This window comes from Bos mutus, chromosome 19, assembly GCF_027580195.1.
Source record: "Bos mutus isolate GX-2022 chromosome 19, NWIPB_WYAK_1.1, whole genome shotgun sequence".
Taxonomy (NCBI): Eukaryota; Metazoa; Chordata; class Mammalia; order Artiodactyla; family Bovidae; genus Bos; species Bos mutus.
This window is the reverse complement of record NC_091635.1, coordinates 29,643,639-29,703,707: the sequence shown is the minus strand read 5'-3', so window position 1 is coordinate 29,703,707 and position 60,069 is coordinate 29,643,639. Positions and strand designations below refer to the sequence as shown.

The 60,069-nt window shown below is 48.2% G+C and overlaps 1 protein-coding gene, 1 long non-coding RNA gene and 5 other non-coding genes across 10 annotated transcripts; 5 read left to right on the top strand and 2 right to left on the bottom strand.

The window, feature by feature from the left end:
• Window positions 1-7,479: 7,479 nt before the first annotated feature.
• Window positions 7,480-7,552, bottom strand: TRNAG-UCC (transfer RNA glycine (anticodon UCC)). Its single transcript has one exon. It is a non-coding gene; the product is annotated as a tRNA-Gly (tRNA).
• A 3,540-nt stretch (window positions 7,553-11,092) lies between these two features.
• Window positions 11,093-20,663, bottom strand: ARL4D (ARF like GTPase 4D). 4 transcript variants are annotated; one of them, XM_070389880.1, is made up of 2 exons: window positions 20,495-20,663; window positions 11,093-12,373 (listed from the first exon to the last, which is right to left on the bottom strand). In XM_070389880.1, the coding sequence occupies exon 2, from the start codon at window positions 12,277-12,279 to the stop codon at window positions 11,677-11,679; it is 603 nt and encodes a 200-aa protein (XP_070245981.1). In that variant the 5' UTR covers window positions 12,280-12,373; window positions 20,495-20,663; the 3' UTR covers window positions 11,093-11,676. The 4 variants fall into 4 exon arrangements, with proteins under 4 accessions (XP_070245981.1, XP_070245980.1, XP_070245982.1 ...); XM_070389879.1 differs by having other exon boundaries at window positions 20,500-20,653; XM_070389881.1 differs by lacking the exon at window positions 20,495-20,663 and adding an exon at window positions 19,981-20,478.
• Window positions 20,664-21,006: 343 nt separating this feature from the next.
• On the top strand, window positions 21,007-21,197 carry LOC138984038 (U2 spliceosomal RNA). The gene has a single exon (XR_011461397.1). It is a non-coding gene; the product is annotated as a U2 spliceosomal RNA (small nuclear RNA).
• A 128-nt stretch (window positions 21,198-21,325) lies between these two features.
• Window positions 21,326-27,516, top strand: LOC138992118 (uncharacterized). The gene is made up of 3 exons (XR_011468005.1): window positions 21,326-21,431; window positions 22,029-22,941; window positions 26,327-27,516. It is a non-coding gene; the product is annotated as an uncharacterized lncRNA (long non-coding RNA).
• A 7,502-nt stretch (window positions 27,517-35,018) lies between these two features.
• On the top strand, window positions 35,019-35,209 carry LOC138984041 (U2 spliceosomal RNA). Its single transcript, XR_011461400.1, has one exon. It is a non-coding gene; the product is annotated as a U2 spliceosomal RNA (small nuclear RNA).
• A 10,822-nt stretch (window positions 35,210-46,031) lies between these two features.
• Window positions 46,032-46,222, top strand: LOC138984039 (U2 spliceosomal RNA). Its single transcript, XR_011461398.1, has one exon. It is a non-coding gene; the product is annotated as a U2 spliceosomal RNA (small nuclear RNA).
• Window positions 46,223-56,658: 10,436 nt separating this feature from the next.
• Window positions 56,659-56,849, top strand: LOC138984040 (U2 spliceosomal RNA). The gene has a single exon (XR_011461399.1). It is a non-coding gene; the product is annotated as a U2 spliceosomal RNA (small nuclear RNA).
• Window positions 56,850-60,069: the final 3,220 nt, after the last annotated feature.

Genomic DNA, 60,069 nt, shown 5'->3' with positions numbered 1-60,069 from the left:
TTATGTATCTATGGGAAGTTGATTTTTCCTCTCTCCTTTCCATTATCCTACCTTGTATTTTTTTCCCCCTTTCTCTGATGAGAGGCACAGGAGACTACAAGACAGATATAAGCGTTTTGGCTCAAAAGTCTTCCTTCCTATAGGACTTTTAGAACCTCTAAAATAAATGAGAAAATACTAAGCTAAATTAAAATTGAGGGGATTTTGTTTTAAGATTTCTTTTTTGAAGTGGACTATTTTTTAAAGTCCTCATGGAATCTGTTACAATATTGCTTCTGTTTTATGTTTTGTTTTTTTGGCTGTGAGACATGCGGGATCTTAACTCCCTGACCAGGAATCAAACCCACACCTCCTGCATCGGAAGGTGAAGTCTTAATCACTGGACCACCAGGCAAATCACAAAATTGAGTTTTAAAATCCATATCATTCCAGCCTAAAGGAAGGTATCTTTCATTTTATATCTTTCTCCCTCTCCACCTAGCACCACTTGTTCTGAAATTATATCTCTGGGGATAAGTTTGGGCGTTGGGGGACAATTGTTGAATCGTGTCCAACTTTGCGACCCCATGGACTATAGCATACCAGTTTCCTCTGTCCGCCACTATCTGCCAGAGGAGAGTTTCCATGTCACATTTATTTTCAAATCCCTCAGCACCTGGTGCAATACTTTCCACCTGATGTGAGGAGCCAACTCTTTGGAAAAGACCCTGATGCTGGGAAAGATTGAAGGCAGGGGAAACAGAGGATGAGATGGTTGGATGGCATACAGACTCAATGGACATGAGTTTGCTCAAATTCATGTCCATTAAGTTGGTGATACTATCTAACCATCTCATCTCTGCCACCCCGTTCTCCTTTTGCCTTCAATCTTTCCCAGCATCAGGGTCTTTTTCAGTGAGTGTGCTCTTCGAATTAGGTGGCCAAAGTACTGGAACTTCAGCTTCAGCATCAGTCCTACCAATGAATATTCAGGGTTGATTTCCTTTAGGATTAACTGGCTTCATCTTCTTGCAGTCCAAGGGACTCTCAAGAGTCTTCTCCAATACCACAATTCAAAGGCATCGAATTCATCACTCAGCCTTCTTTATGGTCCAACTCACATCCATACAAGACTACTGGGAAAACCATAGCTTTGACTATACAGACCTTTTTCAGCAAAGTGATGTCTCTGCTTTTTAATACGTAGAGACAAGGGGTTAATGAATCACCCTAAAGAATCTCTTCTTTAGAAAAAAAAAAAAAGTCCCTCTTGTTTCAGGGTGGGACCACGAGCTGAGAGGGAACCAGGAGAAGCAGTTGGAAACAACATCCCAGCTCCCCCTCCCATTTCAGCTCCCTCTGGCAGCTCTAATTGAGGCCTGTCACAGGGAGAGAAGCCAGCTGCAAATTGCATTCATCAACGAATTACCGCAATTACAGCCTCAGCCCCAGCCTAATGGGGGTGACACGTCCGGTCAGGCAGTCCCTTCCTCTGATTCAGAGATGTCAAATGCTTTGGACTGCCAGGGTCACTTTCCCCAATCCAGACCCGATGCTTTATCCTGGCCCCACATTCTGCCTTCTGTCAATACAGTAGGAAATATGAATGTTCCCCCAAACTCCTCCCGAGTGCTTCCATCTATCAACTGTCACTGAAATTCACCCAGCAATCTAGGGCCTAATCCCCTGCTGTTCTTTTTTCCTTTTCTTTTTGGCCGAGCCTCAGAACATGTAGGATCTTAGCTCCCATGCCCCCTGCAGTGAAAGCTCAGAGTCTTAACCACTGGACCTCCAGGGAAGTCCCTCCGCTGCTGTTCTTTAAGCTGAGTTTCCTCCAGATTTGGTCCTTGGAAGAATTGATTTGCTGAGAGTTCAAGGGCCTGTTAAGAATGTTTTCCTTGTTGGCAGAGGGCCTGCCCATCTCCTCCATCCATCCTGCCCACCCAGACACACAGGGCCCAGTCTAGGGTGAGGTTCAGATGAAACCTGTGGAGGTGTAGTGGAAGTGTCACCTCCCAGAGGGAGAAGTATGTGGCCACCCACATCTGTCCGCAGCTGCTTCCTCACTCCCTTCCCTGGAACCAGCAGTCCTGGTTTCAACAAGAGGTGTGTGTGTGTGTGTGTGTGTGTGTGTGTGTGTGTCTGCATGCGTGTGTGTGACAAACCACAGGAAATCCACATGCTAGAGACAGGAGGGTTATGGAGCGCATGACACTGCATCCCTCTGTGTGATTTGGGATATGAAAATGCAACCAAATGCCCCCAGAGAATACTTTCTTTTTCTCTCCCTTGCTTTTTTGATCAGAATTCTGGCATCTCTACAAACAGGGCTGTGCCATAAAAAAGGGAGGTTCAGAGGTCAGTCCATCCATCCCCCAGCCTCTGACCAGAAACAATCATCTCTTCCTTTCTCCCAGTCTCTGTTTGAAATTAAGAGGGGACAAGGAAAGGAGGTGTCTTTCCAGTGCTGAAGTTTCTAAGGAAGCCAGCCCAGATTCCACCCTTTCCTTCCAGAGAATGTATCCTGTGATGTTTAAGTAGGAGTCAAGCCTTGAGAATGAATTTCTCCTAAAGTGTCCTTGTTCCAAGAGAGGAGGTGGGGATGGATACACCTAGGAAAGGAAGCACGCAACAAAAGGGGTTTGAGTCAAATGTTCCCTGGGACCCCAAAGTTTTCTAAGGGAACAGTGCGGTTCAACTGACCCACTGACAAGGAAAGAGGTCAACGTGGGCAACCCAGTACCCCACTTCCTGGAGGCTTTCAAAGAAACTCAGCATTTCATGCTGAGTTTCAGAAGAGAAAGGGCAGCTCAGAGGCAGGAACCAAGGATGTTGAGGGTAGGGAGGGACCAAGAAACAGACAAAGGAAGAAACAAGGTGGGAAGAGGGCAGATAAGGGCTGAGGTTGAGACCCAGAGGGAGAGTAGAAAGAGGACAGGATTGCCAAACACAGGCAGCAATCAGGGCTCTGGCGTGCCCAGGTCAGCAACTTCTCCTTTCAGTCCACACCCTGAGTGGATGCCTTGATGCCCCGCCCAGGCCCCTCTACTGGCTGTAAGTGTTGGTTCCAGTGACTCCAACAATTTGTGGTGGCCTCTTCTCTGGAGACCTGAGCAACCAGCAGCCTATTAACTGACTGATGGGATGGGGGAAGGGTACCAAAGACCAGCTTCCCTGTCTCAGGGGGCTCCTCTCTGTGGTTCCAGGCTCCATCCAGAGCTTCCCTACTGAGTGAAGTCCAAATCAGAATCCAGCTGTGAGAAGGGGCTTTTGCTGAGCCCCTCTCCTGCCCTATCCTGCTTCCCTCTCTCCTCTTCTCCTGAGACTTTGCCCTCAATAAACCTTGTGCCTCTGAATCCCTGTCTCAGGCTCTGCATCGAGGATCTAGAGCGTCTCTGAGTACAGGTTATACCTTTAGCTCCAGTGCCAAGGAAGGTGTGTCTGTGCACAATAAAGCTAAACCTTAAGATATTATAGGCGATTTTTTGAAAGAATGAGTGAGTGATTGGATTGATGCTCTCGGGCCTGGGGTTGGGGGGGCGGTGGGCGGGGGAGACAAGTGGATGGAGGGTTTTATTGTAGAACTGACCTCTCCCACTACACCTACACACACATTCGGGCCACCCACTAATGTTTGTGCAAACTCAGGAGCAGATAATCCAGATCCCCCAGCTGGCATCTTCCCCTTCAGTAGCTCCTGCCTGAACTCTCTTTCTGCTCCAGCACCTTGCAGGGATTGGGAGAGGGCTGGGCTGAGGAAGGCAGCAAGTGATGGGAAGATGATGAAACTTCAGTCTATCAACACTGTTGCTACTATCTCAGCAGTATGATGAAAGGTCAAAAGCTATTGAGTAAAATCACGTTAGGAATTTTCTGTGGATTCTAGTTAACTGGGCTCATCAGCAAACAGACAGTTAAAGAGATGGTTTATAGCATGAACACACCCTGATTGAAGCTATAAAATCACCTGCAAAGTAATCAGGTTTGAATCAGTGAGAATCATAGTTTGATAAGGTGTTTTCAATTAAATTGAAGGAATTTCCTGATGGTCCAGTGGTTATGACTCAGAACTTCCACTGCAGGGGGCACAGGGTCGATTCTTGATCATGGAACTAGATTCCACACGCCACAACCAAGAAGTTTGAATGCTGCAACCAAGACCCAACACCGTCAAATAAATATACAAATTTTAAATAATAACAATATTTTTAAAAGAAATTGAATATGAACAACATATGTAATTTAAGAATTTCTGGGAGCCACATTTTTTAAAGGTAAAACGAAGCAGATGAAACTAATTTTAATGAAGCATTTTAACTCAATATATTCAAAAACAACATATCTATATAAAAAAGTATGAGATATATACATTCTTTTTTCATACTAAGGCTTCAAAATCTGTCGTATATTTCATATTTATAGGTCTCAGATCAGTTACATTTCCCCTGCTCAGTGGCCACATATGGCTGGTGGCTGCCATATTGGATATCACAAGTCTAGAACTTGTGAGTCCCTTCCCTATCCCCTGCTCTACGCTGGGCTCCTCTGGAGTGCTGAGGCAGATAATGGGATCTAGATACAGTTTGACCATCCTGGGGTGAACTTGGGAGGAGCTGGGATAGGGGAGTGGTGAACAGACTCTAGGCAGTGTCCCAGGCCAGGTAACTAATTACTGGGAAGAGAGGAACGAAACTGTTAAACCTCAACCTCAGGTCTTGCCTCCCGAGCAGTAGGTAGGACCAAGAAAGTACTTCCAATCCCATGGTCCTCCTCTCTTACTTAATCAGAATACTTAATTCCAGTTCTATATCTGCTTCTTTTCCTCACCTCCTCCAGGAAACCCTCCCAGATAAACTCCCTAACCTTATTTGTTAGTCTCTTTCCTGAATGTTATTAGCATTTATAGACTAAAAAGATTCTTCACTGAGGTGACACCCCAACCCTCCAACCCTTGGGTGGACACCCCGAATTCCATAGATACAAGATGATCATCCACCACACTTACAAGTGTGCCTGCCACTGTCCTGGGGATAGATCGGTGGGCAAAATGGATGAAGGCTGTACAACCTGGAGATGAAGGCAGACAGTAAACAAACTTAAAAACAAAACAAGGTCATTTCAACAAAAGATAAGAGAAAGACAGAAAGATCATTAAGGAGTTCCCCATGCCCACCTCCTACTGAGGACCAGAGAAAGAAAACCAGAAAAGATAATTATGTATTTAACCCCCTCCTTTTACAGATGGGTAAACTGAGGTCAGGGGACAAGAAATGACTTGGTCAAGGTCACAGAAGTCTTGCTTCGTGGGTTACTTTCTGAGATGCTGCCTGGTCTGACTGGTGGCTCTGTTCCTCCCCCATTACACTGGGAGAGTTCCAGGGAATGAGCAAGCACTTCTGCCTTCTCTCTCCTGAGGGATAAGAGTCAGCATCTGGAATGGAAAGCAGGGCATGATCTTATAAAAACAAACACAATCAAAAGCACAAAACCTCACTTTCAGCAATCTTTAAAAGCCAGGTGTCAGCCCCACCCTACTCCACCAATCTTTTCACCAGATTTATTAGGAGGGGGATGGGAGGTGCTAAAAAGATAAACCCTCCTTCCTCTCCCCCTTCACCATCACACGACTCTATCCAGGAGGGGCAGAGACCCGGATTAGCGCAGAGACCTGAATAAACTAAATAGAGATGGAGTCCCAAACAGTTCAGGGTAGCCGAGAGATCTGATACTTCACACTTTCGCTTCCGGTTCCGGTTCTGGGATCCCATGAGTTATGGCGGCTGGTGGGGGGCCCCATAGGTTAGTGGATGGGGGCGCGGGCGGGGGTAGGTCCCGGGCCCCAGCTGCCCTCCTTCAAGCTCAAATCTGTTCACATTCCCTTCAGAGCATGCGCTCCTATCTCAGCCTCACTCCCTCCCTGGGCCAAGTCCCAGGGATTTATTTCAGGAACTGTTTCGCCCACTCTGCCTGCCGCCTGTGAGGAGCTGGGTGCTTAGGGTGTCCTCACCATCTGCCCACCTCCATCATCAGCCAGGCATTCCTGGGTGGAGCTCAATCCTCGGGCCTGCAAATCCTCTACCTTCGCTGGTGATTGTATTTCTTATCTCCCATAAAGCAAAAGCACTGTAAAGTCTATCCGCTTCCACCCCTCCCACTCCCCAACCCCCCACACCCCCCACCCTTAATCCCCCACCCCCAACCCCCATCCCTCCACCCCCCTCCCACCCGCTCACACACATACACACACCCCCCTCAGCTTAAAGAGGGCTTAAAATCTGAGGATGGAGGGCGAGGAAACTGGTTTAAATTCTCCCCCAACACACACACTGAAACACTCTCTAAAGGCACATACACATACTTGGTCACTAATCTAGAAAAAATTTGAAATAAGTGTACCCTTTGACACAGCAGTTCTACTTCTAGGAATCATCTTACAGGAAATCTCCAAGAGTACAAAGAAATATATACAAGGAAGTTCATTGCTGGGGACACACTGTGGATTTAATTTATAAATGAAGGTCCATTCATACAATGGAATCTCATGTAGTCATCAAAAAGAATGAGAAAAATCCATATGTCCTGACACTGAATTATGCCCAAGATATAACCTGTACAACAATATGCCTGAGATAATCCCATATGTGTCATATATATATATGAAAGATTTTATATAAAACCTGTTCAAAATGTTTAGCTAGCTCTGAAGTTTAGATGATGGGGTGTTCCATTTTCTAAGTTTCTTTCGTAACAAAGACCTATAACTTTGGTAATCAAGTGAGGCAGGGAAGAGCATAAAAAACATCTTTTAAAGGAAGGAGGGATGAACAAACACCCTCCTCTGTCTTAGCTTGGAGAAGGGGTTCCATGACACCCATCCCCAAACTTCCAGCCAGATCCTGCAGATGGCCTTGGAAATGGTGCGTGGCTAGATACAGACTGCCCATCCCTTATAGCCCATTGCTGGCCTGGGCCTTCGCTACTGCCCTCGCTCCCTCCCCTTCCCTGGCCTCCGTTCAGAAAAGGTCCGTGTTAGAGAACAGGCTGTCCTGTGTGCTCCTAGTTCTTCAGTGGAACTCAGTGCTTCCCAGGCCACAGTGGTGTCCATCTCCAGAAAGACCTGGCATGATGCATGGTCAATGTGAAAGGAGGGTGGGGACTTCTGGCCAGTTCTGAGGCCAGAGCTCTTCTGGGCTTTGAAGATAAAGTCCCCACTCTTCAGGAAGAGGAGTGAGGGAGCGGAAACTGGCCCCTAATCTAATCAAGGCAGGGAGGGAGGGAAAGAACTCTGAGGTCCTGGACTTGCTCCGTGTCTCCTATCTCCTGTTGTCTGCTGAGGGAATCCAAAGAGCCAGCCTGGGAGGAAGGATCTGGACACACCACTAAGTAGCTTTATCCTCTGGCAAGTCACTGCCCGCTTAAGGAATTCTTTCCTCCCTTTTTGCTACTTTTTTTCCTTTCCTTGTTTTGGTCTCGCCAAGCAGCATGCAGGGTCTTTCTTAGTTCCCTGACCAGGGATCGAACCCATGCCCTCTGCAGTGGAAGCACAGAGTCCTAACCACTGGGCCACCAGGGAAGCCCCTCTTATTTGCTACTTTTTCTTTGCCTTGAGCACACACAGCATGGAGGGGACTGGAGTGGGGAATGGGAAGGTGAGAGACCTCTGCCATCTTTGCACTCATGAGGGCTATGGGGAAGCACAGGGCACCCAGGGAAAATGCCCTCCACCTGGATTTTACCATCCAAACTGTGCGAGAAGAGGTGGCTGGGGAAGGGGGTTGCAGCCCAGAAGGGAGCCCCAATGCTGAGTCCACTGGTTTCCTTCAATTTCACATCACAGGCAGTCAGTCCCTGACCACCACTCCTGGCCCCTGGACATCCTCGGCCCTGAGGGAGCCTCTACCTCAGTACCTATTCAGGGACTCAAAGAAATTCTCCTGGACTTCCCTGGTACTCCAGTGGTTGGGATTCCGCCTGCCAAGGCAGGGGACTCAAGTTCAATCCCTAGTCGGGGAAGATTCCACATGCCTCGGGGCAACTAAGCCCATGCGCCACAATTAGTGAAGCCCACACACCCTAGAGCCCATGCTCCACAAGAGAAACCACTGCAATAAGAAGCCTGCATACTGCAACTAGAGAGCAGCCCCTGCTTGCTGCGACGAGAGGAAGCCCGAGCACGGCAAGAAAGACCCAGCACAGCCAAAAATAAATGAATAAATAATTCTCTTAAAAAATGAAGCTTAATAAAGAAGCTGAGACAAAGAGACTACAACCTACCCTCAATCCTGACCCACTCCCATCCCAAGCCAGCTGGCCCAGAGTTCGACACACAGAATCCCTGAGGTGATCACCTCCCTCCCACCTCTCTGTCCCTTTGATGGACTAAGGCAGGAGGATTATTTCAAAGTTCTGGATCCCACCCAGCCAGAATGTACTTTCTAATCAGAATACCCCAGTGCTGTCCTCTCCCTACAACCTGTTCAGAGCCACTGGCTTCTCCATTTCACTGTCACTTGCCGCCAGTATCCTCTTCCTCCACCCCCCAGGTGGTCAGGGCACAGGGCTGTGGGGAAGAGCTAGGACATTCACAGGTCTCCTGTGGACCATGACCCCTCCCCAGGGCTGGAGCGTGGTGGGGCGGTGGGGGGAGGAGAGGAGCAGAAGACAATCGAATAAGATGGGGAGGAAGGACGGTTGGCAGGGCCGTAGAGCTGGCACCACAGAGGCCTCTCTGCTAGGGATGGGGGAGCACCTCCAAGTTATGTTGCATGCTGCTAAGTCATTCAGTCGTGTCCGATTCTTTGCAACCCCGTAGACTGTAGCCTCGGAGAAGGCAATGGCACCCCACTCCAGTACTCTTGCCTGGAAAATCCCATGGACGGAGGAGCCTGGTAGGCTGCAGTCCATGGGGTCACTGAGGGTCAGACATGACTGAGCGACTTCACTTTCACTTTTTACTTTAATGCATTGGAGAAGGAAATGGCAACCCACTCCAGTGTTCTTGCCTGGAGAATCCCAGGGACTGGGGAGCCTGGTGGGCTGCCGTCTATGGGGTCGCACAGAGTTGGACACGACTGAAGTGACTTAGCAGCAGCAGACTGTAGCCTGCCAGGCTGCTCTGTCCCTGGGATTCTCCAGGCAGGAATACTGGAGTGGGTTGCCATTTCCTCCTCCAGGACATCTTCCCGACCCCGGGACAGAACCCTTGTCTCTTATGTCTCCTGCATTGGCAGGCAGGTTTTTTAACATAGTCCCCCAAATCCAGAGACCTCAGTCCCCCAGGCAACCAAAAATGGAGAGAACAGGTCCTTGGAGATTTTAAGACAGAAGAGAGAATTGGGGTGGAATGGGGAAGATCTCCCAGCAAGAGCTTAGGGTCCTTCCAGCCAGGGCCTCCCCAACCTGCTCTTGGGCTGCAGGAGAGGACTTTGCCCTGAGGCCTGGGACAGATGAATCACAGGTATGTGTGGACGGGGGCCAGGTAGCACGTGTCCCCAGCAGAACCAGTCCAGCAGCTCTGCCCAGCAGGCCCCAGTGCTGACGCAGACTTGGGCACCCTTCTGGATGGATGCACACCCAACCCCATCCTGCCAGGCACCTTGAGGGCTAGGGGAGGGACTGTGCACAAGTGTAGCAAATCTGAACCGGCCCCAACTCAGCGAAATTCCGCTTCTGCCAACTGGCTAGGAAGAAAGGAGTTCCTTAGGAAAGCTCCCCCAGGATGGGGTTGCCAGCACCTCCCCTCCGTCCCCAGGTCCTTTCATCTGATTCTGGAGCCAGGACTCTGAACTGGCTCTTGGGAGCCCTTGTTTGCACAAAGGGTGGGAGCAGGACTAGGGGATTGGAAAGAATTGATGGTGTTTGATTTTTACTTACGACTCCCACTCAGATTAGGAGGATCTAATTGTCCTCAGACACAGCTGGCCCTCCTGCTGAGAATGGGTTGGCCCTAAGAGTCTGAGCAGGCGCTCATGACATCAGCATTTTATTCTTTCCATCATTGCTAACATTGGTGGCCTACATGGATATCCAGCAGTCCTCACTCCCACCTGGCTCAAACAGCTACTAGACTTCCCCTCTCGTGGGAATAGCTACCATTCCCAGAGCTGGACAACTCAGGGCTTAGTCACAGGTGCCAGGCTGGCTCAATCCAGCCCAGGCCTCCCCAGCATCAGTCACTGCCATTGCTGCCAGTGAGCTGCAGTCAGCAGGATCGGGCACATGGAGCTGGCTTCAGGCCAGGAGGAAATTACTTTCCATTCTCACCACATCCCCCAAGGTGTGTGCTGGGTTGGGGGAGGAAATCAGACTAACCACTTGAGTGCTGGGGGTGGGACAGAAGGCCCTTTGAGGATTTACCTATACAGACCTAAGAGGTGGCCCCAAGGGCAAGAACGTAGGAGCAGCTCGCACCTGCAAAACTTGAAGTTAAATCCGCAAGGGGACTTCCTTGATGGTCCAGTGGTAAAGAACCCCCCTGCCAATGCAGGGGACACAGGTTCAATAGCTGGTCTGGGAAGATTCCACATGCCTTGGGGCAACTAAGCCCATGCACCACAACTACTGAGCCCACGCACCCTAGAGCCTATGCTCCACAACAAGAGAAGCAGCAATGAGAAGCCTGTGCACGTCAATGAAGAGTAGCCCCCACTCACTGTAACTAGAGAAAGCCCGCACACAGCAACAAAAACCCGGCACAGCCAAAAATGATAATTTTTTTTTTAATGCCTGCAAGGACCAGTTAGTGTCAAGAATAAGTAAGAGCAAGAGGATGAGGGAAGAAAGGGAGAAAGAAGGGACCCCAAAAAACCCGGCAGAGATCAAGCAATGTGATATGTGTGTGTGTGTCTGTGTGTGTTGTATCTGACTCTTTGCAACCCCATGGACTGTGGCACACCAGGCTCTTCTATCCATAGATCAGGCGATAACATGGAGTTACTTCAACTCTAATCCCCACCAGCTGCCCCATGAACACACAATCTAATTTTTTAGAAAAAGGCTTGCTTTGCAAATTCAGCTTCAAGATAAGTCCCTCCTCCCCACCCCTGCCTGCCCATCTGGAAATCTTGGGACTATCCCTGAGCCAAGGTAAAGAAAGGAAAATGCCAAACCAAGGTTAGAGCTACAACATCATCAGTCTTTAATAACTTATAGGCAAATGCTAAAAAATAGTTAATAATTATACAGAGGACATACATGGCTTATAAAAACGGTCATTAAGTCTACAAAGGGGGGATGGAGGGATTCTTGGCACTTTCATACAAACACAAAAATATAGACAGTTATGACTGGCACCCCTAGAAAAGCATCACTCAGTTGGGGTGGGGGGAGCCAAGAGCTAGTTCTCATTATTCCAAATGCATCCTCCAAGTAACTTTCCTTTGCCCCCAAACACGTCTAATCAAAAAGCCAGAGAAGAAAAACAGCAAACAGGGTCGAGGTAGAGTCAGTTTACATTTAAGCCTCCACAGTCCTGCAGCCTCCACTTCCCCAGAAGTGAGGATGAGGGAGAGATGTGAGAACACATTCCATCTCCCGTCACCCGCCCCCATGCTGCCCCCAAACAGGACCCCTGTTGTGCTTCTTGGTCCTCCATTGAGGTGGACAGGTCCTGCACCCTGGGGCTGAATGAGGGGCCACAGGCTCCGCCTGGCTGTCCAAGTGTGCAGACCCCTACTGGTGAGGAGGAGCAGCCTCAGGTCACCGTCGCTTCTTGCCTGCCCGGGCAGCCTTCTTTCTCTTGAGGATCATCTCATACAGGCGCTCCAGGCCTGGCTGCAGGCCCAGCCCATCCACAGCACTGCAGCCCTGCACGTGGGTGAGTGTGGCAGTAGCCAGCTCCCGGACCGCCAGCCTCTTCTCCACCTCGGCGGCGCTCAGTGCCCCGGGCTGATCTTGCTTGTTGGCCAGGACCAGCACAGGCACACCCTGGTTGTCCGAGGCTCGGCTGATTCGGTGGAGCTCCACCTTGGCCTCCTCCAGCCGCTCAGCCTCAGCAGCATCCACCACAAACACCAGGCCATCTGTCCGGCGTGTGTAGGATCGCCACAGTGGTCGAAGCTTTTCCTGCCCCCCGACGTCCCACACTTGGAAGGTGATGCCACGGGACCCCCCCAGGGGCACCCGGATCTTCTCTGTGTTGAAGCCTTTGGTGGGGATGCTCTGGACAAACTCTTTGAACTTAAGGCGGTAAAGAAGGGAGGTCTTTCCAGCTGAGTCCAGCCCAATGACCACAACATGCAGGGCCTGGAAGTGGGGCAAGAAGGAGGTGGTGGGCGCCATCTCAGTCAAGTGGTTCCCCATGTTGAACTCTAGCTAAGATGCAGGTCTTGGGGCTCACAGAAGAGGCAGGAGGAGACCTTGAAATTGCACGCTTTGGGGATCACAGCTGGGTTATCTGAACAGGGAAAGGTCATGGGAGAAAAGAGGAGGATCGATGTTTAATAACAAACATGAAATTTGCAACTTCTTGATCACGTCCTAAATCAGCAGCCCACTTTTTAAAAATTTGTTTTCGGCTTTTTTTTTTTTTTTTTTAAGCAGCTGCAGGTATAACAGAGGCTCTCCCCCGTCCCTTGGGGGCCATGACAGGGGCGATGAGACCCAGAGAAACCCCTAGGACACTGAGGTTGGAGAGAGAGGCCTGGATAGGGGGACAGTCAGCTTCCGCGCTTGTGGTGTGGCAGCAGGCACCGCGACCCCAGCTCCCCAGGAGAGATTCCTCGGGGAACCTGCATCTGGGGGGCAGTGGCCCGAAATTAAGAATCAGGGTGCGGGTGCTGAAATCGGAGAGAAAGGCCCACTCCCACTCGCCTTCCACAACCCCACGGTTGACACGCCCCTCCTTACACAGACCCCTTCCCCACTGCCCCGCGACCCTCCGCTGCCCGCCTTCCTCCGATCGCCGACTTCAGCTCCCCGGTTCCCGTACCCAGACCGCCTCGGCTTGGCCTGAGCAGCGCCTTTACCTCCCGTCAGCCGCGCTCTCCCCGCTCCCCTCCGGGCCAGCCCCGCTAGTATCCACGCCGGTCTCCAGCGCGCGGGCACTGCGGAGCTGACAGGGGCACTCGGCCTTAAAACCCGCGTGTGACGTCACGTGGCATGGGCCAATCAGCGGCCCTGCGGCAGCGAGGTGGGGCGGAGCGTGGAGATACGCGGATTGCAACCGGGTCCCCACTGTGATGCAACTGTGATCAATTGGTGACCGTTTTATTTGATGTTTTCTACCATTGCCTGTATTTGGAATTAAACTCGGGATTAACCTGGGATGGAAGGTGGAAGGGGCGTGGCAGCGTTTGGCTAGGGAGGAGAGGTGAAGAGCATAATATTCTCAATACCCCCACATGCCCCTCACACAGGCAGAGATATTCAGTCCACGTGTACGCTTCCTCTGCCAGGGTTTACTCGAGAGATGTTGACAAGTCTTCCTCCTATATCTTTTCTAATTTAATGTTCTAACCTGTGTGAACCTGGAATCCCATAAACCGCCTAAACCTATTACCCCTGCTGCTGCTGCTAAGTCACTTCAGTCTTGTCCGACTCTGTGTGACCCCATAGACGGCAGCCCACCAGGCTCCCCAGTCCCTGAGATTCTCCAGGCAAGAACACTGGAGTGGGTTGCCATTTCCTTCTCCAATGCATTAAAGTGAAAAGTGAAAGTGAAGTCGCTCAATCGTGTCTGACCCTCAGCGACCCCATGGACTGCAGCCTACCAGACTCCTCCGTCCATGGAATTTTCCAGGCAGGAGTACTGGAGTGGGGTGCCATTGCCTTCTCCGACCTATTACCCCTACTGATCTCCATGACAGCCCAGGAGGTAGGGACTGGTGTGGTCTCACTACACAGGTGAAGAAAGCTCTGAAGGGCTCAATGACTTGTTTAATGTCGTGTGTGCTCAGTCAAGTCCAACTCTTTGCCACCCCATGGACTGTGGCCCTCCAGGCTTCTCTGTCTATGGAATTTTCCAGACAAGAATACTGGAGTGGGTTGCCATTTCCTTCTCCAGGAGATCTTCTCAACCCAGGGATGGAACCCTTGTCTCTTGAGTCTTCTGCATTGGCAAGCAGATTCTTTACCACTGGGCCACCTAAAAAGTCCCTGTCTAACATCACACATAGCTAGTAAATGGCTGAGCAAGGACATGTCTGAATCCAATGCCTCAGTCCCTCACCACTTACCTATTCAGTCTCTTTAGTCAGGAGATTATTAGCAGAATTCCCCCAGTTTCTGGTCAGAGTGCCTGCCATAGCAGACCCTACCTTGTTCAAATTGATAAAGGCAAAATTCTTCACTTCCCAGGGTGTTTGCTGACGTCATTCATACTGTTTGCGCCGCACGAGCCAAAGAAACTACGAAGACATAGCGGATGTGCAGACCACAAATGCCTGGGTTCAGAGGGCTTATACTCTAGTGAGAGAGACAAGACTGGTCACTGACAGGGAGCACTGGGACTTTGTAAATCATGAGATAAGCATGCGTAGGACTTCAGAGGAGGGAAAGTGTCAACTAGAAGCTCCTGGAAAGGTTTCCAGAAATTAATGAGTTCTGTGTAGGACTGGTTGGGAGGTGGACAGCACTGCGTGGCATCTCCCCAGTCACTACAGCCTGATTTAGTCTGGGCAGCACTGAAGAGGAGATGTCACAAAGGGGCAGTGTGACCAAAGGCTAACTGATTACCTGCAGGGAGAAAGGTAAAACTGAACGTGGAGAAGGGGATCAAAGGAGAAGCAAATTTTAACTATGCTATTCCATTTTTACAAGGAAGCCAGATTCCTGCATTTATTATGCATCACAATATTAACTTTTTAGAAAACTGTCTGTAAGGGTGATTAGAAAAGAGGAGGATGGGGACTTCCCTGGTGGTCCAGTGGCTAAGACTCTGCCCTCCCAATACAGGGTGCCCCGGTTTGATCCCTGGTCAAGGAACTAGATCCCACATCTTGCGACTTAGAGTTTGTATGCCACAACTAAAAGCTGATGAAGCAAAATACATAAATATCAAAAAAAGAAGAAGAAAGAAAAAGAACAGGAGAGGGAAGCCATTGCCAGACAGGAGGGCTTAGCCCGTCCTACCCACTAGCTCCCATCTGTTTAGCACCAGCCTGCCTTGCCACCTCCTCTTCCCCTTCCTGCTACAAACCAGCCACCTGGTTTTCCTTAACGATGCAGGGAGCTTCCCCAAATCCCTTAAGAGATCAAGACCTTAAGTAATTAGCTTTTATACCCCCCATGTTGGGGGCTTGCAGGATGCAGCAGGAGCTAAGGAATAGGAAAGGAACTGAGCAGAGGGGAAGACAGCACAGACCAGGAGGTTGGGAACAACTGGCCTATTTAAGTAGCCACTGTATGCTAAGCTGTGGTAAAGGAACTTTGCACACTTTTCCTTTTATTCTTTTCTTTCTTTAAATTTTTTTTTTTAGTTTTGGCCTCGAAGCTTGCAAGAACTTAATTCTATGACCAGTGAGGGCTAGAACCCTCACTCTCAGCCGTGAAAGTGCAGAATCCTAACCACTGGACAACCAGGGAATCCCCAATATTCCTTCTTAAATATACAACTCATACCATGTCGTAAGTAGAGTTACTCTAAAAAGAGAACAGCAAACCACAGAAAGGTGAAGTAACTTGTTCAGTGTCGCTCAGCTAAAAACTGGCCAAACTTGGCTTGGATAAAATGGCTGTGAAACCAAAAATACAAAGAGAAACAGAGAATGCATGGAAACTGAAAACAGACACATTGTTTTGTGTTTCTTCCACAACCTTTGAAACTTCTTTGACATTTCTCCTACATCTCCTGGGCCTCACACACAAGAGGGAAATTATAACTTGATTATCTGATAAGGGAGTTGAAACTGGAAATCTCACCCCACCCTTCATCCTTTGCCTTTGCCCAGAAAGGTGTTGATGAACAAATGGGAAGGAGGAGGTGGGGCAAGGTGGGGGTGAAAGAAAGGGCTCAGTCCTGGGCTCAGACTGGGCTCAGCACCAGTCTGTGGGCCTATACCAGTCCAGTCTCCTTTAAAATGGCAACTCCAGTTCCCATTTCCACAACCAGCCTGGGGCCCAGGGAGCCTTCCTCCATTAGTCACCATTTTTTATACCGGCAGCCTCATTTCTACAGCCCTTTCTCTCCACAAGATCACAGCCCAGGTCCTAGTACATTGGAGGATTCACAATGCTCAAGAACATTCTTACTTTGAGCATTCATGGATGGAGTACCTGTCAGTCTGAAGGCCTCAGTGAAATGGATAAGGACATGCTCTCATAGAGTGGACATTACGATGAGGAGTAGGGAGAGACAGATAATGACTAAAGAGGCTCATTTCAGATAGTGACATAAGCCATCAAGGAAAATAAAACAGGGAAATGTGCTGGAGAGTGACTGGGGGGAGAGCTACTTTACATGGAGGAGGAGGTGCTCATGAAGGCCTCTCCAATGGTGACATCAGAGGCAAGATTGAATGGACAAGGGGCAAGGAAGCATTCCAGACAGAAGGACAGACTAGCTGGGACCTACCTGCTTCCTCCCATTGGCTCCCTGACCTGGTTAGATTCCAGCTGCTGAGTGGAGGGTCTTCCTCAGAGCTGTCTCCCCACCAGACCAAGCACTGAGCCCAGAAGCTGGTTCTTCTCAGCCGCAGCTCCGCAGTGCCCAGCACTGTGCCTGCCACACAGCAGGCAATCAGGAAATCCTCCATAATTCATGGCTATATGATAGATGAACTACATATACTCAAGGGGTGCCCTGAGTGTGGGAACTAAGCACCCAGCCTTAGCCGGGAGTTTCCGGGTCTGGGGTCCCTGACACCTTGGGGGTTGGGAGGGACACCTAAAAACCCTGTACTTCCAGGCAAGGTCTGGGTAATACTGAACCCTCAGGCCTTGGGGAAGAGGGATTTCTTAAAGGAGAAAAACAGGCCATGCAAGGGATGACACTGGATAGGCCCCCCCTCAAGGCCTGGTGGTCTGAACCCTGAGCTGAGAGTCATCATGACTCCTGTCCTGACAAGTAGGCTGACTTAGAAAACCACTTTCCGCTAGGAGGCTTGATTTCCTCAGCATGTAAAGAGGGGCTTAGAGATTCCAGGTCCCTTTCCGCAGGACGGCTCAGGCTTTGGAGTAGGGGAGGGTACAGGATGGGTGAGGCTCACCTAGGAAGCAGCTGAGGACATCCTTGTCTCCACTGCATCCCAACCGAGGACCTGCTGAGTGCACAAGTGAAGGGAGGAGAGGAGTCGGCAGGAGGAGGGATGGGAGGGGAGATGAGGTCCAAGAGCAGCTTCCGCCAGGGAATCACAAAGACACGTATTTCAAATCCCAGCTTTTCTTCCTCAAGAATAAAACAAAGCGGGAATTCCTTGCGTGTCCATTGGTTACAACTGTGTTTTCCACTGCACAGAGCACGGTTATATCCCTGGCTGGAGAAAAGAGATTCCATGGCCAAAAAAAACAAGAATAAAATGGGGAAAACACAACCTACTACTTAGAATGAGTGTGAAAAGAAAAAAGAAAAACTGAGAGGAAGGGGGTCATTGAAGACCCTTTTCTCCTACCAGGGGCCCATTCAGAGGCAGCTCATCCAAAACTAAGTCCCAGAGCCCAGGCCAGGGCAGAAAAGGAGCAGATGCTGCCCCCTGGTGGATGAGTCTGTCACTGCCTAAACCTGAAGCAAAGTGGGTAGAGTGAAGTTGGACAGGTTCCTTTCCTTCCTTCTGGGGTCTGTTTATTTCTTTTTCTGGCCATGCCACCCAGCTCGTGGGATCTTAGATCTGCTACCAGGTATTGAACCCTTGCCCTTGGCAGTGAAAGCTTGGAGTCTTAACCACTAAACTAACCACAAGGGAATTTCCCTGGAGTCTTCCTTTCAGACAGTACCTTCACTACAGCTTGAATGTACAGAGAGAATGGAAAAGCCACCCTTTTCAAGTTGTTTTTGTGGAGGTAAGATCAGATGTAAATGAACATTTTCTGAGCAGGAAATCTGATTTCAGTGACATTTCTTATGCTTTTCCTGAGGGCCTAAGAGCTGGTGCCGGGAAGGCAGAGGCGGGAGGACGTAGGAGGGCGGAGAAGGTTGTGAAGAGACAGTTGCAGCAGGTTGTGGTGTCTTAGGAGACAGATCCACTCGGGGACAGATTCCAGCATCCATCTACACCACTCGGGGACAGATTCCAGCATCCATCTGCACAGGAGACTGGCACTTGGGGAGACCTTGGCATCAAGAGGGGCCTTGGGTGATCAGGAAGGAACAGCAGCCAGAGCCCCAAGAGGGTGACAGTGCCATGGGAGCAACCGCCAACAGCTGTGAGGGGGGAAGAACAAGCTCACCAGAGAGAGACAGAGGTGAGTTGACGAGAGAGAGCCAGGCTCACACTGTGCAGGGAACTCGCTGTTGGCCAGTTATCCGAGCTGAGGGACTCTTTAGAGCTTTAACAAAGGGGCTAATCCCCAGAGACCTTATATGTTTGATTCAGCTGCCCACTCCAGTATTTTTGCCTGGAAAATCCCATGGATCACGGAGCCTGGTAGGCTACCATCCATGGGGTTGCAAAGAGTCGGACATGATTGAGCAACTTCACTTTCACTTTAAAAAAATGTATTTACTTATCTGGCTGTATCTGATCACTCAGACTTAGTTGCCTCGAAGTATGGGGGAATCTTAGCTCCACACCAGGGGTCGAACTTATGTCCCCTACATTGGGAGGCAGATACTTAATCACTGGACCACCAGGAAGTCCCTGATTCAGCGTCTTGATTTCATAGACTTCTGTCAAATCACTCATGTTGTTTGGCCCACACGAATGGGTGCATGCTCAAATTTGGGAGTTTGTCAGAATCATCTGGAGGACTTGATATACACAGAGCTGGAGCCTCCTTCCAGAATTTCCGACTCAGAAATTTGAAGAATTTGTCAGACCCAAGCTAAGCATATTATACATTGTCTCATTGGACCCTCATCCGGTCATTCAACACATATTCATCAAAAATCAAGTACATTTGGAGCACTACCATAGGTACTGAGATTAGACCAGCAAACAAAAGGTTTCCCATCAAGATGAAAGACAATACAGCACTAATGGCTGTATAATTGTGACTACACCTACATTCTATGTGTCCGCGTCCATATCTACATGTATATCTATTCCATGTGAGCATCAGGGTGTCAAAGCCACTTGGCAGCCAGCAAAAATACAAGACCAGGGAGAGGGGGATGTGAAACAGTAGGCTCAGGGTGAGTAGGTGTAGATAGTATGCAAGACTTCAAACGGAATCATTTCTATTTTACAGGCAAGAAATGACTTTTCCTAGGGTGTTCTCATTGAGACTTTTCCATGTGCTTGCATTTCCACGGATAGATTCACAAGTATGCTCGTCAAAGAGGCATTCTTATCACCCACAGTTAAAATATCAGGACCCCTGGTTTAAAAAACCTGAGGCCCCAGTGGTTAGCAGGATGCTTGAATGCAAATCCTTACTTCTTTTCACATTAGTCAAGATGCTTAGCCTCTCAGCACTTCCGTCTATAACAGTGCTTTCAAGAAATAAGTGAGTCACACACATAACTTTTTTTTTTACTTTGGCCACTTTGTGGCCTTTAGGATCCCAGTTCTCCAACCAAGGATGGAACCCGGACTCCTCCATGAAAGCGCTGAGGCCTAACCACTGGACCACCAGGCAGTTCCCTCCTGCAGGTAAATTTAAATACTCTTACGCATATACAAATAAATAAATAAAGAGAAGTAAGGGAAATTAAGTTTAATATGTTCTTTAACTCAAGATATCTCAGAAATTCTCTGGTGGTCAGTGGTTAGTGCTCCATGCTTTCAAAGACAAGGCAAGGGTTCCATCTCTCAGAGTTCTTGTAAATCCTGAGGCACACCTCCCTGCCCCCCGCCCCCCACAAAACAGATATCTAAAATATCATTTCAATATCAACATTACAGAGATATTTTACAATTTTTAATACTAAGTCTTTGAAATCCCATGTGTGTTTTCCACTTTCAGTACCTCTGAATTGGGCGGAACCACCTGCCCAGCGATCCCTGGCTGCATGTGGCTAGTGGCTGTGACAGTTCAGATCAACATAATGTTTCCTGTTGTTTAGTAGCTAAGTAGCGTCCGACTCCTTGGGACCCTGTGACCTGCCAGGATCCTCTTTGTCCATGGGATTTCCTAGGCAAGAATTCTGTCACGGGTTTCCATTTCCTCCTCTAGGGGATCTTTCCGACCCAGAAATCGAACCCATGATTCCTGTCTTGCAGGTGGATTCTTGACAATCTGAGCCATCAGCGAGGCCCACAGCTGAGGAGGAAGGGCACGGAAACGAGGGCCTAGGCGGAGGGAGCTTTCGGTAGGAATCCGAGGATCGGTTTGGTTCGTAGAAGCACCGAAGGGCAAGGGCGCTGCAGTTGGAGTGAACCCCTCCCGCGGCCCGGCCCCGCCTTCCGCATCCACACGCCCCCTCCCTTCCCCACTGTGGGCCATCCGCCTTCCGCCTGGCAGGGAAGCCCCCTCCACACACCCGACCTTACGGAGCCCCTCTCTCCGCAGGCGGAGGCCTCTGTACCACACTGCAGTCCAGGCGTTTCTAGCGAGTGAGTCTTGCGACCTTGTCTTCAGGAAAACTCTCGGCCAACAGCTCGTCGCACGGGTCCCTCTCGACGGCCACCCCGCACCCTCTCCGGTCGGGTCTCTCCTCTCCACTAGCACCAAGGAGGAGCTCCCCTGCCGCCGCCCCGAGGCCGTCCCCAGGGCGCTGCGGTCCCGCCGGAGCCACGCCTTCTTGGCGACAAAGGGCGGGGCATGCAGATTCGAGACGGCGCTTCCGCCCGAGAACCACAAAGCCGCGGCAGATGCGGGATTTCTCTTTTACAATGTGGAGAATCCAATTTCTGCCCGAGAGTCTGGTGTAGTGCCGCCATAGCACTGTCAACGAGGCAAAGGAAGGGAGACCTGGAGTGAGCGGGGACCCGGTCACACTGAGTGCAACGTGCACGACAGCAGGACGGTGACGGCGACGGGCGGTGACACGCTATCGCTTCTCGGCCTTTTGGCTAAGATCAAGTGTAGTATCTGTTCTTATCAGTTTAATATCTGATACGTCCTCTATCCGAGGACAATATATTAAATGGATTTTTGGAGCAGGGAGTTGGAATAGGAGCTTGCTCCGTCCACTCCACGCATCGACCTGGTATTGCAGTACCTCCAGGAACGGTGCACCCCCTTGAGGACAACTGTGGTACCCAAAGATAGAAAGTGGTGCATTTATCTTAAGCATTGAATTACTTTGGAAGGTTGATTTTAACCCATGGCTGATTCATGTTAATGTATGACAAGAGTCACTATAATATTGTAAAGTAATTAGATTTTAATTAAAATAAATAGAAAGTTTTTTTTTTTAAGTTTACTCAGGTTTTCTTACAGTTTGCAAGGGATCCTGGCATTCATGGGAGAAATAAGTAAGTTGCATGAGGGAAACTATGAGTTAGAGCTCACTCTTGTTTTTCTAGCCATTTTACTGTTTTGTTGTTGTTTTTGTTTGTTTTGTTTTTAATTTAAAACCCTGTGCAATCCCTTAAGAGTTTCTCCATTTCTCTGCCTGAGAAGTGCAGCTTTATGTGGTTTACTTGAGCCTTGAGTTCTCTTAAAGACAGTCACTTCAGCTCTGCAGTCTTAGACGGGGCGCTTTCTCCCCGCCCACAGTTGTATGCCACTCAGAATATTGGAGTGGATCAAACCCAGCTCTACTGCACTGCAGGCGGATTCTTGACCATTTGAGCCACATTCTCCAAAAGACAGCGCCTTCTGCCCTGCAATCTTGGAAGGGGGCATTTCCAAGCTCCCACTTGAAAACTCCCAAGCTCCCAGTTCCTCCATATGGCATCCTCAAAACAAAACCAGAACACTAGCTTGACTTTCTTGTCTTCCATTACTAAAGTGTTCATGTTTCCTGATTTCAAGCAGTTCCTGCTGAGTTACTGAGATCCACCTGGAGTCTAGATTAAAATGATGGGCAGTGTGTGTCAGTTGTACTGACTGGGATTTCATTTATACAGGTAACTGACTGACAAGGAGAGGTCAGTGCCACTGAAGAAGATGGTATTATGCCTTAGCATTCCAAAGAGAAGAGTGCCTACAGTAAGACCACTGTGTCTTGTCTTTTGGATACACAAGGCAAGCTGTTCAGGTCAGCACAAAGTTCAAATCATGTATAAGACGAACGAATTCCCTATATTGTCTCCTTTCGTCCTTTTCCATTGATTCGGGCATTTGACCAACATCTAGGTGCTGGGCGCTGATCTAAGTGCACCAGATAGTGTGGTGGGGAAAGCAGCCACTGGGAATCTGCCCAGGTACCATGGGACAATTGCACTCATCTCGTGCTAGTAAGGTTATACTCAAAATCCTCCAAGGCTAGGTTTCCAGAGTCCATGAACCAAGAACTTCCTCGTGTGTCAAGCTGGCTTTCGAAAAGGCAGAGGAACCAGTGATCAAATTGAGAACTTCCGCTGGATTCTAGAGAAAGAAAGGGAAATCCAGAAAAACTTCTACCTCTGTTTCATTGAGTCGGCTAAAGCTGACTGTGTGGATACTAAAGCCTTTGACTGTGTGGATCATAACAAACTGTGGAAAACTCTTAAAAAGACTGGAATACCAGACCATCTTACCTGTCTCCTGAGAAGAGCTACCCACGTCTGAGGTCAGGGGCGGTGGCCGGGAGGAGCTGCCCTACGCCCGAGGCCAGGGGCGGCGGCCAGAAGCTGCGGCCAGGAGGACCAACCACACGCCTGAGGAGCAGTGGCTGCCACGCCTGAGGAGCAGTGGCTGCGCGGACGCAGGATGGCCTAGATGAGCTATCCCACTTTGAAGGTCAGGAAGGGTGGCGGTAAGGAGATACCCCTCGTCCAAGGTAAGGTGCAGCAGCTGCGCTTTGCTGGAGCAGCCGTGAAGAAATACCCCAAGCCCAAGGTAAGAGAAACCCAAGTAAGATGGTAGGTGTTGCAAGAGGTCATCAGAGGGCAAACACACTGAAACCATACTCACAGAAAACTAGTCAATCTAATCACACTAGGACCACAGCCTTGTCTAACTCAATGAAACTAAGCCATGCCTGTGGGGCAACCCAAGACAGGCGGGTCATGGTGGAGAGATCTGACAGAATGTGGTCCACTGGAGAAGGGAATGGCAAACCACTTCAGTATTCTTGCCTTGAGAACCCCATGAACAGTATGAAAAGGCAAAATGATAGGATACTGAAAGAGGAACTCCCCAGGTCAGTAGGGGCCCAATATGCTACTGGAGATCAGTGGAGAAATAACTCCAGAAAGAATGAAGGCATGAAGCCAAAGCAAAAACAATACCCAGCTGTGGATGTGACTGGTGATAAAAGCAAGATCCGATGCTGTAAAGAACAATATTGCATAGGAACCTGGAATGTCAGGTCCATGAATCAAGGCAAATTGGAAGTGGTCAAACAAGAGATGGCAAGAGTGAATGTTGACATTCTAGGAATCAGTGAACTGAAATGGACGGGAATGGGTGAATTTAACTCAGGTGACCATTGTATCTACTACTGCGGGCAGGAATCCCTCAGAAGAAATGGAGTAGCCATCATGGTCAACAAAAGAGTCCAAAATGCAGTACTTGGATGCAATCTCAAAAACAACAGAATGATCTCTGTTCGTTTCCAAGGCAAACCATTCAATATCACAGTAATCCAAGTCTACGCCCCAACCAGTAACACTGAAGAAGCTGATTGAACAGTTCTATAAAGACCTACAAGACCTTTTACAACTAACACCCAAAAAAGATGTCCTTTTCATTATAGGGGACTGGAATGCAAAAGTAGGAAGTCAAGAAACACCTGGAGTAACAGGCAAATTTGGCCTTGGAATACGGAATGAAGCAGGGCAAAGACTAATAGAGTTTTGCCAAGAAAATGCACTGGTCATAGCAAACACCCTCTTCCAACAACACAGGAGAAGACTCTACACATGGACATCACCAGATGGTCAACACCGAAATCAGATTGATTATATTCTTTGCAGCCAAAGATGGAGAAGCTCTATACAGTCAGCAAAAACAAGACCGGGAGCTGACTGTGGCTCAGACCATGAACTCCTTATTGCCAAATTCAGACTGAAATTGAAGAAAGTAGGGAAAACCACTAGACCATTCAGGTATGACCTAAATCAAATCCCTTATGATTATACAGTGGAAGTGAGAAATAGATTTAAGGGCCTAGATCTGATAGATAGAGTGTCTGATGAACTGTGGAATGAGGTTTGTGACATTGTACAGGAGACAGGGATCAAGACCATCCCCATGGAAAAGAAATGCAAAAAAGCAAAATGGCTGTCTGGGGAGGCCTTACAAATAGCTGTGAAAAGAAGAGAAGCGAAAAGCAAAGGAGAAAAGGAAAGATATAAGCATCTGAATGCAGAGTTCCAAAGAATAGCAAGAAGAGATACGAAAGCCTTCTTCAGCGATCAATGCAAAGAAATAGATGAAAACAACAGAATGGGAAAGACTAGAGATCTCTTCAAGAAAATTAGAGATACCAAGGGGACATTTCATGCAAAGATGGGCTCGATAAAGGACAGAAATGGTATGGACCTAACAGAAGCAGAAGATATTAAGAAGAGGTGGCAAGAATACACAGAACAACTGTACAAAAAAGATCTTCACGACCCAGATAATCACGATGGTGTGACCACTGACCTAGAGCCAGACATCCTGGAATGTGAAGTCAAGTGGGCCTTAGAAAGCATCACTACGAACAAAGCTAGTGGAGCTGATGGAATTCCAGTTGAGCTATTTCAAATCCTGAAAGATGATGCTGTGAAAGTGCTGCACTCAATATGCCAGCAAATTTGGAAAACTCAGCAGTGGCCACAGGACTAGAAAAGGTCAGCTTTCATTCCAATCCCAAAGAAAGGCAATGCCAAAGAATGCTCAAACTACCACACAATTGCACTCATCTCACATGCTAGTAAAGTAATGGTCAAAATTCTCCAAGCCAGGCTTCAGCAATATGTGAACTGTAAACTTCCTGATGTTCCAGCTGGTTTTAGAAAAGGCAGAGGAACCAGAGATCAAATTGCCAACATCCGCTGGATCATGGAAAAAGCAAGAGAGTTCCAGAAAAACATCTATTTCTGCTTTATTGACTATGCCAAAGCCTTTGACTGTGTGGATCACAATAAACTGTGGGAAGTTCTTCAAGAGATGGGAATACCAGACCACCTGACCTGCCTCTTGAGAAATCTGTATGCAGGTCAGGAAGCAACACTTAGAACTGGACATGGAACAACAGACTGGTTCCAAATAGGAAAGGGAGTACGTCAAGGCTGTAAATTATCACCCTGCTTATTTAACTTATATGCAGAGTACATCATGAGAAACGCTGGACTGGAAGAAACACAAGCTGGAATCAAGATTGCCAGGAGAAATATCAATAACCTCAGATATGCAGATGACACCATCCTTATGGCAGAAAGTGAAGAGGAACTAAAAAGCCTCTTGATGAAAGTGAAAGAGGAGAGTGAAAAAGTTGGCTTAAAGCTCAACATTCAGAAAACGAAGATCATGGCATCCGGTCCCATCACTTCATGGGAAATAGATGGGGAAACAGTGGAAACAGTGTCAGACTTTATTTTTCTGGGCTCCAAAATCACTGCAGATGGTGACTGCAGCCATGAAATTAAAAGACGCTTACTCCTTGGAAGGAAAGTTATGACCAACCTAGATAGCATATTCAAAAGCAGAGACATTACTTTGCCAACAAAGGTCCGTCTAGTCAAGGCTATGGTTTTTCCTGTGGTCATGTATGGATGTGAGAGTTGGACTGTGAAGAAGGCTGAGCACTGAAGAATTGATGCTTTTGAACTGTGGTGTTGGAGAAGACTCTTGAGAGTCCCTTGGACTGCAAGGAGATCAACCGGTCCATTCTGAAGGAGATCAGCCCTGGGATTTCTTTGGAAGGAATGATGCTAAAGCTGAAACTCCAGTACTTTGGCCACCTCATGCAAAGAGTTGACTCATTGGAAAAGACTCTGATGCTGGGAGGGATTGGGGGCAGGAGGAGAAGGGGACAACAGAGGATGAGATGGCTGGATGGCATCACTGACTCGATGGACTTGGGAGTTGGTGATGGACAGGGAGGCCTGGCGTGCTGCAATTCATGGGGTCGTGAAGAGTCAGACACTACTGAGCGACTGAACTGAACTGAGAAACCTGTATGCGGGTCAAGAAGCAACAGTTAGAACCTTCTATGGTACAACTGACTGGTTCAAAATTGAGAAAGGAGTATGACAGGCTGTTTCTTGTCACCCTGTTTATTTTGCTTTTACAGAGTACATCATATGAAATGCCGGGCTGGATGAGTTACAAGCTGGAACCAAGATTGCTGGGAGAAATATCAATAACCTCAGATCTTCAGATGATACCACTGTATCTTTCTTGGCAGAAGGGGAAGAGAAAGAGCCTCTTGCTGAGAGTCAAGGAGGAGAGTGAAAAGCCAGCTTAAAACTCAATATTGGACTTCGCTGGTGGTCCAGTTGCTAAGAATCTGCTTGCCAATGCAGGGGACACTGGTTCAAACCCTGATCCAGGAAGCCCCTGTGACACAACTACTGAGCCCTGCGGGGAGCCAGCACGGGAGTTCCCACCCATGACAAAGGTCATGCGGAGAGGCCTGATATGCAAAGGCGAGTCAGGGCTCAAGGCGCCCCCCTGGACCTGCCCGAGCATTTACCCCAAAACCAAAATTTGTCTGTTTTACTATTTCACGACTTTCACCAACTCTTCTGACATTAACAGGGGGCTATCCCCGACCACCTTTCTCTGTAAGAAAATCAATTTAAAACTCTAGTTAATAAGTCTCCTGGGCATAATAGGAGTGTTTCAATTCAAGCCCCTCTGATGACTTTCTAGCTTGCCTGACAGGTTTGTTCAGATTCACAGCCTCCCAACCACGAGAGGCACGGGAAGCTTAAGATATTCTAACAATGCAGAGCTTCTCAGAGAGTTAAAATTGTTAGAATAGAACTAGTAGAGGATTTCTTTGTTGAACTAATGCTTGCTGCCAAGTTTCCATATCCCTTACCTACTGTGTCCCTGGGAGTGTATTGATTAATATAGTTGGTGTATAGAAATTTAAGTAGTAGCTTTAATATTTGTAACCTTGGACCCTTGAGTTAATTCTTTTCTTGTTATAGCCCACCACACTTTTGCCCTATAGGAATGCAACTTTATCTAATGCTTTCGGTGGTGCCTGACTTTAGAATAATCACCTTTAGAGAAAAATAAGTTTTCTGAAGAAAGAGTCATAAAATGTTAACAGGCCTCCTGGCCAGAAGATGATGTAAATCACCTAAAGCTTTTGCATATGATAATTTTGCAGAAAGAAAGCCTGGCTTCAATAAAGATCAAGGACTGCTGACCTTGCAGGACTCTACCCGCCCCGCACCACCCCCCCCTCATTATCCTCTATGCACAACTTAAGGTATAAAAACTACTTTGGAAAATAAAGTTGCGGGCCTTGCTCACGGAAGCTCGGAAGCTCGGTCTCCCCGTGTCGGTTTCCCCCGTGTCGTTCTTTCTCTTTCCTTTTCCTTTTCAGGCTGATCTCCCTGGAACGAAGCGGCTCTCTGCATTCACTTTCCTTCCTGGGCTTCTAAGACCCACTCCAGAAGGTGCATAAGGTGGGGCACCTTCCGCAATTCGAGAGGGCGCCTGCGGCCTACATGAACAGAGCAAGTCCCAGGCTGGGGCTTTATTGGCTTTCTGCGTAAACCAATGAATATCAGCCTCTTTTCTCTCCTCTATTTTCTTAACTGCAAAATTCTTTCCTTATCTCTTTATCTATTCTTTTAATCGCCAACGCCGTCCTCCCGAGGGAATCCCTGGATCCAACCGGGGCTGGACCCCGGTAGAGCCCGCACTCTAGAGCCCGTAAGCCACAGTTAGAAAGTAGCCCCTGCTCGCCACTAGAGAAAGCCTCATGCATCAGCGGAGACCCAGTGCAGCCAAAAATAAATAATTAAACTTTAAACCTGAATATTAAAAACACTAAGATCATGACATCTGGTCCCATCACTTCATGGCTAATAGAAGGGGAAAATATGGAAGCAGTGACATATATCCTCTTCTTGGGCTCTAAAAATCACTGCGGATGGTGACTGCAGCCAGGAAATCAGAAGATGATTGCTTCTTGGCAGGAAAGCTATGACAAACCTAGACAGTGTATTAAAAAGCAAAGACAACAGTTTGTCACAGTGGTCCCTATAGTCAAGGCTATGGTCTTTCGAGTACTCATGTACAGATGTGAGAGCTGGACCATAAAGAAGGCAGAGGCCAAAGAACTGATGCTTGGGAACTGTGGTGCTGGGGAAGACTCCTGAGAGTCCCTTGGACTGCAAGGAGATCAAATGAGTCCCTCTTAAAGGAAATCAACCCTGAATTCTCCTTGGAAGGACTGATGCTGAAGCTGAAGCTCCAATACTGAGACCACCTGATGGGAAGAACCCACTCATTGGAAAAGGCCCTGATGCTGGGAAAGATTGAAGGCAGGAAGAGAAGGAAGACAGAGGATGAGGAGGTTGGATAGCATCACTGAATCAATAGACATGAGTTTGAGCAACTCCAGGAGACAGTGAAGGACAGGGAAGTCTGGCATGCTGAGGTCCATAGGGTTGCAAAGAGTCAGACAGGACTTAGCAGCTGAACAACACCACATCCTCTATGCCAGGACATTTTAGTAAATGGATTTTTGGAGCAGGGAGTTGGAATAGGACTCCCTCCCTCTTGCTCCGTCCATTCCACCCATTGACCTGGTATTGTAGTACCTTCAGGAATAGTGCACCCCTCTCAAGGAAAAGAGAAAGTATGAACAACAGGCTTGTTACATTTTTTTCAGTGTCTTCCTCCTTTTGTTTCTGGGTACTGGTCTTATGTGAAGGTTTCTGTTTTGTTTTATCAACATGTGATTTTCTGTTTCCTTGTTGGGGAGGTTTACTTATGAGTACTATTTCTCATGAGGGTCATATCCATGCACTAATTTTATGATAAATTTTCCTGTATCTTTCAAAACACTGTAATAAGGCTGTATCCACCTTCTTTAGTAGTTTTGTTTTTTCTTAATACTGGATTATTTCTTCTATCCTGTGGACAAGGTGCTGCTCTCAACACCTAACAAATCTCTGAAACAGTTTGGGTTTCCTGGAGTCCCCAGGGGAAGACTCTTAATTCTAGGAATTTTTAAAATTCACTACTCCACCCAAGTGTATTTTCCCTCAGAGAAGAAACTGAAGAACAGAAAGTTTAAGTAACTTGTCAGAGTCACCCAGCTAGAAATTAGCAGACGTGGGCTTTGAACAGTATCTATGAAACAGAATTGTTTCCTCCACAATCTTTGCATCTTCTTCAGCACTTCTCTTACTTCTCCTGGGCCTCTCACCCAAGAGGGAAATAATTCACTTGATTAAAGATAAGAGAGCTGAAACTGGCAGTCTCACCCACACCCTTCATCCTTTGCCTTTGCCAGGAAAGGTGTTGATGGACAAATGGGAAGGAGGAGGAGGGGCAAGGTAGGGGTGAAGGAAGGGACCCTGTTTGTGGGGACAACACTACCCCAGTCCAGTATCCTTTAAATGGGAACTCCAGTCCCTACTTCCACATCCAGCCTGGGGTCCAGGGAGCCTTCCTTCATTAATGACCATTTTGTTTCTTGGCAGCCTCATTTCTACAGCCCTTTCTCTCCATAAGATCACAGCCCAGGACAGAGTGCATTGGTGAATTCCCTACAGAGAACACTGGACCATTCTTATTTTGACAATGCCTGAGTGCCTGCCAGTCTGAAGGCCTCAGTGAAATGAACAAGGACTTGTCCTCATGAAGTGAAAGTTATAAAGAGGAGTAGGAAGACCAGAGAGTGACTCAGAGGGTCATTTCAGATAGTGATATAAGCGATGAAGCAAAACAGAAATGTGCTGTAGACTAACTGGGGGGAGAGCTACTTTACATGGAGGAGGGGGTGCTCATGAAGGCCTCTCCAGTGATGACCTCAGAGGCAAGTTTAAGTGGCCAGGAGGCAAGGAAGCATTTCAGACAGTAGGACAGACTAGCTGGGACCTACCTGCTTCCTCCCATTGGCTCCCTGACAGGTTCAGATTCCAGCTGCTGAGTGGAGGGTCTTCCTCAGATCTGTCTCCCCACCAGACTAAGCACTGAACCCAGAAGCTGGTTCTTCACAGCCACAGCTCCGCAGTGCCCAGCACTGTGCCTGCCACACAGCAGGCAATCAGGAAATCCTCCATGATTCATGACTACATGATGGTAGTGAAACTGAAGTCACTCAGTCGTGTCCATCTCTTTGCGATCCCATGAACTATAGCCTGCCAGGATCCTCCATCCATAGGATTTTCCAGGCAAGAGTACTGGAGTGGGTTGCCATTTCCTTCTCCAAGGGATCTTCCCGACCCAGGGATCAAACCCAGGTCTCCCGCATTGTAGGCAGACACTTTACCATCTGAGCCACCAGGGAAGTACGTACATGACATGATGGATTGACTAAATATACTCAAGGATTTCCTTGAGTGTGGGAATGAAGCACCCAGCCTTAGCTGGGAATTTCCTGGTCTATGGTCCCTGACACCTTGGGAGTCGGGAGGGATACCTATAACACCTTGTACTTCCAGGCAAGGTCTGGATAATACTGAATCCTTTGGCCTTTACTGGGGAAGAGGGATTACTTAGAGGAGAAAAAGAGAGGCCATGGGAGGGATGACTCTGGAGAGAGAGGCCCCCTCAAGGCCTGGGGGGCAGAACCCTGGGCTGAGAGTCATCATGACTCCTGTCCTGACAAGTGAACTGGTTCGGAAAAGCCACCTCCCCACTTGGAGCCTTGGTTTCCTCAGCATGTAAGTAGGGGCTTAGATGATTCCAGGTCCCTTTCCCCAGGACAACCCAGGCTCTGGAGTAGGGGAGGGTACAGGATGGGTGGAGCTCACCTAGGAAGCAGCTGAGGACATCCTTGTCTCCACTGCCTCCCAACCGAGGACCTGTCTGAGTGCACAACTGAAGGGAGGAGAGGAGTCTGCAGGAGGAGGTATGGGAGGAGAGACGAGATTCAAGAGTGGCTTCTGCCAGGGAATGACAAAGACAAGTATTTCAAATCCCAGCTTTGCTTCCTCAAGAATATATTGGAGAGGGAATTCCCTGGTGCTCCAGTGGTTACAGCTTTCTTCCACTGTAGAGGACACAGTTTACATCCCTGGTTTTGGAAATAAGATGCCAAGGCCAAGAAAAGAAAGAATAAAATGGAGAAAACACAACCTACTACTTAGAATGAATGTGAAAAGAAAAACAGTTGGAAAGGGCCCCTTAAAAACCCTTTTCTCTGGCCAGGGGCCCATTCAGAGGCAACTCATCCAAAACCGAGTCTCAGAGCCCAGCCAGGGTAGAAAAGGAGCAGATGCTGCCCCCTGGTGGATGAGTCTGTCACTGCCTAAATCTGAAGTAAAGTCGAGGAGTGAAGTTGGACAAGTTCCTTTCCTTCCTTCTGGGGTCTTTTTGTTTGTTTCTTTTTCTGGCCATGCCACCCAGCTTGTGGGATCTTAGATCCGCTACCAGGTATTGAACCCTTGCCCTTGGCAGTGAAAGCCTGAAGTCCTAACCACTGAAGTGCCAGGGAATTTCCCTGGAGTCTTCCTTTTAGACAGGACCTTCACTACCGTTTGAGGTTGGGAATGGAAAAGCCAGCCTTTTCAAGTTGTTTTTGTGGAGGTAAGATCAGATGTAAATGAACATTTTCTGAGCAGGAAATCTGATTTCAGTGACATTTCTTATGCTTTTCCTGAGGGCATAGTAGCTGGTGCTGGGAAGGCAGAGGCGGGAGGACGCAGGAGGGCGGAGAAGGTTGTGAAGAGGCAGTTGCAGCAGGTTGTGGTGTCTTAGGAGACAGATCCACTCGGGGACAGATTCCAGCATCCATCTGCACAGGAGACTGGCACTTGGGGAGACCTTGACATCAAGAGGGGCCTTGGATGATCAGCCAGAAACAGTAGCCAGAGCCCCAAGAGGGTGGCAGTGCCATGGGAGCAACAGCCAATAGCTGCGAGGAGGGAGGAACAAGCCCACCAGAGAGAGACAGAGAGGAGAGTTGAAGGGAGAGAGCCAGGCTCACACTGTGCAGGGAACCCGCTGTCGGCCAGTTATCCGAGCTGATGGAATCTTTAGAGCTTTCACAACAGGGGACAATCCCCAGAGACCTTACATGTTTGGTTCAACTTTTTAAAAATGTATTTACTTTCTGGCTATTTCGGGTCTTAGTTGTGACACACAGGCTCCAGAGCACTCAGACTTAGTTGCCGCGATGCATGGGGGAATCTTAGTTCTGCACCAGGAATCAAACCGTGTCCCCTGCACGGGGAGGCGCATACTTAACCACTGGACCACCGGGAAGTCCCTGATTCAGCTTCTTGATTTCATAGATTTCTGTCAAGTCATCCATGATGTTTGGCCCACATGAATGGTTGCATGCTCAAATTTGGGAGTTTGTCAGAATCATCTGGAGGACTTGATAAACACAGAGCTGGGGCCTCCTTTCAAAATTTCTGATTCAGAAACTTGAAGACTTTGTCAGACCCAGCCTAAGCACAGTATACATTGTCTCATTGGACCCTCATCCAGTCACTCAACACATATTCATCACAAATCAAGTACATTCAGAGCACTACCATAGGTGCTGAGAATAGACCAGCAAACAAAAGGTTTAGGATCAAGGTGAAAGTACAGCACTGCTGCTGCTGCTGCTGCTAAGTCGCTCAGTTGTGTCCGACTCTGTGCAACCCCAGAGACGGCAGCCCACCAGGCTCCCCCGTCCCTGGGATTCTCCAGGCAAGAACACTGGAGTGGGTTGCCATTTCCTTCTCCAATGCATGAAAGTGAAAAGTGAAAGGGAAGTCGCTCAGTCGTGTCCGAGTCTTAGCGACCCCATGGACTGCAGCTCACTAGACTTCTCCATCCATGGGATTTTCCAGGCAAGAGTACTAGAGTGGGGTGCCATTGCCTTCTCCGAAGTACAGCACTAATGACTGTATATTTGTGAATATACCTACATTCTATGTGTCTGTGTCCATATCTACACATGTATCTATGCCATGTGAGCATCATGGGTGTCAAAGCCACTTGGCAGCCAACAGAAATACAAGACCACGGAGAGCGAGATGTGAAATGGGAAGGCTCAGGGTGAGTAGGTGTAGATAGTTTGCAAGACTTCAAATGGAATCATTTCTATTTTACAGGCAAGAAGTGACTTTCCCCAGGATATACTCATTAAGACATTCCGATGTGCTGCATTTCCTCGTGTAGCTTCACAAGTACCCTCATCAGAGAGGCATTCTTATCATCCCCAATTAAAATATCAGGACTCCAATTTAAAAAACCTGAAGTCCCAGTGGTTAGCAGGATGCTTGAATACAAATCCTAACTTCTTTTCACATTAGGCAAGATGCTTAGCCTCTCAGCACTTCCATCTGTAACAGTGCTTTCAAGAAATATGTGAGGCACACATTTAACTGTTTTTGTAAAATTTGGCCACACTGTATGGCTTTTGGGATCCCAGTTCTCCAACCAAGGATGGAATGCAGTCTCCCACACTGAAAGCGCTCAGGCCTAACCACTGAACCACGAAGGAATTCCCCCCTGCAGGTAAATGCAAATATTCTTAGGCATATAAAAAAATAAAGAGAAGTGGGTTAAATTAAGTTTAATATATTCTTTAACTCAAGATATCTCAGAAAGTCTCCAGTCGTCAGTGGTTAGAGCTCCATGTTTTCAGTGACAAGGCAGGGAGGGTTCCACCCCTCCTCAGTCAGGGTTCTTGCAAACCTTGGGGCACACTCCCCCCTCTCCCACCACACACAAAACAGATATCTAAAATATGTTTCAATATGTACCTAATATCAACATTACAGAGATATGTTACAATTTTTAATACTAAGTCTTTGAAATCCCCATGTGTTTTTTTCCACTTTCAATACCTCTGAATTGGGAGGAACCACCTGTCCAGGCTCCCTGGCTGCATGTGGCTAGTGGCTGTGACAGTTCAGATCAACAGAGTGTTTCCTCGACTGTTTGGGACGTTGTGACCCACCAGGCTCCTGCGTCCATGGGATTTCCTAGGCAAGAGTACCGGAATGTGTTGCCATTTCCTTCTCCAGGGGATCTTTCAGATCCAGGAATCAAACCCATGTTTCCTGCCTTGCAGACGGATTCTTGACAATCTGAGCCACCAGCGAAGCCCACAGCTGAGGAGGGGCAGGGAAACGAGGGTCTAGGCGGAGGGAGCTTTCGGTAGGAGGCCCGGAGGCCCGGGATCTGTTTGGTTCGTAGAAGCACCGAAGGACAAGGGCGCTGCAGTTGGAGTGAACCCCTCCAGCGGCCCGGCCCCGCCTTCCGCATCCACACGCCCCCTCCCTTCCCCACTGTGGGCCATCCGCCTTCCTCCTGGCAGCGAAGCCCCCTCCACACACGCGACCCTACAAAGCCCCTCTCTCCGCAGGCGGAGGCCTGTGTAACACACTGCAGTCCGGGCGTTTCTAGTGAGTGAGTCTTGCGACCTTGTCTTCAGGAAAACTCTCGGCCAACAGCTCGTCGCACGGGTCCCTCTCGACGGCCACCCCGCACCCCCTCCGGTCGGGTCTCTTCTCTCCACTAGCACCAAGGAGGAGCTCCCCGCCGCCGCCCGAGGCCGTCCCCAGGGCGCTGCGGTCCCGCCGGAGCCACGCCTTCTTGGCGACAGAGGGCGGGGCATGCAGATTCGAGACGGCGCTTCCGCCCGAGAACCACAAAGCCGCGGCAGATGCGGGATTTCTCTTTTACAATGTGGAGAATCCAACTTCTGCTCGAGAGTCTGGTGTAGTGCCGCCATAGCACTGTCAACGAGGCAAAGGAAGGGAGACCTGGAGTGAGCGGGGACCCGGTCACACTGAGTGCAACGTGCACGACAGCAGGACGGTGACAGCGACGGGCGGTGGCGCGGTATCGCTTCTCGGCCTTTTGGCTAAGATCAAGTGTAGTATCTGTTCTTATCAGTTTAATATCTGATACGTCCTCTATCCGAGGACAATATATTAAATGGGTTTTTGGAGCAGGGAGTTGGAATAGGAGCTTGCTCCGTCCATTCCGCGCATCGACCTGGTATTGCAGTACCTCCAGGAACGGTGTACCCCTTCGGGGAGAGTTACTAAAGTGCCCAGAGGCAGAAAGTAGCTCTTTTTTGGATTCAGTTAGTTCAAAAAGTTAACTAACTCTTAAGTTTTCCTGCAGTCTTTGTAGGTGTACTTTTGTGGGATCTGTTTAAACCTCTATTTCTCTGAAAGACACCACTTTCTGGGTTAAAGTCTCGGAAGAGGGTCTACCCGCTCTCATTTCTCACTGGAGTTCAGTTCAGTTTATTTCAGTCGCTCAGTCGTTTCCGACTCTCTGTGACTCAGCACGCCAGGCCTCCCTGTCCATCACCAACTCCCGGAGAGATCACTCAAACTCATGTCCTTCGAGTCGGTGATGCCATCCAGCCATCCTCTGTTGTTCCCTTCTCCTCCTGCCCCCAATCCCTTCCAGCATCAGAGTCTTTTCCAATGAGTCAACTCTTCACATCAAGTGGACAAAGTATTGGAGTTTCAGCTTTAGCACCAGTCTTTCCAAAGAACACAGGACCAATCTCCTTTAGAATGGACTGGTTGGATCCCCTTGCAGTCCAAGGGGCTCTCAAGAGTCTTCTCCAACACATTAAAGCGCTCAGCTTTCTTCACAGTCCAACTCTCACATCCATACATGACCACAGGAAAAACCATAGCCTTGACTAGACGGACGTTTGTTGACAAAGTAATGTCTCTGCTTTTGAATATGCTATCTAGGTTGGTCATAACTTTCCTTCCAAGGAGTAAGCGTCTTTTAATTTCATGGCTGCAGTCACCATCTGCAGTGATTTTGGAGCCCAGAAAAAAAAAAAGTCTGACACTCTTTCCACTGTTTCCCCATCTATTTGCCATGAAGTGATGGGACCAGATGCCATGATCTTCGTTTTCTGAACGTTGAGCTTTAAGCCAACTTTTTCACTCTCCTCTCACTTTCATCAAGAGGCTTTTTAGTTCCTTCTCACTTTCTGCCATAAGGATGGTGTCATCTGCATATCTGAGGTTATTGATATTTCTCCCGGCAATCTTGATTCCAGCTTGTGTTTCTTCCAGTCCAGCATTTCTCATGATGTACTCTGCATATAAGTTAAATAAGCAGGGTGACAATATACAGCCTTGATGTACTCCTTTTCCTATTTGGAACCAGTCTGTTTTTCCAAGTCCAGTTTTAACTGTTGCTTCCTGACCTGCATTTCTCAAGAGGCAGGTCAGGTGGTCTGGAAATCCCATCTCTTGAAGAATTTCCCATAGTTTATTGTGATCCACACAGTCAAAAGCTTTGGGATAGTCAATAAAGCAGAAATAGATGTTTTTCTGGAACTCTCTTGCTTTTTCCATGATCCAGCGGATGTTGGCAATTTGATCTCTGGTTCCTCTGCCTTTTCTAAAACCAGCTTGAACATCTGGAAGTTCACGGTTCACGTATTTCTGAAGCCTGGCTTGGAGAATTTTGAGCATTACTTTACTAGCGTGTGAGATGAGTGCAATTGTGTGGTAGTTGGAGCATTCTTTGGCATTGCCTTTCTTTGGGATTGGAATGAAAGCTGACCTTTTCCAGTCCTGTGGCCACTGCTGAGTTTTCCAAATTTGCTGGCATATTGAGTGCAGCACTTTCACAGCATCATCTTTCAGGATTTGAAATAGCTCAACTGGAATTCCATCAGCTCCACTAGCTTTGTTCCTAGTGATGCTTTCTAAGGCCCACTTGACTTCACATTCCAGGATGTCTGGCTCTAGGTCAGTGATCACACCATCGTGATTATCTGGGTCGTGAAGATCTTTTTTGTACAGTTCTGTGTATTCTTGCCACCTCTTCTTAATATCTTCTGCTTCTGTTAGGTCCATACCATTTCTGTCCTTTATTGAGCCCATCTTTGCATGAAACGTTCCCTTGGTATCTCCAATTTCGGCAGCCGAGAGGAGCAACCCCACGTCCAAGGAGTGGTGGCTGCGCGAGCGCATGAGGGCCGAGAGGAGCTACTCCATGTTCAAGGTCAGGAAGGGCGGTGTTCAAGGTCACAAGGGGCGGCCAGTGAGGAGATACCCCTCGTCCAAGGTAAGAGAAACCCAAGTAAGATGGTAGGTGTTGCGAGAGGGCATCAGAGGGCAGACACACTAAAACCATAATCACAGAAAACCAGTCAGTCTAATCACATGGACCACAGCCTTGTCTAACTCAATGAAACTAAGCCATTCCGTTTGGAGCCACCCAAGATGGGCAGGTCATGGTGGAGAGATCTGACAGAATGTGGTCCACTGGAGAAGGGAATGGCAAACCACTTCAGTATTCTTGCCTTGAGAACCCCATGAACAGTATGAAAAGGCAAAATGATAGGATACTGAAAGGGGAACTCCCCAGGTCGGTAGGTGCCCAATATGCTACTAGAGATCAGTGGAGAAATAACTCCAGAAAGAATGAAGGGATGAAGCCAAAGCAAAAGCAATACCCAGCTGTGGAGTGACTGGTGATAGAAGCAAGGTCCGATGCTGTAAAGAGCAATATTGCATAGGAACCTGGAATGTCAGGTCCATGAATCAAGGCAAATTGGAAGTGGTCCAACAGGAGATGGCAAGAGTGAACATTGACATTCTAGGAATCAGTGAACTAAAATGGACTGGAATGGGTGAATTTAACTCAGATGACCATTATATCTACTACTGTGGGCAGGAATCCCTTAAAATAAATGGAGTAGCCATCATGGTCAACAAAAGAGTCCGAAATGCAGTACTTGGATGCAATCTCAAAAACGACAGAATGATCTCTGTTCATTTCCAAGGCAAGCCATTCAATATCACGGTAATCCAAGTCTATGCCCCAACCAGTAACGCTGAAGAAGCTGAAGTTGTACGGTTCTATGAAGACCTACAAGACCTTTTAGAACTAACACCCCCCAAAAAAGATGTCCTTTTCATTATAGGGGACTGGAATGCAAAAGTAGGAAATCAAGAAACACCTGGAGTAACAGGCAAATTTGGCCTTGGAGTATGGAATGAAGCAGGGCAAAGGCTAATAGAGTTTTGCCAAGAGAACGCACTGGTCATAACAAACACCTTCTCCCAACAACACAAGAGAAGACTCTACACATGGACATCACCAGATGGTCAACACCAAAATCAGACTGATTATATTCTTTGCAGCCAAAGATGGAGAAGCTCTGTACAGTCAGCAAAAACAAGACCAGGAGCTGACTGTGGCTCAGATCATGAACTCCTTATTGCCAAATTCAGACTGAAATTGAAGAAAGTAGGGAAAACCACTAGACCATTCAGGTATGACCTGAATCAAATCCCTTATGATTATACAGTGGAAGTGAGAAATAGATTTAAGGGCCTAGATCTGATAGACAGAGTGCCTGATGAACTATGGAATGAGGTTCGTGACATTGTACAGGAGACAGGGATCAAGACCATCCCCATGGAAAAGAAATGCAAAAAAGCAAAATGGCTGTCTGGGGAGGCCTTACAAATAGCTGTGAAAAGAAGAGAAGCGAAAAGCAAAGGAGAAAAGGAAAGATATAAGCATCTGAATGCAGAGTTCCAAAGAATAGCAAGGAGAGATAAGAAAGCCTTCCTCAGCGGTCAATGCAAAGAAATAGAGGAAAACAACAGAATGGGAAAGACTAGGGATCTCTTCTCAGTTGATACAAGCTACAAAACCAGCTGGTGTCCAAGCTCCCACTTGATATTCCCAGTCTCTCCTGATGCCATCTTCAAGATAGAACCAGAACACTAGCTTGAATCTTTTGTTTCTATGCCTCCACCTTCTGTTGAGGTCTCTAACATTACTCCTGTGGTTTGTTTTCTGTCTTCAAGCAGTTCTGGCTGAGACACACCCAATTCCACCTGGAGTCGAGGTTAAAATGGTGAGCTTTCCACTCAGTGTGTCAGTTGTACTGGGATTTCATTTATCCAGGTGACTGACTGACAAGGAGAGGTCAGTGCCACTGACAGAGTTGTATTATTCCTTAGAGTTCCGAAGAGAGGAGGGCCTAAATAAGACCACTGTGTCTTTTGGATACACAAGGCAGGCTTTTGAGGTTAGCACAAGTTCAAATCATGAATAAGCCAGAACGAGTGAAAAAGCCAGCTTAAAACTCAATATTGGACTTCCATGGTGGCCCAGTGATCAAGAATCCCCTTGCCAGTGTAGGGGATTGGTTCAATTCCTAGTCCAGGAGGATTCCACATGCCCTGGGGCAACTAAACCCCTTGGACACAACTACTGAGCCTGTACTCTAGAGCCCATGAACCACAATTAGAGAGTAGCCCCCGCTCGAAAGTAGAAAAGCCTCATGCATCAACGAAGACCCAGTACAGTCAAAAATAAATAATTACTTTTTAAAAAAATCTCAATATTAAAAGCACTAAGATCTTGGCATCTGGTCCAATCACTGCATGGCTAATTGAAGGGAAAAAATGTGGAAGCAGTGACAGAGCCTGGAAATCAGAAGATGATTGTGTCTTGGCAGGAAAGCTATGACAAACCTAGACAGTGTGTTAAAAGCAAAGACATCACTTTGGTGTTGGAACAATGGTCCCTATAGTCAATGCTGTGGTCTTTCCAGTAGTCATGTATGGATGTGAGAGCTGGACTATAAAGATGTCAGAGGCCAGAGAACTGATGCTTTGGAACTGTGGTGCAGAAGACTCCTGAGAGTCCCTTGGAAAACAAGATCAAACCAGTCCATCTTAAAGGAAATCAATTCTGAATTCTCCTTGGAAAGACTGATGCTGAGCCTGAAACTTCAATACTAGGCCACCTTATGGGAAGAACCCATTCATTGGAAAAGACCGTGATGCTGGGAAAGATTGAAGGCAGAAGGAGAAGGAAGACAAAGGATGAGATGGTTGGATGGCATCACTACGAATAACGGACATGAGTTTGAGGAACTCAGGAGATAGTGAAGGACAGGGAAGTCTGGCGTGCTGCAATCCACAGGGTCGCAAAAAGTCAGACAGGACTTAACAACTGAACAACACTAAACAACACCACATCCTCTATGCCAAGACATTTTAGTAAATGGATGTTTGGAAAAGGGAGTTGGAATAGAACCTTACTCCGTCCACTCCACCCATTGACCTGGTATGGTAGTACCTGCAGGAATAGTGCACCCCTCTCAGGGAAAAGAGCAAGTATGAACAACAGGCTTCTTACATCTTTTCCAGTGTTTTCCTTGTTTTGCTCTGGGTACCTGTCTTGTGAAGGTTTCTGTTTTGTTTTACCAACGTGTGATTTTCTGTTGCCCTGTTGGGGCAGTTTACTTAGGAGTACTGTTTCTTGTGAGGGTCATATCCATGGACCAACATTATGCAAATTTTCCTTTAACTTGCAAACCACTGTAATACGGAGCTGTCCAGATCCTTTAGTAGTTTTGTTTCTTTTTCATATGGGATTATTTCTTCTATCCTGTGGACAAGGCCCTGCTCCCAACACCTAACAGATCTCTGAAACAGTGTGGGTTTGCTGGAGTCCCCAGGGGAAGACTCTCAGCTCTAGGAATTTTTAAAATTCTCAGCTCCACCCAAGTGTATTTTCCTTAAAAGAAGAAACTGACGAACAGAAAGGTTAAGAAACTTGTGAAAGTCACCCAGCTAGAAATTAGCTGAAGTGGGCTTTGAACAATATCTGTGAAATAGATATTGTTTCCTCAACAATCTTTGAAACTTCCTAGCTCCTCTCTTAGATCTCATGGGCCTCTCACCCAAGAGGGAACCTGTCACTTGATTAAAGATAAGAGACCTGAAACTGGCAGTCTCTCCCCCATTCTTCATCCTTTGCCTTTGCCAGGAAAGGCGTTGATAAACAAATGGCAAGGAGGAGGTGGGACAAAGTGTGGGAGTGAAGGAAGGGACCCAGTTTGTCAGGGCAACACCGGGGCCTGGCCCAGTCCAGTATCCTTTAAATAGGAATTCCAGTCCCCATCTCCACATCCAGCCTGGAGCCCATGGAACCTTCCTCCATTAATGATCATTTTGTTTCCTGGCAGCCTCATTTCTGCAGCCCTTGTCCACAAGATCACAGCCCAGGACAGAGTGCACTGGAGGATTTCCTAGAGAGAACATTCAAACATTCTTACTTTGAGCATTCATGGATGGAGTGCCTGCCAGGTTGAAGGCCTCAGTGAAATGGATCAGGACCTGCCCTCATAGAGTGAACATTATATTGAGAAGTAGAGAGAGGCAGACAGTGACTCAAGAGGGTCATTTCAGATAGTGACACAAGCCATTGAGGAAAATAAAACAGGGAAATGTTCTGGACAGTGACTGGGGGGAGAGCTACTTTACATGGAGGAGGGGGTTGCTCATGAAGGCCTCTCCAATGGTGACATCAGAGGCAAGTTTAAGTGGCCAGGAGGCAAGGTAGCATTCCAGACAGAAGGACAGACTAGCTGGGACCTACCTACTTCCTCCCATTGGCTCCCTGACCTGGGTCAGATTCCAGCTGCTGAGAGGAGGGTCTTCCTCGGAGCTGTCTCCCCACCAGACTAAGCGCTGAGTCCAGAAGCTGGTTCTTCTCAGCCACATCTCCGCAGTGCCCAGCACTGTGCCTGCCACACAGCAGGCAATCAGGAAATCCTCCATGATTCATGACTACATGATGGATTGACTGAATGTACTCAAGGGTTTCTTTGAGTGTGGGAATGAAACACCCAGCCTTAGCCGGGAGTTTCCTGGTCTGGGGTCCCTGACACCTTGGGGGTTGGGAGGGACACCTAAAAACCCTGTACTTCCAGGCAAGGTCTGGGTACTACTGAACCCTCAGACCTCTACTGGGGAAGAGGGATTTCTTAGAGGAGAAAAACAGACGCCATGGAGGGATGACCCTGGAGAGAGAGGCCACCCTCAAGGCCTGGTGGGCTGAACCCTGGGCTGAGAGTCATCATGAGTCTTGTCCTGACAACTGAACTGGCTTGGAAAAGCCTCCTCCCCCCTTGGAGCCTTGGTTTCCTCAGCATGTAATGAGGGGCTTAGATGATTCCAGGTCCCTTTCCCCAGGACAACCCAGGCTCTGGAGTAGGGGAGGGTACAGGATGGGTGGAGCTCTCCTAGGAAGCAGCTGAGGACATCCTTGTCTCCACTGCATCCCAACCAAGGACCTGCTGAGTGTACAACTGAAGGGAGGAGAGGAGTCTGCAGGAGGAGGGATGGGAGGGGAGACGAGGTCCAAGATCAGCTTCCGCCAGGGGATGACAAAGACATGAATTTCAAATTCCCGCTTTGCTTCCTCAAGAATATGTTGGAGAGGGAGTTCCCCAGTGGTCCAGGCTTAGAATTCCGTTCTTCCACTGTACAGGACACAGGTTACATCCCTGGTTTGGGAATAAGATGCCAAGGCCAAGAAAAGAAGGAATAAAATAGGGAAAACACAACCTATTACTTAGAATGTGAAAGAAAAACTGAGGGGGAGGGGCCCTTAGACACCCTTTTTGCCAGCCAGGGGCCCATTCAGAGGCAACTCATCCAAAACCAAGTCCCAGAGCCCAGGCCAGGGCAGCAAAGGAGCAGATGCTGCCCCCTGGTGGATGAGTCTCTCACTGCCTAATTCTGAAGCAAAGTGGTGTGGTGTTGGACAGGTTCCTTTCCCTCCTTCTGAGGTTTTTTGTTTGTTTCTTTTTCTGGCCATGCCACCCAGCTTGTGGGATGTTAGATCCCCTACCGGGTACTGAGCCCTTCCCTTTGGCAGTGAAAGCATGGAGCCCTAACCACTGAACCGCCAGGGAATTCCCCTGGAGTCTTCTTTTCAGACAGGACGTTCACTGCAGTTTGAGGTTGGGAACGGAAAAACCACCCCTTTCGAGTGTTTTTTGTAGAGGTGAGATGAGATGTAAATGAACATTTTCTGAGCAGGAGATCTGATTTCAGTGACATTTCTTATGCTTTTCCTGAGGGCCTAATAGCTGGTGCCGGGAAGGCAGAGGCGGGAGGAGGCTGGAGGATGGAGAAGGTTGTGAAGAGGCAGTTGCAGCAGGCTGTGGTCTCTTAGGAGACAGATCCACTCGGGGACAGATTCCAGCTGCCATCTTCACAGGACAGTGGCACCTGGGGAGATCTTGGCATCAAGAGGGGCATTGGGTGATCAGGAAGGAACAGCAGTCAGAGCCCCAAGAGGGTGACAGGGCCATGGGAGCAACCGCCAACAGCTGCGAGGGGGGAGGAACAAGCCCACCAGAGAGAGACAGAGGTGAGCTGAGGGGAGAAAGCCAGACTCTTGCTGTGCAGGGAACTCGCTGTCGGCCAGTTATCCGAGCTGAGGGACTCTTTAGAGCTTTCGCAACAGGGGCCAATCCCCAGAGACCTTACATGTTTGATTCGGCTTTTTAAACGTGTATTTACTCTCTGGCTGTTTTGGGTCTTAGTTGTGACATACGGGCTCCAGAGCACTCAGAGCAAGTATGCTGCCTTAGTTGCCTCGATGCGTGGGGGAATCTCAGTTTTAGACCAGGAATCAAACCGTGTCCCCTGCACGGGGAGGCGCATACTTAACCACTGGACCACCGGGAAGTCCCTGATTCAGCTTCTTGATTTCATAGATTTCTGTCAAGTCATCCATGATGTTTGGCCCACACGAATGGTTGCATGCTCAAATTTGGGAGCTTGTCAGAATCATCTGGAGGACTTGATAAACACAGAGCTGGGGCCTCCTTTCAAAATTTCTGATTCAGAAACTTGAAGACTTTGTCAGACCCAGCCTAAGCACAGTATACATTGTCTCATTGGAACCTCATCCAGTCACTCAACACATATTCATCACAAATCAAGTATATTGAGAGCACTACCAGAGGTGCCGAGAATAGACCAGCAAACAGGGGATTCCCATCAAGGTGAAAGGCAATACAGCACTAATGACTGCATACTGGTGACTATACCTACATTCTATGTGTCCGCGTCCATATCTACACGTGTATCTATGCCACGTGAGCATCATGGGTGTCAAAGCCACTTGGCAGCCAGCAGAAATACAAGACCAGGGAGAGCGGGATGTGAAACAGGAGGCTCAGGGTGAGTAGGTGTAGATAGTTTGCAAGACTTCAAATGGAATCATTTCTATTTTACAGGCAAGAAGTGACTTTCCCCAGGATATACTCATTAAGACATTCCGACGTGCTGCATTTCCTCGTGTAGCTTCACACGTACCCTCATCAGAGAGGCATTTTTATCATTCACAATTAAAATATCAGGACTCCCGGTTTGAAACCTCTGAGGCCCCAGTGGTTAGCAGGGTGCTTGAATGCAAATCCTAACTTCTTTTCACATTAGGCAAGATGCTTAGCCTCTCAGCACTTCCATCTGTAACAGTGCTTTCAAGAAATATGTGAGGCACACACATAACTGTTTTTGTTTTTGTTTTTGTTTTTAATCTGGCCACACTGTGTGCCTTTGGGATCCCAGTTCTCCAACCAAGGATGGAATGCAGACTCCCACACTGAAAGCGCTCAGGCATAACCACTGAACCACCAGGGAATTCCCCCCTACAGGTAAATGCAAATATTCTTAGGCATATAAAAAAATAAGAGAAGTGAGTGCAATTAAGTTTAATACGCTCTTTAACTCAAGATATCTCAGACATTCTCTGGTGGTCCGTGGTTAGAGCTCCATGCTTTCAATGACGGGGCAGGGAAGTTTCCACCCCATCCCTCCTCAGGGTTCTTGCAAACCCTCGGGCACACACCCACCCCTCCCCCTCTAAAAAACAGATATCAAAATATTTCAATATGTAATTAATATCAACATTACAGAGATATGTTACGATTTTTAATACTGAGTCTTTGAAATCCCATGTGTGCTTTCCACTTGAAAGTGGAAACCTTTGAATTCTTGGTACCTCTGGATTCAGTGGTACCTCTGAATTCGGAGGAACCACCTGCCCAGCGTTCCCTGGCTGCATGTGGCTAGTGGCTGTGACAACTCAGATCAACAGAATGTTTCTTCTTGTTTTCAGTCTCTAACTAGTGTCCGACTCTTTGAGACCCTGTGACCCGCCAGGATCCTCTGTCCACTCGATTTCCTAGGCGAAAATACCGGAGTGGGTTGCAGTTTCCTCCTACAGGGGATCTTCGGACCCAGGAGTGGAATCCAGGTTTCCTGTCTTGCAGGCGGATTCTTGACAATCTGAGCCATCAGCGAGGCCCACAGCTGAGGAGGAGGGGCAGGGAAAGGAGGTCCTAGGCGGAGGGAGCTTTCGGTAGGAAGCCCGGGATCCGTTTGGTTCGTAGAAGCACCGAAGGACAAGGGCGCTGGAGTTGGAGTGAACCCCTCCCGCGGCCCGGCCCCGCCCTCCGCACCCACACGCCCCCTCCCTTCCCCACTGTGGGCCATCCGCCTTCCGCCTGGCCGGGAAGCCCCCTCCACACAGCCGACCCTACGGAGCCCCTCTCTCCGCAGGCGGAGGCCTGTGTAACACACTGCAGTCCGGGCGAGTGAGTCTTGCGACCTTGTCTTCAGGAAAACTCTCGGCCAACAGCTCGTCGCACGGGTCCCTCTCGACGGCCACCCCGCACCCCTTCCGGTCGGGTCTCTCCTCTCCACTAGCCCCAAGGAGGAGCTCCCCTGCCGCCGCCCCGAGGCCGTCCCCAGGGCGCTGCGGTCCCGCCGGAGCCACGCCTTCTTGGCGACAGAGGGCGGGGCATGCAGATTCGAGACGGCGCTTCCGCCCGAGAACCACAAAGCCGCGGCAGATGCGGGATTTCTCTTTTACAATGTGGAGAATCCAACTTCTGCCCGAGAGTCTGGTGTAGTGCCGCCATAGCACTGTCAACGAGGCAAAGGAAGGGAGACCTGGAGTGAGCGGGGACCCGGTCACACTGAGTGCAACATGCACGACAGCCGGACGGTGACGGCGACGGGCGGTGACACGCTATCGCTTCTCGGCCTTTTGGCTAAGATCAAGTGTAGTATCTGTTCTTATCAGTTTAATATCTGATACGTCCTCTATCCGAGGACAATATATTAAATGGATTTTTGGAGCAGGGAGTTGGAATAGGAGCTTGCTCCGTCCACTCTACGCATCGGCCTGGTATTGCAGTACCTCCAGGAACGGTGCACCCCCTCGGGGACACTTACTGAAGTACCCAAAGGCAGAAGCTGGCCCTTTCTTGTAAAGGATTTGGCTATCTCAGGGAGTTTTCCAGGTTTGACTACATGCTTTGCAAGCAATCCTGAGGATTTGTAAGAGCAGAGTAAGTAAAGGAAGTCCAATGAGGGTAAAACGCCAAAACTGTGCCTTAAAACTCACCTGCCGTATCCACTTCTTGAAGAGGGCTTCTATTTCATAACCTCGTTAAGTGCAGGTCTTTCTACCCTGCATTCTCACTCAGGAGTGAGATCTTCTGTCTCTATCCACCTGCCTTCTCTTGATACCTCTAAGGTTACTTCTGTATTCATGTTTTCTGACTTCAGGCGGTTCCGGCTTAAAGCCACCGAGATCCTCTTAGAGTCTAGGTTAAAACGATGGGCTTTAACTCAGTCTGTGTGTTGGTTGTATTGGGATTTCATTTATACAGGTGACTGACTGACAGAGGTCAGTGCCACTGAAGAAGTTGTATTATTACTTGGAGTTATTATCACTTAGAAGAGAAGAGGGCCTAAAGTAAGAGCCACTGTGTCTTTTGGATACACAAGGCAGGCTGTTCAGGTCAGCACAAAGTTCAAATCATGTATAAACCAGAACGACTTCCCCATATTATACCTGAAGTCTTCACTCTGGTCCTCGGACCTTCCTTGTCTTTTAGCCACCGCCATTTTGGATTCCTTTTCCCTATTCTACCTACCTAGCAGTAGCAACTGAACAACACCATATCCTCTGTCCCAGGACATTTTAGTAAATGGATGTTTGGAGCAGGGAAGTTGGAGTAGAACCTTGCTTTGTCCCCTCCACGCATCAACCTGGTACTGTAGTACCTGCAGGAATAGTGCACCCCTTTCAGGGAAAAGAGAAAGTATGAACAACAGGCTTGTTATATCTTTGTTAGTGTCTTCCTCATTTTGTTCTGGGTACCTGTCTCATGTGAAGGTTTCTGTTTTGTTTTACCAACATGTGATTTTCTGTTTTCTTGTTAGGGCAGTTTACTTAGGAGTACTATTTCTTGTGAGGGTCATATCCATGGACCAATATTATGCAAATTTTCTTTTATCTTTCAAAACACTGTAATAAGGAGGTGTCCAAATCCTTTAGTAGTTTTGTTTCTTTTTTAAATACTAGATTATTTCTTCTATCCTGTGGACAAGGCACTGCTCCCAACATCTAACAGATCTCTGAAACAGTTTGGGTTACTGGAGTCCTCAAGGAGACTCTCATCTCTAGGAATTTTTAAAATTCTCGACCCCACCCAAGTGTGTTTTCCCTAAAAGAAGAAACTGAAGAACAGAAAGGTTAAGAAACTTGTGGAAAAAGAAAAAGAAACTTGTGAAAGTCACCCAGCTAGAAATTAGCTGAAGTGGGCTTTGAACAACATCTGTGAAACAGATATTGTTTCCTCCACAATCTTTGAAACTTCCTTAGCACTTCCCTTACATCTCCTGGGCCTCTCACCCCAGAGGGAACCTGTCACTTGATTAAAGATAAGAGACATGAAACTGGCAATCTCACCCCACCCTTCATCCTTTGCCTTTGCCAGGAAAGGCGTTGATAAACAAATGGCAAGGAGGAGGTGGGGCAAGGTGGGGTTGAAGGAAGGGGCTCAGTTTGTCAACACTGGGGCCTACCCCAGTCCAGTATCCTTTAAATGGGAACTCCAGTTCCCATCTCCACATCTAGCTTAGGACCCAGGGAGCCTTCTTCCATTAATGACCATTTTGTTTCCTGGCAGCCTCATTTCTGCAGACCTTTCTCTCCACAAGATCACAACCCAGGACCTAGTGCATTGAAGAACTTCCTAGAGAGAACATTCAAACGTTCTTACTTTGAGCATTCATGGATGGAGTGCCTGCCAGGTTGAAGGCCTCAGTGAAATGGATCAGGACCTGCCCTCATAGAGTGGACATTATAATGAGGAGTAGGGAGAGGCAGACAGTGACTCAAGAGGGTCATTTCAGATAGTGACATAAGCCATTGAGGAAAATAAAACAGGGAAATGTGCTGGAGAGAGCTACTTTACATGGAGGAGGGGGGTGCTCATGAAAGCCTCTCCAATGGTGACATCAGAGGCAAGTTTAGTGGCCAGGAGGCAAGGAAGCATTCCAGACAAGACAGACTAGCTGGGACCTACCTACTTCCTCCGATTGGCTCCCTGACCTGGGTCAGATTCCAGCTGCTGAGTGGAGGGTCTTCCTCAGAGCTGTCTCCCCACCAGACTAAGCGCTGAGCCCAGAAGCTGGTTCTTCTCAGCCGCAGCTCTGCAGTGCCCAGCACTGTGCCTGCCACATAGTAGGCAATCAGGAAATCTTCCATGATTCATGACTACATGATGGATTGACTATATACTCAAGGGTTCCCTTGAGTGTGAGATGCAAGCACCCAGCCTTAGCTGGGAGTTTCCTGGTCTGGGGTCCCTGACACCTTGAGGGTTGGGAGAGAAACCTATAAAACCCTGTACTTCCAGGTAAGGTCTAGGTAATACTGAACCCTCAGGGCTTTTCTAGGCAGGAGGGATTTCTTGAAGGAGACAGAGATCATGGGAGGGATGACCCTGGAGAGAGAGGCCCCCTCAAGGCCTGGTGGGCTGAACCCTGGGCTGAGAGTCATCATGACTCCTGTCCTGATATGTGAACTGGCTTGGAAAAGCCACCTCCCCCCTTGGGAGTCTTGGTTTCCTCAGCATGTAAGTAGGGGCTTAGATGATTCCAGGTCCCTTTCCCCAGGACAACCCAGGCTCTGGAGTAGGGGAGGGTACAAGATGGGTGGAGCTCACGTAGGAAGCAGCTGAGGACATCCTTGTCTCCACTGCATCCCAACCCAGGACCTGAGTGCACAACTGAAGGGAGGAGAGGAGTCTGCAGGAGGAGGGATGGGAGGGGAGATGAGGTCCAAGAGCGGTTTCCGCCAGGGAATGACAAAGACACGTATTTCAAATCCCAGCTTTGCTTCCTCAAGAATAAAACAAAGCGGAAATTCCCTGGCTGTCCACTGGGTACAACTCTGTTCTCCCACTGCACAGGGCACAGATTACATCCCTGGTTGGGGATTTAAGATCCCAATACAAAAAAAAAAGAAAAGAATAAAATGGGGGAAACCAAACCTACTACTTAGAATGAGTGTGAATTAAAAAAAAGAAAAACTGAGGGGAAGGGGCCCTCAGAGACCCTTTTCTCACGCCAAGGGCCCATTCAGAGGCAACTCATCCAAAACCAAGTCCCAGATCCCAGGCCAGGGCAGATAAGTCTGTCACTGCCTAAGTCTGAAGCAAAGGAGAGGAATCTAGTTTGACAGGTTCCTTTCCTTCCTTCTGGGGTCTTTTTGTGTGTGTGTTAGTCTGGCCATACCACCCAGCTTGTGGGATCTTAGTTCCCCTACCGGGTATTGAACCCTTGCCCTTGGCAATGAAAGCGTGGAGACCTAACCACTGAACTGCAAGGGAATTCCTCTGGAATCTTCTTTTCAGACAGGACATTCACTATGGTTTGAGGTTGGGAATGGAAAAGCCACACTTTTCAAGTGTTTTTTGTAGAGGTAAGATGAGATGTAAATGATGTAATTTCTGAGCAAGAAATTTTATTTCAGTGACATTTCTTATGCTTTTGCTGCTGCTAAGTCGCTTCAGTCGTGTCCGACTCTGTGCGACCCCATAGACGGCAGCCCACCAGGCTCCCCTGTCCCTGGGATTCTCCAGGCAAGAACACTGGAGTGGGTTGCCATTTCCTTCTCCAATGCTTTTACTGAGGGCCTAATAGCTGGAGCTGGGAAGGCAGAGGTTGGAGGAGGCTGGAGGGCAGAGAAGGTTGTGAAGAGGCAATTGCAGCAGGTTGTGGTGTCTTAGGAGACAGATCCACTCGGGGACAGATTCCAGCATCCATCTACACAGGAGACTGGCACTTGGGGAGACCTTGGCCTCAGGAGGGCCGTTGGGTGATAAGGAAGCAACAGCAGCCAGAGCCCCAAGAGGGTGACAGTGCCGTGGGAGCAACCACCAACAGTTGCCAGATGGGAGGAATATGCCCACCAGAGAGAGACAGGGAGGTGAGTTGAGGGGAGAAAGCCAGGCTCACACTGTGCAGGGAACTCGCTGTCGGCCAGTTATCTGAGCTGAGGGACTCTTTAGAGCATTCACAACAGGGGCCAATCCCCAGAGACCTTACATATTTGATTCAGCTTTTTAAAAAAATATTTTTTATTTGCCTCACAGCTTGGGTGAATTTTAATTCTGGACCAGGGGTCAAACTCATGTCCCCTACACTGAGAGGCAGATTCTTAACCACTGGACCACCAGAAAGTCCCCAATTCAGCTTCTTGATTTCATAGATTTCTGTCAAGTCACCCATGTTATCTGACCCACATTGGAAGGGGGCGTAACTTTGAATAGGTGCATGCTCTGATGAGAGTTTGTCAGAATCATCTGGAGGACTTGGTAAAAACAGATTGCTCGGGCCTCCTTCCAGAATTTCTGATTCAGTGTGTCTCAGGCTCTCAGGCCCAAGAACGTGCATTTCTAACAAGTCCTAAGGGGATAACGATGCTTCTGGACTGGGGACCACTCTAGAGGGACCACTGACATGGAAGATGAATTCCCGTCCCGGCCTGAACATATCCAGAGAAGCCCCTGGGCAGATTACTTATCTCTCTCAGCCTCAACCTCTTCTGTAAATGGGATGAAAATATTTATCTCTTAGTGTCATTATGAGAATTAAAGAAAGTAAAATGTGTGAAGGACTCAGCAAAGGGCTTGGCACAAAGTCCTCCTAGCTATTTAGCTTATCTCTATAATAAAAAAATTTGGCCCAGGAAGCCAGTTTCATCTTCCTCCGAAAACATACAAAATGACATATGCAAGTTGACCACCAACTGCCATTTCTTTTTCAACGTGTATGACTTAAAGCATTGCTTCTAACCTTTAATGTTCGCACAAGGGACTTCCCTGGTGATCCAGTGCCTAAGACTACATGCTCCTGTGCAGGGGGGCTCAGTCCCACATGCTGAAACTGAGTGTTCACATGCTACAGCTAAAAGATCTCACGTGTTGCCCGCATGCTACAACGAAGATCGAAGATCCCTCGAGCCACATCTAAGACACAGAGCAGCCAAATAAAATTAAATTTAAAACTGCACACGGGCAGTAGAGACACAGACATAGAGAAAAATCTTGTGGACATAGCAGGGGGAAAGAGAAGGTGGGATGAACTGAAAGAGTAGCACTGAAATCTATATACAGTGCGTGCATGGGTGTGTGCTAAGTCACTTCCATCAAGTCCGACTCACAGTGACCCTAGGGGCTGTAGTCCACCAGGCTCCTCCGTCCATGGGATTCTCCAGGCAAGAATACTGGAGTGGGTTACCATGCCCTCCTCCAGGGGCTCTTCCTCACCAAGGGGTCAAACCTCTAGCGCCACCTGGAAGCCCCATATATACACTACCAAATGTAAAATAGGTGGGCATTGGGTATTTGCTCCATGACCCAGGGAGCTCAACCTAGTGGGGTGGGATGGAAAGGGAGGTAGGAGGGACATTCAACAGGGAGGGGACATATGCATACCTATGGTTGATTCATGTTGATGTCTGGCAGAAATAAACATCGACATGGTGAAGCAATTATCCTCCAATTAAAAATAAATAAAGTACACATGGGTACCCTGTGGACCCTACTAAATGCAGATTCTGGATCGGCAGGGATTCTGGATTGAATCGTGCCCCTGAACTTCATACTTGAAGCGCTATTTGGAGGCGAGACACCTGGGGGGTGGGGCACATTTAGTTTAAGAAGAGGTCATGAGGACGGGGCCCTCTTACTGGGATTAGTTCCCTTATGACATGAGACACCAGAGAGCTTATTCTTTCTCTGTCTAGCACATGAAGACATGGAGAGAAATCTGCCATCTGGAAGCCAAGGAGAGGGCTCTCACTGGAACCTTGCCAGGCTGGAACCCTGATTGAGGACATCCAGTCTCCAGAACTGTGAGAAAATACATTTCCATTCTTTAAGCCACCAGCCTATGGCATTTTGTTTCAGCAGCCCTGGCAGGCTCTTCAAAAAAAGCCAGAGGTCTGACTTCTGCCTGCATCCTGCATTTCTAACCAGCTCCAAGGTGATGGGGCTGTAGCTGTTCACACACTTTGAGCAGGAAGGGTCTAGAACAGATTTCTAGAGAGTTGCCCACAAGGCTGTATATTTTCCCTGACAAATAGTACTTTCAGTGTTCTCCTGGAAGTGGACAACAGAGATTTATTATCACCCCAAACCCCTAAATGGAGAAAAGCATGGCAACCCACTCCAGTATTCTTCCCTGGAGAATCCCATGAACAGGAGAAACTGGCAGGCTACAGTCTATGGGGTCACAAAGAGTCGGACACAACTGAAGTGACTTAGCACAAACCCCTAACAGCTCTGTCCCATCAGAGGCACCCAGCAAATCAGCGTCAGATGAAAGAATGGATGAGTGAAGGTTTGTGTCTGACAGCTGGCTGCCTGGCCTCGTGGGAAGACCTCTGGACTTGGGAGACCTTTAAAAGTATCATGGGTGAGTCCGCTGCCTCTCTCCCTTGGTGGGTGGGAACATTTCCTCAGGGAAACAGTGATGTACAATGAGATTATGACCAGGAATGTGCCAAAAGCAGCGCCTGGTTCCCCCGCAGGGACACTAACAAACCATCAATGGGTAGATCTGAGGCCTGGGAACAGTTTCTTGAGGGACTTTCCTGGCAGTCCAGTGGTTGGGACCCTGTGCTTCCAAAGCAGAGGTTGGGGGTTTGAACTTGTTTGGTGAAGTAATATCCCATGCCACATGGTGTGGCCACAAATAGTTTAAAAAAAAAAAAAAAAAAAGCTAGTTCCTTGACTTCTGGATTGGAACTCCCTGATGCAAGGCTCAGTAAGTCTCCTTACCCGGAAGTTGGCCAGACCAACTGAGTCAAGGTCAGTTGGACCCAGGTAGGAGGATAAGAATGAGTGTAGGTGAGTGCCGTGGGACAAGGGCAGGGAAACTTACATCTCACTGTAGTTTTTGTTTAATTTTATATGTCTGCTTAAGAACCACTTTTTTATTTTCTATGATGCAGAAAATATTTCTGTGCCTGACTTCACCCATTCTTTTCCTATTGAATGGCTCATCTTTTATACTAAATTCCAGGGGCTGTTTATACATTAGAAAGATAAATACTTCTTTTGTGATTGAGATGGCAAATATTTATTCTTTTTGTATAGTTAATTTTCTCTCAGCATGTCGATTGATGGATTGTGTTTTGGCTGTGCAGCGACTTCTTTGCTAATCTCGGGCTCTCTCTAGTTGGAGCAAGCGGGGGTTGCTCTTTAGTTGCAGTGCCCCGGCTTCTCATTTCGGCGGCTTTTCTTGTTGTGGAGCACAGGATACAGGCACGCAGGCTTTAGTCGTTGTGGCTCATAGGCTCTGGAGCACCGGCTCAGTAGTTGTGCCACAGGGATTTGTTACCTCAAATCATGTGGGATCTTTCCAGACCAGGGGCTGAACCCATGTCCCCTGCAATGACAGGCAGATTTTTAACCACTTGACCACCAGGGAAGCCCACAAATATTTTTTTCTTGCTTTACCTATTTTGTTGTTAATCACCTGTAAGGGAAGTGACACACCTGGGCAGGTGCTAGGAGTAGAGAGACCCAGGCCGGAAGTCATTCCTGCCCTGAGGGCACCTCCAACTCAGAGTGGAGACTAAAACACCTGTGCAAATGGGCAGAACAGCAGACAGGACAAGGAGGAAGTCTATGAGACATGAACAGATGATGGAAGTGCTGGGACCACAGCAACCCCTTCTCAGGGAAACCAAATGAGTGAGCAGACGATGGTCTGAGCACCCAGCCTAAACAGACCTCATAGGACGGGAGGCCTGAAGAGTTGTCAGGCCCAGGCTAAGCACATTTTACATTATCTCCTTTGTCCCTCATCCATTTAGTCAACACATATTCACAAGAACTAAGCACATTTGGAGCACTGTCATAGGTGCTGAGAAAGGCTCAGCAAACAAAAGGTTTCCCATCAAGGTGAAAGATAATACAGCACTATTGGCTGTATATTTGTGAATATACCTACATTCCATGTGTCTGTGTCCATATCTACATGTATAGCTACGCCATTTGAGCATCATGGGTGTAAATCTGACTTGGCGGCCAGCAGAAATACAAGACCAGAGAAAGTGGGATGTGAAACAGGAAGGCTCAGGGTGAGTAGGTGGAGATAGCTCACAACACTGTAAAATGGTATCATTCCTATTTTACAGGCAAAATGTGACTTTCCCTGGGGTGTACTCATGAAGGCATTCCCATGTGCTTGCATTTCCACGTGTGACTTCACAAGTACTCTAATCAGAAAGGCATTCTTAATCATCCCAATTGAAATATCAGGAGCCAGCCAGTTCAGTCACTCAGTCGTGTCCGACTCTTTGTGATCCCATGGACTGCAGCACACTGGGCTTCCCTCTCCATCACCAACTCCCAGAGCTTACTCAAACTCATGTCCATTGAGTCGGTGAGGCCATCCAACCATTTCATCCTCTGTCATCCCCTTCTCCTTCCGCCTTCAATCTTTCCCAGCATCAGGGTCTTTTCCAATGAATCGGTTCTTAGAATCAGGTAGCCAAAGTATTGGGCCAAAGTACTGGACTTTCAGCTTCAGCATCAGTCCTTCCAATGAATATTCAGGACTAATTTCCTTTAGGATGGACTGGTTTGATCTTGAAGTCCAGGGAACTCTCAAGACTCTTCTCCAAAACCACAATTCAAAAGCATCAATTCTGGACCCCTGGTTTAAAAAAACCTGAGGCCCTAGTGGTTAGCAGGATGCTTGAATGGGAATCCTGATTTTGTTTCACATTAGGCAATTGCTTAGTCTCTCAGCACTTCCATCTGCACCAGTGCTTTCTATTAGAATTATGTGATTCACACAACGTAACTTTTTTCCCCCTTTGGACAAGCTGTGTGGCTTTGGGGACCCCAGGTTCCCAACCAAGGATGGAACCTGGGCTCCTGCACTGATAATACTGAAGCCTAACCACTGGACTGACAGGGAATTCCATCCCGCAGGTAAATTTAAATATTCTTAGGCATAAAAAAAAAATAAAGAGAAGCAAGTGAAATTAAGTTTAATATGTTCTTTAACTCAAGATATTTCAGAAATGCTCTGGTGGTCCAGTGAATAGAACTCCATGCCTTCGATGACAAGGGCCTGGGTTCCATCCCTCCTCAGGGTTCTTCCAAACCCTGTGGAGGCTCCTCCCCAGGAAAAAAAGATATATCTAAAACATCATTTCAATATGTAATTAATATCAACATTACAGAGATATCTTACAGTTTTTAATACTAAGTCTTTGAAAGCCTATGTGTGTTTTACACTTTCAATACCTCTGAATTGGGAGGAACCACCTGCCCGGCGCTTCCTGGCGGCATGTGGCTAGTGGCTGTGACAGCTCAGATCAACAGAATGGTGGTGGTGGTTGTTTAGTCGCTAAGTCCTCTCTGAGTCTTTTGCGACCCCCTGGACAGCAGGCTGCCAGGCTACTCTGTCCATGGGATTTCCCAGGCAAGAACAGCAGAGTGTGTTGCCATTTCCTTCTCCAGAGGATTTCCCGAGCAGGAATAGAACCCAGGTTTCCTGTATTACAGGCGAATTTTTTACAATCTGAGCGACCAGCTTAGCCAACAGCTGAGGAGGAGAGGTAGGGAAACGAGGTCCTAGGCGGAGGGAGCTTTCGGTAGGAAGCCCGGGATCCGTTTGGTTAGTAGGGGCACCGAAGCACGGGCACTGGAGTTGGAGTGAACCCCTCCCGCGGCCCGGCCCCGCCCTCCGCATCCACACGCCCCCTCCCTTCCCCACTGTGGGCCATCCGCCTTCCGCCTGGCCGGGAAGCCCCCTCCACACACCCGACCCTACGGAGCCCCTCTCTCCGCAGGCGGAGGCCTGGGTAACACACTGCAGTTCGGCCGTTTCTAGCGAGTGAGTCTTGCGACCTTGTCTTCAGGAAAACTCTCGGCCAACAGCTCGTCGCACGGGTCCCTCTCGCCGGCCACACCGCACCCCCTCCGGTCGGGTCTCTCCTCTCCACTAGCACCAAGGAGGAGCTCCCCTGCCGCCGCCCCGAGGCCGTCCCCAGGGCTCTGCGGTCCCGCCGGAGCCACGCCTTCTTGGCGACAGAGGGCGGGGCATGCAGATTCGAGACGGCGCTTCCGCCCGAGAACCACAAAGCCGCGGCAGATGCGGGATTTCTCTTTTACAATGTGGAGAATCCAACTTCTGCCCGAGAGTCTGGTGTAGTGCCGCCATAGCACTGTCAACGAGGCAAAGGAAGGGAAACCTGGAGTGAGCGGGGACCCGGTCACACTGAGTGCAACATGCACGACAGCCGGACGGTGACAGCGGCGGGCAATGCAACACTATCGCTTCTCGGCCTTTTGGCTAAGATCAAGTGTAGTATCTGTTCTTATCAGTTTAATATCTGATACGTTCTCTATCCGAGGACAATATATTAAGTGGATTTTTGGAGCAGGGAGTTGGAATAGGAGCTTGCTCCGTCCACTCCACGCATCGATCTGGTATTGCAGTATCTCCAGGAACGGTGCACCCCCTTGGGGACACTTATGGAAGTACCCAAAGGCAGAAACTGGCCCTTTCCTGTTAAAGGATTTGGCTATCTCAGCCACGGTTATCAAGACAGAAAGACAATCTTTAACAAGTGGTGCTGGGAAATCTGGTCAACTACTTGTAAAAGAATGAAACTAGAACACTTTCTAACACCATATACAAAAATAAACTCAAAATGGATTAAAGATCTCAACATAAGACCAGAAACTATAAAACTCTAGAGGAGAACATAGGCAAAACACTCTCTGACATACATCACAGCAGGATCCTCTATGACCCACCTCCCAGAATATTGGAAATAAAAGCAAAAATAAACAAATGGGACCTAATTAAACTTAAAAGCTTCTGCACATCAAAGGAAACTATTAGCAAGGTGAAAAGACAGCCTTCAGAATGGGAGAAAATAATAGCAAATGAAGCAACTGACAAACAACTAATCTCAAAAATATACAAGCAACTCCTACAGCTCAACTCCAGAAAAATAAATGACCCAATCAAAAATGGGCCAAAGAACTAAATAGACATTTCTCCAAAGAAGACATACAGATGGCTAACAAACACTTGAAAAGATGTTCAACATCACTTTATCAGAGAAATGCAAATCAAAACCACTATGAGGTACCATTTCACACCAGTCAGAATGGCTATGATCCAAAAGTCTACAAATAATAAATGCTGAGAGGGTGTGGAGAAAAGGGAACCCTCTTACACTGTTGGTGGGAATGCAAATTAGTACAGCCACTATGGAGAACAGTGTGAGATTCCTTAAAAAAACTGGAAATAGAACTGCCTTATGATCCAGCAATCCCACTGCTGGGCATACACACTGAGGAAACCAGAAGGGGAAAGAGACACGTGTACCCCAATGTTCATCGCAGCACTGTTTATAATAGCCAGACATGGAAGCAACCTAGATGTCCATCAGCAGATGAATGGATAAGAAAGCTGTGGTACATATACACAATGGAGTATTACTCAGCCATTAAAAAGAATACATTTGAATCAGTTCTAATGAGGTGGATGAAACTGAGCCTATTATACAGAGTGAAGTAAGCCAGAAGGAAAAACATAAATACAGTATACTAACGCATATATATGGAATTTAGAAAGATGGTAATGATAACCCTGTGTACGAGACAGCAAAAGAGACACTGATGTATAGAACAGTCTTATGGACTCTGTGGAGAGGGAGAGGTTGTCAGTTGTCATTTGAGAGTTGGACTATAAAGAAAGCTGAGCCTTGAAGAGTTGATGCTTTTGAACTGTGGTGCTGGAGAAGACTCTTGAGAGTCCCTTGACTGCAAAGGAGATCCAAACCAGTCCTGGGTGTTCCTTGAAGGACTGATGTTGAAGCTGAAACTCCAGTACTTTGGCCACCTGATGTGAAGAGCTGACTCATTTGAAAAAAACCTTGATACTGGGAAAGATTGAGGGCAGGAGGAGAAGGGGACGACAGAGGATGAGATGGTTGGACGGCATCACTGACTCAATGGACAAGGCTTTGGGTGGTCTCTGGGAGTTGGTGATGGACAGGGAGGCCTGAGATGACCTCAGTCGCACGACGACTGAGCGACTGAACTGATACTGATACTGATCAGGTGTAAGTGAACATTTTCTGAGCAGGAAATCTGATTTCCGTGACGTTTTTCTTATGCTTTTACTGAAGGCCTAATAGCTGGTGCTGGGAAGGCAGAGGCTGGAGGAGGCTGGAGGGTGGAGAAGGTTATGAAGAGGCAGTTGCAGCAGGTTGTAATGTCTTAGGAGACAGATCCACATGGGGACAGATTCCAGCATCCATCTGCACAGGAGACTGGCACTTGAGAGACCTTGGCCTCAGGAGTGCTGTTGGGTGATCAGCAAGAAACAGCAGTCAGAGCCCCAAGAGGGTGACAGTGCCGTGGGAACAATAGCCAACAACTGAGAGGGGGGAGGAACAAGCTCACCAGAGAGAGACAGAGGTGAGTTGAGGGGCGGGAATCAGGCTCCCTGTGCAGGGAACTCGCTGTCGCCAGTTATCTGAGCTGAGGGACTCTTTAGAGCTTTCACAACGGGCCCAATCCCAGAGACCTTACATGTTTGATTCAGCTTTTTAAACGTGTGTTTACTTTTCTGGCTATGTCGGGTCTTAGTTGTGACACACAGGCTCCAGAGAGCTCAGACTTACATGCCTCCATGCATGGGGAATCTTAGTTCTGCACCAGGAATCACACCGTGTCCCCTGCACGGGGAGGCGATACTTAACCCCTGACCACTGGGAAGTCCCTGACTCAGCGTCTTGGTTTCATAGACTTCTGTCAAGGCACCCGTGTTGTTTGGCCCACTTAATGGCTGCATGCTCAAATTTTGGGAGCTTGTCAGATCATCTGGAGGACTTGATAAACACAGATAAAACACAGATAAACACTGGGGCCTTCTTTCAAAATTTCTGATTCAGAAATTTGAAGACTTTGTCAGACCCAGCCTAAGCACAGTATACATTGTCTCATTGACCCTCATCCAGTCACCCAAACACATTCATCAAAAGTCAAGTACATTCAGAGCACTAGGTGCTCGGAATAGACCAGCAAACAAAAGGTTTCCCATCAAGGTGAAGGTACAGCACTAATGACTGTATATTTGTGACTATACCTACATTCTATGTGTCTGTGTCCATATCTACACGTGTACCTATGCCACGTGAGCATCATGGGTGTCAAAGCCACTTGGCAGCCAACAGAAATACAAGACCAGGGAGAGCGAGATGATGAAAAATAGGAAGGCTCAGGTGAGTAGGTATAGATGGTTTGCAAGACTTCAAATGGAATTATTTCTACTTTACAGCCAAGAAGGGACATTCCCTAGGATATACTCACTTGGACATTCTGATGTACTGCATTTCCTCGTGTAGCTTCACAAGTACCCTCATCAGAGAGGCATTCTTATCATCCCCAAAGGAAGTAGCAGGACACCAGTTTAAAAAACCTCAAGTTCCAGTGGTTCAGATCAGGTCAGATCAGTCGCTCAGTCGTGTCCGACTCTTTGCGACCCCATGAATCGCAGCACGCCAGGCCTCCCTGTCCATCACCAACTCCCGGAGCTCACCCAGAAGTCATGTCCATCGAGTCAGTGATACCATCCAGCCATCTCATCCTCTGGCATAATGTCTCTGCTTTGAATATGCCATCTAGGTTGGTCATAACTTTCCTTCCAAGGAGTAAGCTGCCTT

What these genes read in the sequence shown, in the direction of transcription:
- ARL4D (XM_070389880.1), bottom strand. Translation starts at nt 12,279, where the DNA reads ATGGGGAACCACTTGACTGAGATGGCGCCCACCACCTCCTTCTTGCCC.